The sequence below is a fragment of the Achroia grisella genome, unplaced genomic scaffold, assembly GCF_030625045.1.
Source record: "Achroia grisella isolate CSIRO2021 unplaced genomic scaffold, CSIRO_AGI_Agris_v1 utg516, whole genome shotgun sequence".
Lineage (NCBI taxonomy): Eukaryota > Metazoa > Arthropoda > Insecta > Lepidoptera > Pyralidae > Achroia > Achroia grisella.
In genome coordinates this window covers 1,468,770-1,540,858 of record NW_026712909.1, presented here as the reverse complement: position 1 = coordinate 1,540,858, position 72,089 = coordinate 1,468,770, and the positions used below count along the sequence as shown (strand labels likewise).

The 72,089-nt window shown below is 31.8% G+C and overlaps 5 protein-coding genes across 5 annotated transcripts; 2 read left to right on the top strand and 3 right to left on the bottom strand.

Moving 5' to 3' along the window:
• The first annotated feature begins 7,233 nt into the window (after window positions 1-7,233).
• Window positions 7,234-9,020, top strand: LOC131847131 (iron-sulfur cluster assembly 2 homolog, mitochondrial). The gene is made up of 2 exons (XM_059196597.1): window positions 7,234-7,618; window positions 8,097-9,020. Exons 1-2 carry the CDS (start codon window positions 7,347-7,349, stop codon window positions 8,272-8,274), a joined length of 450 nt encoding a protein of 149 aa, XP_059052580.1. The 5' UTR covers window positions 7,234-7,346; the 3' UTR covers window positions 8,275-9,020.
• Window positions 9,021-15,973: 6,953 nt separating this feature from the next.
• LOC131847130 (uncharacterized) lies at window positions 15,974-27,287 on the bottom strand. The gene is given in 5 exon segments (XM_059196596.1): window positions 15,974-16,286; window positions 16,288-16,317; window positions 24,792-24,921; window positions 25,786-25,926; window positions 27,029-27,287. Coding segments are annotated over 5 exon segments (507 nt in total). The 5' UTR covers window positions 27,165-27,287; the 3' UTR covers window positions 15,974-16,216.
• A 1,158-nt stretch (window positions 27,288-28,445) lies between these two features.
• Window positions 28,446-41,532, bottom strand: LOC131847125 (succinate dehydrogenase [ubiquinone] flavoprotein subunit, mitochondrial). The gene is made up of 13 exons (XM_059196590.1): window positions 41,373-41,532; window positions 40,641-40,902; window positions 40,351-40,424; window positions 39,799-39,974; window positions 38,275-38,427; window positions 37,225-37,382; window positions 35,890-36,054; window positions 34,265-34,464; window positions 32,809-33,006; window positions 32,334-32,478; window positions 31,502-31,737; window positions 29,644-29,805; window positions 28,446-29,192 (listed from the first exon to the last, which is right to left on the bottom strand). The coding sequence occupies exons 1-12, from the start codon at window positions 41,418-41,420 to the stop codon at window positions 29,650-29,652; spliced, it is 1,971 nt and encodes a 656-aa protein (XP_059052573.1). The 5' UTR covers window positions 41,421-41,532; the 3' UTR covers window positions 28,446-29,192; window positions 29,644-29,649.
• A 313-nt stretch (window positions 41,533-41,845) lies between these two features.
• On the top strand, window positions 41,846-44,246 carry LOC131847126 (transcription initiation factor TFIID subunit 11). The gene is made up of 5 exons (XM_059196591.1): window positions 41,846-41,979; window positions 42,082-42,186; window positions 42,460-42,919; window positions 43,251-43,435; window positions 44,074-44,246. The coding sequence occupies exons 1-5, from the start codon at window positions 41,931-41,933 to the stop codon at window positions 44,205-44,207; spliced, it is 933 nt and encodes a 310-aa protein (XP_059052574.1). The 5' UTR covers window positions 41,846-41,930; the 3' UTR covers window positions 44,208-44,246.
• Window positions 44,247-44,292: 46 nt separating this feature from the next.
• LOC131847132 (repetitive organellar protein) lies at window positions 44,293-71,322 on the bottom strand. Its single transcript, XM_059196598.1, has 11 exons — window positions 70,678-71,322; window positions 54,650-54,979; window positions 54,293-54,319; window positions 52,857-52,993; window positions 52,454-52,653; window positions 51,844-51,962; window positions 51,270-51,417; window positions 48,358-50,115; window positions 46,629-47,006; window positions 46,282-46,520; window positions 44,293-45,956 (listed from the first exon to the last, which is right to left on the bottom strand). The coding sequence occupies exons 1-11, from the start codon at window positions 70,727-70,729 to the stop codon at window positions 45,748-45,750; spliced, it is 3,597 nt and encodes a 1,198-aa protein (XP_059052581.1). The 5' UTR covers window positions 70,730-71,322; the 3' UTR covers window positions 44,293-45,747.
• Window positions 71,323-72,089: the final 767 nt, after the last annotated feature.

The following is a 72,089-nucleotide window of genomic DNA, read 5'->3' as shown; positions in this document are numbered from 1 at the left end:
TTGACTTGGGTTTAGATGGCGCTGTGTGAATTGTCGTGAGATTATTATTATTATAAAATTTATAACTTAAAACTAAAAAACATAAGTATTATTTGCTTTCAACTTTCTATGCTTATACCGGGACCATAAATGTAATTTATGTTCACAATAATGTAAATATTTAACTATAATAAAGAACGTGGTTTTAGCTTCAGATATGCCTGTGTCTTGTCTTTCGATAAATAAAATAAAGTTAAATATCATACATCAATTCGTTTCAGCCAATCAGCTAAACAAATCCTTATTTATATTCTGTTTCTTATCTTTTTTTTTTCTCTTGTGGTATGGCATTCACCCCGATTTTAGGGTAAAAAACAAAACGGGGAAACGTCATTAATTTATATCTAGCAACGAAAATTTTGTAGAATAGGGATAAGGATTAGGTTAGGAAATTATATAGGATACGATATTTACAAATAATATACATACAATACGGAACACATTATATAAAATTTTAATACTATTTAAATATATAAATTCAGCTAAAATTTTATAAATAATAGGATCATTGGAAAAAAGAATAGTAGTAATAGAGGTAGGGAAAGGGATACGGATGGATCTGAGATGTTTTAAAAAGGAGGAGTGATCAAGATCCGGACATGAGAAAAAAATGTGATTTAGATCAGCCACTTCAGTACCGCAGGTACAACAGGAACTTTCTACAATACCAAGTTTATAAAGGTGAGATGGTGTGCACACGTGACCAAAACGCATACGAGATAATATAGTTGTCGCGGTCTTCCCGAGCTTTATCCCACAAAACCAGGGCTTTATAGGAATGTCGGGTTGTACCTGACAGTAAAGGTTTCCTTTCGTTTTACTACTGTTCTGCCAATATTCCTTCCAAGATTTATTAAGATACAACTTTGGAAGACACGCTTGGTCATTGTAATAGTTTTTATAAGGAAACATATCTCCACAAAGCACAGCTTCCTTAGCAATTTGGTCTGCCCTATTATTTCCTGGAATACCAGAATGTCCCGGTAGCCAAGCAAAAAAAAACGGAATATTCTTTTAATGTACAATGTTGAAGTTTTTCTCAAATATCTTAAATAATAGAATGAAGTGATTTCGATTTTAAAGGATATTTGGCTAACGCTTGTAGTGAAGACACTGAGTCAGTAAAAATGATTGCTTTTTGTAATTTCATTATATGTACATATTCTATTGCTTTTAAAGTACCCATACATTCCCCAGTAAACACTGATGACTCTGGTGGAAGTTTAATTTTTTGAACGATATTATACTGCACGTGAAATACACCAACACCTACACAACTACAATTATTTGATTTTGAGGCGTCTGTGAAAATGCAATGCCATCCATTCCATTGTGTGTCTATTATAAATTTGAATTTAGCTGCCTGTTCCGTATCATTTTTGTAAATTCCTATGTCATAATAAATGTTAGGGCATAAATTCAGAGATTCATATGAGCATTTATAGACTGGAGAACAAGAGGAAGTAAACATTGGTGCAGATATTCCTTTATATTTTTCAAAGCTTTTTATTAAACATGGAGGTTTTTTGTGTATCCAATAAGAAGATGAGGTAACATACTGATGTATTTGTGGAAGTTTTAAGATAAGTGGATGGTTAGACAACTGTAAGCAGCGAACATGAAAACGATCAGCTAGATATTGTCTTCTTAAATCTAGAGGTGGATCTACAAATTCAATTCAAGATTTCATTGCTCCGGATATAATTCTCAAAGCTTTGGATTGTATTAGGTCCATTTTCTTAAAGGCAAAAGAACTTCCCGGCGCTAACAAAAAAGTTCCATAATCAAGGACGATCCTTATAAGGCCATTATACGCTAGTTTTAAAGAATACGGATGTGCTCCCCACCATACACCGGCTAGGCATTTAAGAATATTTAGATTTCGTTCGCATTTAGGAGAAATATAATTACAGTGGGATAAACCATTTAATTTATTATCTAAGACGATGCCTAAAAATTTAATCTCTATTTTAACCGAAATGTAACAACTATCATAGAAAACCTCAACTTGCGGTGGTGATCGCATTCTTGTAAATAGTACTACACTACTTTTCGATACAGAAAGTTCGAGACCATTTGCGTCTAACCATAATTTCAACAAGTCAAGATTATCAGACAATTTCTGACAGGCAGATTGAATTGAATGATCTACTAAATAAATTAATAGGTCATCCGCGTATTGCAATACTTTAACGGATTTGCTAAGAGATGTTTCAAGGTCATATGTATATATATTAAATAAAATTGGACTAAGTACTGATCCCTGAGGCAGACCTTTCCATACTGATCTGGATAGTTTGTTATCATCACCTAAATACAATTTTATTGTTCTCTCTGACAAAATATTAATAATAAAATTAGAAGGCATAAATGGAATATTCAAGGCTATTAATTTAGTTCTAAGAATTGTAATTAGGACGTTGTCATAGGCAGAACTAATATCCAAGAAAGCTGATAAAATCGACACATTTTGCGAAAATGCTATGTGAATATCTGAGGTTAAAATACTAACGTTATCTAACGTACCTCTACCCTTCCTAAATCCAAACTGGTTTGGTGAAAGTAAGTTATTACTTTCTACAAACCACTCCAGACGATTTTCACCAAGTGTTCAGCCAATTTCAGTAATATCGATGAAAGTGCTATAGGGCGATAAGAAGAGGGCTCCAAAGGTGGTTTATTAGGTTTCAGAAAAGGTATAATAATTTGTGATTTCTATGACGCAGGTATCTTACGGGATATCATTACTGAATTAATGAAATCTAAAAAGTAAACTAGTGTTGTATATTTAGAATTTTTAAAAAATTAGTACGGTATACCGTCTTCTCCAGGTGCAGAATCTTTAATATGTGATAATACCCCTTTAAATTCAATAAGACTAAAAGGGGAACCGAGTGTCGATAATTAGGTTGGTGGAGAAAGCTGATTATGATATTCTGGAACGTAACAGACGAATTTTTAGACCGCCTTGCACCTAGCAAGGCGGTCTAAAAATTCGTCTGCTAATTTTGAATCCATTATGGAAAGTGATGTGTGTCCGGTATATACAGATCTAAATCTTTTAATATTATTCCAAACGACAGAGAGGTTAACTTCGGGACAGATTGAGGAACAAAACTTTCTCCAACCTTCCAACTTCTTTTTTTTAGTAGTTTCTGGGTGGAACGAGATATTTCACAATAAATTTCATAGTTTTCTGATGTCATATACTTGTTATAATTCTTTTCAGCTCCTTACGCTGTTTAATGACGTCTGTACATTCTTTATCCAAGGAGGGGATGGAATTTTTCCTGAAGCACTATTTTTTATAGGAAATAGCATATCAGCAACTTCCATCATAAGCATTACTAAACTATTCGAACATTGGTGCTCATTTCCGTGAGAAATAAGAGGTAGTTTTGAAATCCTATTGCCTACATATTGTTTAAACGTCACCCAATCTGCATTCATTAAGTTATATTTAAGACGAGGACCGGTTTTCCGATTTGGAGGAATGGAATGAGGTAAAGATAAAATAAGGGGAAAATGATCACTTCCGAATGATGAGTAGTGAGGAGACCACGAAAGCGAAGAAGCTATATCAGAAGAACACAGAGAAATATCAGGGACGCTAACACCTTCATTTGGGCCAGTTCTACGTGTTGGTACACCCGAGTTAACTATACATAAGTTATGACTGTCGATTATACTTATAATTTTCTCACCGTAATAATTAGAGGTGATACTGCCCTACGATTGATGTTGGGCATTAAAATCACCCATAATAAGAAAAGGTTTAGGTAAAATAGATATATTTTTTTCTAATTCTGAATATAATTGAGAAGAGGGGGTAGGAATATATAAACTAACAAAACAAATACTATTTACTATTAATGCAATAGCATTAATTCCATTATATGAAGGTAGGGAAAATAATAAATATGAAAGGGAGTTTTTGACCAATATGGCAACACCGCCATATCCGTCAGCTCTATCATCACGAAAACATGAGTAACCTGGAATCTTAAATGGATATCCAGGTTTTAACCATGTCTCTTGAAGAGTTATAATGAAAGGGGAGAAATTGTTTATCAAATAAAATAGATCAGATTTCTTATTTGTTATGCTACGACAGTTCCACTGAATAATGTAGGCTTTGTTGTCCATTGTAAGTTGATAAAATTTGAGATATAACATTCAGGTTGGCAGCGTTGGACGGTGAAAAATTGGTTTGTGTCATATTAGATTGCGTCAAGAATTTAATTAACATAAATATAATATCAGCAACAGATTGATTATTAGTATTATTATTATTTCTTAGTGCACAGCCATTTGAGAGCGCAGGAATGTTATATTCATTAATTAAGGCCTCATGAGCAGAACGATCATATCCTCGTTGTGGTTTCTGTGGAGAACGTGGTTTAAGTGTAACAGTTTTTTTATAAGAAGATTGAATATGGCCTGATTTGTCTTTTTGTGGAGAAGATTGGATATGTGGTTTAATAGATGAAGGTGGTGACGATGTTAATACATCTGAGTATAATTTACTGGTTGGAGGATGAAATTTCATAGCTTCAGCATATGAAACACAGCTGTGAGCCATGGTTTCTTTAATAGCTTTTTGGCGGGAATATTCAGGACACTTCTTACTAATAGCGAAATGAGAACCATTACATAGAATACAGCTTATTCTGTCTTCATCTACTTTACATTTATCACCTGTACGACTTTGTTTGCACTTATAACACCATGGATTTGAACGACACTGCATCTTAACATGTCCAAATCTACAACAATTGTAGCACTGTATGGTTGGATAAATGTATAGATCTACAGTTAATGATGTATAAAACATAAATACTCTTTTTGGCAAAATTTGACCATCAAATGTTATAACAACTGTTTCAGTGTTAATAAAGTTTGTTTCTCCCTCGTTTATAGTCTTTTTTTTTTATTCTATGTATTTTTAATATTTTTCCACAACCAATAGGTACTGAAATATTGCTGATTACTTCATCATCTGTCCAGTCTTTAGGAATACCTCTTACAATACCCATGCAGGTCACATTAAAAGAAGGAATAAATGCATTATAATTATAGGCAATTAAACTACAGTGGTTTAAAAAAGAGTTAGCATCTAAAAAGTTTGAAAAAGCAAGAGCCAATCTGTTTCTTCCTATTCTTTTGAGGCTGCCATTCACAACATTATAGATCTTATTTGTATGTAAAAACCGACCAAACGCGATGGGGTGTAACATTACATTATTTGTAGGATTTGTTTCATTTTTTTTAACATGAACTACAAAAGGTGCTACATCTTCAGTATTGTACAAAGTCCTATTTACAGAAGTCGGTGAAGGAGTGGCTTTTTTGGATGTATTATTATTTTCAACTACTGGTATTACATCTGAAGTTTGTTTGTCTACTATATTTGTTATTTCTGATTTTTTATTGTCAATTACAGGTATTATTTCTAAATAATTTTTTTCCTCCTCGACACATTGACAGTCACCGTCTTTTAATTTTGTCTCGGTACCTTTTTGATGTCTCCTACGATTTTTATTACAGTATTTGCAAATGCGGCGTTCGCCCCTTACTCGCTTACGTTTTGTGGTTGTAATATTAGACCCATCAGTATCCATACTAGTTTCACATAAAATATCAAAAGAATTGTTAAATGGAATATTTATAGTTGCAGACATCTGGGGGACTGTTACCCCAGGGTCTATAGGCGGGTCCATTCTCAATAGATATTATATATTAAAGTTACTTACCAATATTTGCAGCAACTGCTACTACTATTGATAAATATATAATTATACAATTAATCTAGTCGACATTATATAAATAAAACTAATACTTATATATAGTAAAATTAATTTAAACAAAAAGAAATCCAAAAAACACTCCCGGCGCGGCGGCGTTTCGAACGTTTCCCGCGCTTTTTTTCTGATTCTTTTATTATCTTAGAGACCAATTTGACATTTATTATGTTGCCAGCTTTTTGTAATTCTTAAATAGTGTTGTTGCGCTATCGGAAATAAATATTAATTACCGATTTTTATAGGTTACTCAAAAATAATGAGTGAATGTTTAGTTAAAACGCATTAACACTAAATAAGTATTAAATAATAAGTAGATGTTAATAAAGATAGGGTAAATAATAGGGTACCTATCAAAGTATATATATTTTTTAACATACATTTCACTGAAACAAACACGAACATTTTTTTTATAAAACAACGGTATTTTAAATTGTGTTATGTAAATATACATCTATTTAAAATATTTAGCTGTTTAAAAAAAATGTTTGGTAGCTTAATACTGTAAAAATTATTATCTGTACAGAAACCACATAAATGTATTTTAGTACTGTATAATACAATGAACGACAGTAATAGAAATACTAGTCTACGTACGTAAATTTCGAAAATATTTTGTGGAAACTTTGTATGAAGCATTAAAACTAATATAGTAAAATAAAACTGTACGATAAATGGTAAAGTTTTATTGTAGTTTTAAAGCATTGCAGGTACAGCACTTCCTTGCTACAGCTGGTAATAGTCATCATCATCATCATCATCGCAGCCCGGAAGACGTCCACTGCTGGACATAGGCCTCCCCCAAAAATCTCCACGACGATCGGTCTTGCGCTGCTTGCATCCCGTGCCTTCCAGCGATCTTGACCAGATCGTTGGTCCACCTTGCTGGAGGACTTCCCACGCTGCGTCTTCCGGTCCGTGGTCGCCACTCGAGGACTTTACTGCCCCAACGGCCATCTGTCCTACGAGCTATGTGTCCTGCCCATTGCCACTTCAGAGTCGCAATTCTTCGGGCTATGTCGGTCACTCTGGTTCTTCTGCGGATCTCCTCATTTCTGATTCTAGTATGGTAATAGTATTTTGATTAATTAAATAAACTTGTTAATTTAATCTTCGAGATTATAAAGCAGACTGTAGTATTAGTTAAAATTTGTTTTTGTGAAATATATGTCGATAAATAATCTATTTTGATATACAACCCCATATTTATTAATACCTATATTTTATTTGTTTAAAGTTAACGCATTTTAGATAAACACCCGCACACACATTATTTTGACTTAACCAATGAAAATAGGTAACCGACAATAACCAACCAACCCTAAAATTGTTAAATGCTGGCAACATAGGAAATGTCAAATATGCCTCCGATATAAAAAAAAACATGCTATAATTATGTCACTGGTGCACAAGATCGCGAAATTGACAAAATTGCATAGATTTAACAGAATCACCTATTTATATAGTTTAAGTATTTAATTAGACTAGTAGTAATCTGACAATAATATGAAACTTTTGTCTCAGGTGCTTTTCAAAACGAAACAAAGCTTTAGAGTGACATACTGTTTATTTATTAGAAATGCCCCACTCTCTACACAAATAACAAAGTCCTTGCCAGCAAATGGAGAAGGAATTAATATAAGTGATTCTTGTGTTACAAAATTAAGGCAATTATGTGATGGCAAAAATTCTTTTTTGAGGCTTTGTGTAGAAAGCGGCGGCTGTTCAGGTTTTCAATATAAGTTTGACTTGGACAGTAAGATGGAGAATGATGACAGGTATATATAGATCTTCTATTAGATAAACACCAAATTTTGTAAATTTGTTAAAACTTATCATCCTGTTTTTATACTAATTACCTTCTGATTTTAATTTGCATAACATTGAGAATTGTCTGTTAGTATTGTATTGTAGTAAGCCCAAATTTTTAAGACTTGGCCAAATCTACATTTTACATAAGAAAATTTCTCGCTCTTAACAAAATGTTGATGAGGTGCGGGATATATTATGTAATGCTAAAAATTGACATTTAAAGCAGTATCTGTTTATTTTAATGGATAATGAAATGTTACTAACACTAGTGAGAATGAAGTACACTGTCGGGGATATAAGGAATACAAGTCAGGTCAGTTACCCAATTGTGACAAATTTATCAGTCACCAACCATGGTAGCTTCCAGAGGGACCACATTGACGTCTCCCATCCCTCATTACTAAAATCCCCATTTTATAACTTTTAAAATTATGGTGATTTCAGAGTTTTTGAAAAAGATGGTGTCAAAGTAGTAATTGACGAGACTTCCCTGGATTATATTAAGGGAGCTACAATAGACTATCACACTGAATTAATAAGATCAGCGTTTAGAGTCATACAAAATCCTAATGCAGATATAGGATGTTCATGTGGAGCAAGTTTCTCAATAAAAATTGATTAATACTGATTATGATGTAGTTAGTAGGTGTGTTAATGATGTGTAGTATTTTATTAGTATATTATATTTATTGATATCAGATTTGCACAGTAATGTTTTAACTAAGTATTCAATATTTACTGTAAGACCACATATTGTATAGTATAAATTCGTCCACTATGTACATGAAATTATTTTTAGAAAGAAACATGTACAGACGGTGTATGTTGTAATTTGTAAATAATTTTAATATTTACATGTCCTGTACCTTACTACTTTGTTAATTATTTTAGGACAATTTATGATGTAAATAAAAATGTGAAATTTGCTATGTACAGTTTATGTCACAGTACTGTAAATTCTAAATGGTATTCACTATTAATAAAATAGCTGTTAAATAGGAATTCTGCCAAATTGATTTTTCAAAATCATTCTGTGCTACAGATATAAGTAACAAGTCTCTGGCATTAGGAATGCACATTGTAAGTCAATAGGTGGATATCACTTATTAGGTATATTCCCATCTACTATTGGTGTATTTTAATTGCATTAGTACAGTTTTAGCACCTAACCACACCAAGTTATTAATTACATGCTCTTTTGCCTATTCTTTTCTAGTTTAAACTATATTAGCCATGTATAGTTTGTACATCATACCTTTTTTTTATCATATTTCTATCTCTGTCTTTTGTATTAGGAATTAATATAAGATAAAGATATAGAGAGATAAATTATTTGAGTAGTTAATGATATTGATATATAAATAAAAACATCCAATTTCCAATGCCTTTTTTTTTTACCAAACAATTTTGAGCACAGAAATATCAGAAATAACTCCTCTCCAAACAAACCCCGCCACATTCAGACATATAGAATCAAACTCTACTAGGGTTGCTCTTAGATTGAAGTTGTATTCATGAGATACTCTGTAACTACTTCCACAGGTTAGGAGTGACCATAAAGGTCCCTCTACTCCCTATTTTTTCCAGTGGTGATTAAAAAAACAACTATGGCCAAAAGCATTAGAATATTTCGAATATAACTAGACATGGTAACCATGCTTTAGATTATTGTTGGTGATAAAGGTGGTCCCAGCAAACGCAGTGGAAAATGAGGCAGATTTTGTACAAAACTTTGTTTCAATGTGAGCAGTGAGATGTGTTAGTAAAATTTTAGGATATGACCTCAATATAAAAAAATGGTAATGCATAAGTGATGTTCCTGTTTCTGTTCATTCTTGTCTATCAATAAGTTTGCCGAAATAGTAATAAATGTCTTCCTTGTTTTATGAGTTATAGAATAAAGTATTATGGTTGCTGTCATAACTAGTGCGAAAAGTAAGGTTCTAAGTAAGGTGTTTGAAAAGATAATGATAAATCAAATGTTACAACACTTCAGCGTTAACGGACTGCTTCACAGTCAGCAATATGGTTTCACCGCCGGCAAGTCTACCACTGACGCAGGTGTAGCGCTAATGACACATATTTTCGAATCTTGGGAGAAGTCACAGGATGCACTCGGAGTTTTTTGTGACCTATCAAAGGCAAAGTGTGGATCATAAAACGCTTTTGTACAAGCTCGAACATTATGGTATAAGAGATAATGATCTAAAATTAATGAGAACTTATTTAGAGGATAGGGTCCAAACTGTAGATATTGACGGTGTAAAATCTAAGGGAGCTAATATTAAGATGGGCGTTCCACAAGGGTCAATCTTAGGCCCCTTTCTCTTTTTAATCTACATAAATGACTTTCTTTTTATGGTAGAAAAAATTGCAGATATAGTGCTGTTTGCGGATGATACTTCGTTTGTGTTTAAAATTGGACGTCAAAGTAATCAATTAGATGATGTAAATTGTGCTATGTCTGCAATATTAAATTGGTTTACATGTAATAACCTGTTATTAAATTCCAGCAAAACAAAGTGTATAAAATTTACACTTCCTAATGTAAGACTAATAAATACACAGTTATTGCTTAATGACGAAATAGTAAATTTTGTTAATGATACAGTTTTTTTAGGTATAACAGTGGACTCGAAATTACAATGGGGGCCCCATATTTCAAAATTGGCCAGTAGACTCAGTTCTGCTGCATATGCAATTAGAAGAATTAGGCAATTAACAGACGTGGCGACGGCTAAACTTGTATATTTTAGTTATTTCCATAGCATAATGTCTCATGGCACACTACTGTGGCGTAAAGCAGCCGATATAAATACGATATTTGTTTTACAAAAGAGAGCCATACGTTCTATTTATGGTATGGGTGCAAGAGAGTCATTACGTCAGTGCTTTAAAGAATCAAATATCCTCACCGTTACTTCACAATACATTTATGAAAATATCATGTATACACGGAAGAACTTAGAGAGTTTTAAAAAACTGAAAGACTGTACAAGTAGAAACTTACGCAATATAAATTGTTGAATGAACATAGAGGTTAATATACATACCTAATTGTATTTGAGTAATAAATTCTGTCATTGTTAAAAAAATATATTGATAGATTAAAAGTTACGTTTAACATCATGTTCGTATTTTATTAAAAATATCCATTAAAATCTAGATCATTTCACTCGGAATATCTCCCAATTCAACAGGTTATGGGCTAACAACTACAAATAATATAAAATATATTAATATTTACATAAAATATAATAATTAAAATTAAAAACATTAAAAATGGCGAGATCGGGTGATAGTAATGAAGACCACATAACAAGACTAGTAGATAATGAATCGTATAATATCTGGAAGTTCGAGATAAAAATAATACTAAAAGCCAAAGGATTATTTGAAATAATAGCAAGCAATAATGAATTGAAAAAAGATGGCGACTGGGAAAGAAAAGATGCTCAAGCTCAGGCTATTATAATTACATCTATTGATAAAAAACATGTACAACACTTATTAAATTGTGAAAATGCAAAAGATATGTTCGACAATCTCTGTAGTTTATATGATGGTTCAGAAGAACGTAATAAATGTCAAATCTTACAAGAATTCTTCAACTATAAATATCGACCTAGTCATAACATTAATGAATATCTGTCAGAAATAGAAAATCTCACTTTTAGACTAAAAAAACTTGGACAAAAATTGAATGACGAAGTTATAACATCAAAAATATTAAGTTCATTACCAGACAACTATTCATATTTTATTACTGCATGGGAATCAACACAAACAGATGAAAAGACCCTTAAAAACCTAAAAAGTCGACTTTTAACGGAAGAAAATAGGCTGAATAAAACTGAATATATGAATACAACTGCTACTGCTTTTAAGACGCAGAAAGTTGTAAAATGTCTAAATTGTAATCGCATGGGTCATAATGCGAAGCAATGTAGAACAAAACCATGTTCTATTTGTAAAAAGACAAATCACATAGAAGCTAATTGCTATTTTCGGAAATACCGCATTCAAAAGAAGAACAACTATAGTACAGATAAAAAACAATTTGTAAATAAATATCAAAAGGATAACAAACACGTTACCTTTCTATCTAAAGAAATGTGAAATGACCAGAAAAGCATACAATTTATAATGGATTCGGGTTGTTCAATTCACATGATAAACAACCGAGATACACTACATGATTTTCAAGAAATTCATTCTGAGATCAGTGTTGCTAAACATGATGAAACTATGATGGCACAGGGTCAAGGTGTAATAATTGGTCGAGGTATAATACTGCAAAAAGTTTTGTTCGTACCCAGTTTAACTCAAAATCTTTTATCTGTAAACAATATAACAAATAATGGCGGTGAAGTGAATTTCTCAGATCAGTCTGTAATTATTACTAAAGATTCTGAAACAATCCTACACGGTAAAAGAACAGCAGAAGGATTATATGTCATAAATTTGGAAACATTTATTGACAGAAAAGATATGTCACTATATACAACAAAGAAAGACAACACAAGTATGTGGCATTTTAAAATGGGACATCCGTCAAATGAATCTTTGTTAAAATTATCAAAATTGGCAACTGGTATAAACATAGATGAAAAATTTTTAACCAACTTTAAATGTGAAATTTGTATTATGGCGAAACAAACTCGAAAACCATTTTATTCTAGAAATAAAGCTACTAGAAAGTTAGAAATTATTCATACTGATGTGTGTAGTATCGAAGATGAAACTTGGGATGGTAAGAAATATTTTATGACTGTACTTGATGATTTTACACATTTCGTAAAAATCTATTTAATGAGAAATAAGTATGAAGTGTCACAACTCCTGAAAGATTATATTAACGAAGTTGAACGTGAAACAGAGAATAAAGTCAGTACTATAAGATATGATAATGGTGGTGAGTACACCAATAATGATCTTAAAATCTGGTGTCAGAGAAAAGGGATAAAACTAGATTACACTATTCACCATACACCTCAGTTAAATGGAAAAGCTGAAAGGTTAAATCGAAGCATTATGGAAAAAGCTCGTACTTTATTATTCCAATCTGGACTTAAAAATGAAATGTGGGGTGAGGCCGTTTTAGTGGCTACATACCTACTTAATAGATTACCTACAGTTGGAATGGATATTACACCATATGAAGAATGGACAAATAAAAAACCAAATCTTAAATATGTCGAATGTTTTGGCAGTACAGCATATGTAAAAAAACTTGGTTATTTAAAAAAACTTGAACCTAGAAGCAAAAAATTAATAATGGTAGGATATGCTCCTACTGGATATAGATTGTGGTCGGAAGAGAAAAGAAAAATTTATGTAGAGAGAGATGTAATTTTTCATAATGATGTTAATGAAATAGCCAATGAATTTTCATATTAATATAAATAAGAAAAAACATAATAATACACCTTTGTTAACGGATTGCCAAAATGACAATGTAGAAATTAAAAAATTTAATGATACGGTAGAGATGGTACGTATGAATGATATGTATGAACAATATAAAGAACAGTCACAAGACATACAAACAATTTTTTTTACAGAATACTCCATGTTGTTCAAACAATAATAATATTATAGAAAAAGATGATACTTTACTAGGTAGAGGAAAAAGAGAAAAGAAACGAAATATACATCCAGATTTCGTATATTTAACATACAAAGAAGCAATATCTGGAGATGATAAATTAAAATGGAAAAAAGCTATAGCAGATGAAATGCAATCATTAGAGCAAAATAATACGTGGAATGTAATAGATGTGGAAGAAGTAAAAAATAAAAATATACTAACGGCAAAATGGGTATTTACAATTAAGGAAAGTGGACGCTATAAGGCTAGGATTAGTAGTAAAAGGTTGTCAACAAAAAGAAGGAATCGACTATACGGAAACGTACAGTCCAGTAATAAATACAAGTACATTAAGAGCAATGTTTGCTATTGCTGCATATAAAAATTACAATATTATGCAATTTGACATTAAAACAGCTTTTTTATATGGAGAGTTATTGGAAGATATATACATGAAGTTACCAGAGGGTTATGAAGAAAAATATGTAAAATTAAAAAAATCACTCTATGGCTTAAAACAAGCACCATTAAAATGGAACGAGAGATTTACATCATATTTAAAAAATAAAGGATTGTTACCTATAAAAGCTGATCAATGTTTATTTAAAAATGAATCACTTATATTGGGTATTTATGTAGACGATGGAATACTCATGGGAAAAGATAAAAAAGAAATGGAGAAGTTAATAAAAGAGCTGGAAAATGAATTTGAAATGACGTTGAATACAGAACCTAGTTTATTTCTGGGAATAGAAATTAATAAAAATGAAAATAATCATATTACATTAACACAAGAAAATTACATTAACAAAATAATAAATAAATTTGAAATGAAAGATGCTAAAAGTACTCCAATACCAATGTGCATCGGAGCAAACAAAATAGAGACAGAAGATGAAGAAATTGATTTTAATAATTCGTATTTTCCTTACAGAGAACTTATAGGGTCGCTATTATATGTTGCTAATAAAACTCGTCCTGATATAGCATTTGCGGTCAATTTTTGTAGTAGACGAGTGGAAAAACCAACAAAGCAAGATGTCATTAATGGAAAACGAATATTAAGGTACCTGCTAGGGACATCGAATTCAGGTATTAAATTTTATAACAGTAATCTACATTTAGAAGCTTATTGTGATGCTGATTATGCTAATGATCCACATACAAGAAAGAGCACAACAGGCTATATAATCTTTCTATGTGGAGGTCCTATTACATGGTCATCAAGACAACAGCCCATAGTTGCCATGTCATCATCGGAATCCGAATATATAGCTGCTGCAGATTGTTGCCGGGAGTTAATGTACCTAAAAAACTTAATTAGTGAGGTAGTAAATGAAGAAGTTAATGCAACGCTTTATGTAGATAATCAAAGTACAATTCATTTAATTAACAACGGTATTATGAACAGAAGATCAAAGCACATCGATGTCAGATATCATTATATACACGAAAAAGTCAGTGAAGGACTTTTAAAAATAAAATATTGCCCCTCTGAGCATCAAATTGCTGATATTCTGACGAAGCCTCTTGGAAATGTAAAATTTTCTTATTTAAAGTCCTATTTTATTTCTTAGTTTATAAAACAAAATTAAGGGGGCAACTATACAAGTAATTTTATTTTATTTTAAGACAGAAGGTTTTTTTATTTGTTTATTGTAATAGTTATAGTTCAGTGAGTAAGTAATATTAATATTTTTTTTAAAGTAGTTTTCTTAAAATGTTTAGTGGTGTTCTTAATTACTTAGTTCTTAAATACATGTTAAATTAAAATACAATTAAGGGGGCATGTTGAATGAACATAGAGGTTAATATACATAATTGTATTTGAGTAATAAATTCTGTCATTGTTAAAAAAATATATTGATAGATTAAAAGTTACGTTTAACATCATGTTCGTATTTTATTAAAAATATCCATTAAAATCTAGATCATTTCACTCGGAATATCTCCCAATTCAACATAAATAAGCTAATTTTACCTAAATGCCGTCTGCACAAAATGAGTAATTCATTCTATGGTAATTGCGTAAGATTTTATAATAAACTGCCAGAATCTGCATTAAATCTGACAGAGAGGCAATTCAAATCTTATATTAAACAATTTTTATGTAAGAAAGCCTATTACAGGATAGACGAATTCATAGATGACAACATATCAAGTAAATAATTAGTTTATTAGCATACAACATTATAATTTAATTTTCTCATTGCTTTCTTGATTTAATTGTTTTAGAAATATGAAAGCGTAGCGGTTTTTGTATTGATTGCCGCATGCATTCTTATGTAAAATGTGAATACTATAACTATCAGATGGCAATTGTAAGCAGCTTTGACGTGGTCTAGTGTTTTAAGTAGTCATGCTCACTAAAATGTCCAGACTTGTGACGGCGTGGTGGGCCGGGTCATTGGGCTCCCTAATATATGGTCGAGCGCAGTGATGGCTGGCTCATCCGTCATACTCGTGAACGGGTGCTGCTTGTAGGGACCGGTCTGCTATAATCACTATGACTGATTTCCTCTTATTAATTGTTTAACCAGTTGGTTATATATTCAATATTTTTTCTATTTGAGTATTTAATTGAATTAGTGCTAATTGGTGGTTTGTATTCACACACTTAAGCTTAAAAATGTAAAGTAATAATAAAATTATTTAAAAGAGCAACACGCAAATTTCTTGCTCGTTCTTCTTGTGATGAGACAGCTTTCCGAACGAGCGGTAGATTAAAAAAATGTAATGACTATTCAAAAGTGCTTCATTGTAAGTTTATTTGAATAAATGATTTTCTATTCTATTCTATTCTGAAATCTCATAATACAGATAATTAAATTGGTTCACCAAACCACAATATAATTTATTTCTCTTATTTCTATATAGGTTATTTCTATTCCTTAATTAAAAATAAAGACCAATAACACTTTGATTTAACAGTAGTTTACTATTTGTTTTATAAATAACCATTATTCAGTTAATTTTAATGAGACTGAGATACATTGATTGTTGCCCATATTTTGTCTAATGTGGTTGAAGGTAAAGTGATCAGTCTCACTTTTAGAACCGGAACTGACAGCCGATCTGTAAGTAGAACACATTATTTTATAACGTCTGCTTTTCCAAAATTTTAGAACAGCACTGGTTCATTTGCTCAGCTCGATGCTGAATAATCTGTATTCAGCATCGAGCTGAGCAAATGAACCAGAGCTGTTCTAAATTTTTTTTTACATTAAATTTTGAGTGCGTTTGACCGCAATCTCACCTGATGCTGACGTGTGAATATTTTTTTGGAGTAAGTAAACCTTAAACAGATTTTAAGTGGATTATCCTGTCCACATCTTATACAAGCTTTACAAGGTTACAGTATTTTTAGTTATATATATATATATATATATATATATAAACACCTCTTTGGGCACTTTGTTGATCACGCCACAACCTAAACACTTGCCGATTCCACCTTTTGCACTGAATAACTTGACTCCTATCGCGTATATCTCAGGCGGTATGGCAACGTCGCATTCTATTTTGCGATGTGGCCATATATATTCGTCGATAGTACGATATACTCGACACATTTTTTACTAATAATTCGTGCATGACTGGCTCCGAACGGCTAAATTTTTGGTATACACAAAGACTTTTTGGCTCTGAATATATTTCAAAAATCAATTAATTATGTTGATCACTTTATATACTCGTCCTTACTGCGATACTTATTTTCATCCGAATATATATAGATACCGTAACGGTCTATCAATTATGAATTTATTAATTTACTAATGTAGATATTTTATATTCGCAATGCTCCATACATAGTAACTCCACCGTTGCAGGGGGGAGCACCGTACACCACCCCGCGCACACAAACAAATTAGATATTTTTTGAATACACAAAGACTTTTTGGCTCCGTATATATATTTCAAAAATCAATTAATTGTGTTGATCACTTTATATACTGGTCCTTACTGCGATACTTATTTTAATCCGAATATATATAGATACCGTAACGGTCTATCAATTATGAATTTATTAATTTACTAATCTAGATATTTTATATTCGCAATGCTCCATACATGCAAGCTCCAGCAACGTCGGTGGCAGGGGGAGCACCGTACACCGCACCCCGCGCACACAAACAAATTAGAATAAATTAAATTCATAAGATTATTTATGTATTTCGACTGCCTCGGTGGTCACACCGCTTTACATCCGATGGTCGCGGGTTCGATTTCTCGCACGGTGCAAACATATGTACTCATCGGTCATCGATTGATTTCATCGGTCTGGGTGTTTTATATGTATATTATATATGTATTTACAAGATAAAAATATCTATTTATATCAGTTCAGTATCAGTCTGTGTTAATTGTCCAGCGCTATTTATTATATTTTTATAAACGGTTATCTTTTTCCATCGCACCGCTCGCTATCGACAGTGAATTCATAGAAATGTCACTCTAAAAACAAAAATAGTTTTGTATTTCAAATACTAAATGCAAAATAGGTATTTTCAAAATACTTTTTCAAAATAAAATACCTTTTGAATTTTTGTCCAAACCTCAGATATTTTATTTATTTTACATAGGTATATCAATCATTACATAGTGTAGTATAAAACAAAGTCGATGTCGCATCTAACAGTACATAAATAAAGAAAGAAGACTTTTTGGCTCTGATACCGTAACGGTCTATCAATTATGAATTTATTATACCTAATCTAGATATTTTATATTCGCAATGCTACATACATTGTAATATCCGCCTCCATTCATTGTAACGGTGGAGGGACTAAATAGTTGAATAAAACTGAATAAGCAGTTGTTCCACTCTATAGGTATGCGTCGTCGTCGTATGCTGTTCATTTTTTCACTCGTTTTGGGGCCAAGAGAGGGTCACATAGTCGTGGTCAAGTTAAGAACTTATAATTTAATTTTGATGACAATAGATACAAGTAAAAAGTAGGTATTATATTAATGTACGTAAGTACTGTACTTAAAAATATTTATTCTTTATTGTACATTTGAAAAACTTAACACTTAAGGACTTGTACATATACACGTACATACTGCCATTTTCTCTTAAAGACATCCAGAGAAGCACTATTTATCAAATACGCGGGGTGCACCGACCTTTGACCTTATAACAGCTGATTCGCGCGTAACGAATTACATTGCTACTTACATTACTATTTTATAGTGGATATTTCACTATAAAATATTATTATTTCTTTAGATTATGACATAATAGCATAGTTTACATGATTTTAAGGGAAACATACGATAAAAAAAATTCCCGAAAATGTAAAAGATAAAAAATGGTTATTGTTGGTTATCCTTGAGAGATAGACATATACCATCACGGACTTTTTTGTTGACCTTATTTTGATACATCTCAAAGCACTAGACAATACGCATTTTCATTAAACAGTATTGTATTTTTTTTATTTATTTAACTTTAATGCACAAAAAAATTTGTACATGTGGCGGACTTAATATCTTGCCGCGTTATTTACCAGGCAACCATGAGTGGTGCAGCGAAAGATTATTGGCGGTGCACTAATATAAATAAGAAATGTCAAAAAAAGATATATAAATACAAAGCAAAATATACATTTCTATAAAAAAATAACAATATACATACATAAATATATAACCCATAAATGTATAAATAAATACATAATGACCCGATAATCAAATTATAAGTACAGTCTCAAATTGAAAGTAAGAAAAACAGAAAATATAGAGAGAACTATAGGGATATAACAAAAAGATGTTAAAAAAGGAGAAGGACAGTAAAAAAGTTACAAATTTAAATAATATTCCCGCAATTTCTGTTTAAATGAATTTATTACATTATTATATATATTAGGCATACGACTAGCCTTATGACTGTTACTTTTTTTTTAATCTATACATCTATACATGTAAATAAAATTGGAGTGTCTGTTTGTAATATTGAAATAACCGTTTTTACTACTTGCATATGAATATAAATCCGGTACATACACCAAAATAACATATTTTACAAGTTTTGTCTGTCTGTCTGTCTGTTTGTTCCGGCTAATCTCTGAAATAGCTGGACCGATTTTGACGGGACTTTTTTTGGCAAGTAGCTGATGTAATAAGGAGTAACTTACGCTACTGTTATTTTAGAAAAATAAAATAAAATTTCACGCGGACGAAGTCGCTGGGGCCAGCTAGTCTATAGATATACCGAGATTTAATATTTAAGTTGCTATTATGTTGTTGACAAAATTTTACTGTAATGTTACTATTACGTTATCCTACACAATTTGTATTATTTTGGATGAAAAAATAAATAAATAAATAAATAATAATCTATACATCTATACATATAAAATTGGAGTGTCTGTTTGTAATATTGAAATAACCGTTTTTTACTACATGCATATGAATATATATAAGGTACATATACCAAAATAACAATTTTTATAATTTTAGTCTGTCTGTCTGTCGGTCTGTTTGTTCCGGCTAATCTCTGAAATGGCTGGACCGATTTTGACGGTACTTCTTTTTGGCAGGTAGCTGATTTATAAGGAGTAACTTAGGTTACTTTTATTTTAGAAAAATAAAGTTTAATTCCACGCGGACGAAGTCGCGGGAACAGCTTGTTTTTAATAAAAACATCTTTTTTGTGGTACTTGAGAATGTTGAAGCCTGTTGTTTGTAATATTGAAATAACCGTTTTTTACTACTTGCATATGAATATAAATACGGTACATACACCAAAATAACATATTTTACAATTTTTGTCTGTCTGTCTGTTTGTTCCGGCTAATCTCTGAAATGGCTGGACCGATTTTGACGGGACTTTTTTTGGCAGGTAGCTGATGTAATAAGGAGTAACTTAGGCTACTTTTATTTTAGAAAAATAAAGTTAAAAACCACGTGGACGAAGTCGCGGGAACAGCTAGTGTATAATATATTAGAGATACCTACGTGTTTTTTTATTGATGACTAGCTGTACACGGGATTTCGTCCGTGTGGAATTTAACTTTATTTTTCTAAAATATAAGAAGTTAAATTCCACGCGGTACAGCTAGTTGTCGGTAGTCTAGCGATTTAGCTAGCACACTGCTTTGATTCCTGCTTGGTGGTCGAGGGTTCGATTCCTCGCACGCTGCAAACATTTGTATTCATGAGTATGATTGTTTGTAACGGTCTGGGTGTTTTCTATGTATAGATAATATATATGTATTTACGAAAAAAAATCTTTGTATTTATATCAGTTGTCTAGTACCCATAACATAATCTTCAGCTAGCTTAACTTGGGTCTAGATGAAGCTGTGTGAATTGTCCTGAGATTACTATTATTATTAATTGGTACACAGGTAAACTACTAACTAGGCCATATTGGTGTTGTTTGTTATGGTGAAAAAACTAGTATATATAGAAGTTACACGTACAATTTCAAAGACTTATTTCTTGAAAACTACTGGCTATTCTGAAATAAAACTTTAGGGTTTGTATATGTAATGCTTGCATATAAAATATGATTAAAGGTTACCAGTATATTTACACTTTTACTGAACAAACAGAGTTGTTTAATAGTGAAAATATTGTGTGGAAGACATCAATTACTTTCAGTACATGTATAGCTTTTCTCTTTTCCTAATTATTATTATTATTAAGTTTAAAGTGGTTGAATTTTACGTAAGGGGTATTTATACATTATTTCTAATTTACCATTTATTTTAAGTTTTTTAAACTCTATTCATCGAGACCTATCTAATGAGTCCAAACACGATATTTCTGCTGTATGTAAGTTTTCGAAGAGTATGTTCATCATCTGATAATACTGGTGCCAGCATGAAGTCAAGGTTAACAGATAACTAATTACTTTTATTTCGTCAAAATCTTTAGATTACGTATAATAAATTCATAATATCGCTACCTATTCAAATCAAAACAAGTATTAGGTACTTCATGTACTAGTATATAAATTCATCAACACACAAGTAAATGATTTTTAAATATATTCAGAGCCAAAAAATCTTTGTGCATTTAAAAAAATTGCCGATACGGATTCACTATTGCAGGAAATTGTTGAAAAAATATATATCGCGTATAGGTATCTACTACTATCGACGAATACATTTGGCAACAACGCGCAACATATGCGATGTTGCCGTTCCGGCCGAGACCATGCCGGAACGGCAACATCGCATATTAGAATACAAAGATAGTGATAGAAAGAGAGAGACAGTGGAATCAGCAATATCTACGGATCGTGGCTGGATCAACTAAGTGTGCAAGTTTATATAAATGTATATATATATATATATACATTTGTCTTTAATTCAAAGGAAATATAAATAATGAACGCATCACATTTAAAACAGTACAAATAGTTAATAATTTAATAATAAGTTAATAGTTTAATAAGTACGTACGTAATATTATCACATGGTAACAGCACGTATTATGGCAAAAATAAACATCGGCTGATTTGAAAAGATTTATTATAGTAATAATAGTAATCTCAGGACAATTCACACAGCTTCATCTAGACTAAAGTTAAGGTAGCTGAAGATTATGTTATGGGTACTGATATAAATACAAAGATTTTTTTTTCGTAAATACATATATATTATCTATACATAGAAAACGCCCAGACCGTTACAAACAATCATACTCATGAATACAAATGTTTGCAGCGTGCGAGGAATCGAACCCTCGACCACCAAGCAGGAATCAAAGCAGTGTGCTAGCTAAATCGCTAGACTACCGACAACTAGCTGTACACGCGACTTCGTCCGCGTGGAATTTAACTTCTTATATTTTAGAAAAATAAAGTTAAATTCAACACGGACGAAATCCCGTGTACAGCTAGTCATCAATAAAAAAACACGTAGGTATCTCTAATATATTATACACTAGCTGTTCCCGCGACTTCGTCCACGTGGTTTTTAACTTTATTTTTCTAAAATAAAAGTAGCCTAAGTTACTCCTTATTACATCAGCTACCTGCCAAAAAAAGTCCCGTCAAAATCGGTCCAGCCATTTCAGAGATTAGCCGGAACAAACAGACAGACAGACAAAAATTGTAAAATATGTTATTTTGGTGTATGTACCGTATTTATATTCATATGCAAGTAGTAAAAAACGGTTATTTCAATATTACAAACAACAGGCTTCAACATTCTCAAGTACCACAAAAAAGATGTTTTTATTAAAAACAAGCTGTTCCCGCGACTTCGTCCGCGTGGAATTAAACTTTATTTTTCTAAAATAAAAGTAACCTAAGTTACTCCTTATAAATCAGCTACCTGCCAAAAAGAAGTACCGTCAAAATCGGTCCAGCCATTTCAGAGATTAGCCGGAACAAACAGACCGACAGACAGACAGACTAAAATTATAAAAATTGTTATTTTGGTATATGTACCTTATATATATTCATATGCATGTAGTAAAAAACGGTTATTTCAATATTACAAACAGACACTCCAATTTTATTTATATGTATAGATGTATAGATTATTATTTATTTATTTATTTATTCATCCAAAATAATACAAATTGTGTAGGATAACGTAATAGTAACATTACAGTAAAATTTTGTCAACAACATAATAGCAACTTAAATATTAAATCTCGGTATATCTATAGACTAGCTGGCCCCAGCGACTTCGTCCGCGTGAAATTTTATTTTATTTTTCTAAAATAACAGTAGCGTAAGTTACTCCTTATTACATCAGCTACTTGCCAAAAAAAAGTCCCGTCAAAATCGGTCCAGCTATTTCAGAGATTAGCCGGAACAAACAGACAGACAGACAGACAAAACTTGTAAAATATGTTATTTTGGTGTATGTACCGGATTTATATTCATATGCAAGTAGTAAAAACGGTTATTTCAATATTACAAACAGACACTCCAATTTTATTTACATGTATAGATGTATAGATTAAAAAAAAAGTAACAGTCATAAGGCTAGTCGTATGCCTAATATATATAATAATGTAATAAATTCATTTAAACAGAAATTGCGGCAACATTATTTAAATTTGTAACTTTTTTACTGTCCTTCTCCATTTTTCACATCTTTCTGTTATATCCCTATAGTTCTCTCTATATTTTCTGTTTTTCTTACTTTCAATTTGAGACTGTACTTATAATTTGATTATCAGATCATTATGTATTTATTAGATATTAACTATTATATTATGCATAAAAAATATTTGTAATAATAAAGAAAATACATTTAAAATGTTTTACTTGTTGTGTTAGTTATTTATAAGATCTTACTATAATTGTTAGCTGCTTTACAATTTAGAAAGTACAATAGGTAATGTAAATTAAAATTAATTGAATACTTAACAACGTTTTGTTCGATTAAATTCATTTAATTATTAAAATAGTTAAATTAAAATTAGAATAAATACAAAAAAAAAATTAAAAAAAAAAAAAATCGGTGGCGGGAATCGAACCTTGAGCGTCCGTTTGGTAAGTTGATTTGAAATTCAAAGGCTTATTTCTTCGAAATTACTGGTCATTTTGAAATAATACTTAGGGTTCGCATACCCTTATCGGATACCACTACTACACGGAGTTTCGTCAAAATAAAATATCTAGGTTAGGTATAATAAATTCATAATTAATAGACCGTTACGGTATCTGTATATATTCGGATCAAAACAAGTACTATGAAATAAGAACGAGTATATAAATTGATTAACACAAGTAATTGATTTTTGAAATATATTCAGAGCCAAAAAGTCTTGTTTCTTTATTTATGTACTTGTTAGATGCGACAGCGACTTTGTTTTATACTATACTATGTAATGATTGATATACCTAAAATAAATAAAATATCTGAGGTTTGGACAAAAACTCAAAGGGTAATTTATTTTGAAAAAGTATTTTGAAAATACCTATTTTGCTTTTAGTGTTATAGTACTTTAACTGTTATGTTTTAAGTAACAATGTTTAATTATAATTAATACTACTGCACCAACACTCCGATCGTGCAAAAAAATTTGCTGTTTCATTATTTTTTAGTTCAATTAGTGGTCTACCTAAGTCCTGGGCTAAGGGGGAGAGTCATGACGCCCCCATGACTCCCATGACCTCCATGACGCTCCCCCTGGATCCGCCGTTGCGTCTTCTCTTTATTCGCTCAGTAACTTTGTTACAAAAGAAAAGATTCCCGTCCAAAAAATAATAAGTATTGAGGTTTGATCTGGAGTCACGTTACTCCAGACTGATTTCTATAAATATTTAGATTGGATAGACTATTATTCTTGAAATACTAGCTAGACATTATTAAGTTACTGTAGCCATAATGTAGTAGCCCAAACGTGCCAATGAGGAAGCCCTTGGCAAATGCTGCACCCTGATTGGCCCGTTTGAATTGGATCAAGAAGTGGTCGTAAGGGGATATTTATATATATATATATATATATATATATATATATATATATATATATATATATATATATATATATATATATATATATATATATATATATATATATATATAACAAGTAATCCTTAACTAAAAACTTTTCTATATGTATATTATTATACTCACGGCTACAGTTCCCCATTGAAAGTATGGGCATCATTAATTTTCTTCACATTGTGTGGCGAATATCTATTGTAGAAACCCCAGATGCTATTCATCAACTTGCTGTTGTACTTCAACGGTGAAAGCTCTTTAACTGAAATGTAAATAAAAAACAATTCTATAGTTGCTACTAGCAATCTAGCACATCTAGTATCCTTTCGATACTAATACTTGGTTGTACTATCGAAACAGAATTCCGGATTCTGTTTCAATTTCGGTTAATAACTAACTGGGACTCTGTATAGAGGTGTTCCTACACTTGTAATATTTCGGTAAACACTTGAGACCCTTCCATTAGTTTACGTCTCCACAAACATGGATTTCAGTTAAGTGTAAAACAGACCCCGCGTACGACTCCGCGTTGGGTACTCGCGTCTCTAATAAATATTGTAGCACATTACCAATTGAATACCAATAAATACTACAATTATTAACCGGTATACTCACTACCTTCGTACATATAAACAACAAATAATATATTATGTAGCGCCACCTCATCACAATATATATAACGCTACAGTGATGAGGATAACTACCGCGCTACAGAGGCAAGGTAGTTCTCTGCTACGATTATTAAATTTCTGTTGATAAAATAAATAGTTTCAAATGTATAATTTTATCCTACCTTTATAGAGCCTACTACAAAGTAACACTTATGGGTATTAATGTATAATATTAATAAAATAATATGGTGCAACCATTACGGAAACCAAACGCGAAAAATCCCACTTGACATTAAGGGAGGAGGGAGTGAGACAAATCAAATCCCACAATATCTCATGGTTTGATATCGTACTCATAATTTTCCAGTGGTTACCGCCAGATTACATCATAGGCGCAGTTGGGTGCACTATTCCATATTAATACAATAAAATTTCATTAAGCTAATAACAATTACGTGTAGCTATACAGTTACTTCAGGTAATTGCAATGATAAATATACGAAATGAATGTGTACACGTGGTATTGAAGAATTTCTCGTTGCTTTTGGTGACGTTTGTCTTTAGTTTCAAATCGCCCTTGTTACGCTGGGTGTCCCGAATTCTCCCGGCAGAGAATGCAGATGGAGGAATCGAAGACATTATCTCCACTTGACAAGCTGGAAATGTAAAGAACACTCATTAAACATAGGCTTTCTTTGGCAAACAATCTGACGGTCCACCTGGTGGTAAGTGGTAGCTGTCGCCTGAATAGAGATACATAAATAGGGAAACTTTACGAAACCGAATCTTAAGAAAACAAATCTAATCAACACTATTTATTAACAAGCTATTTAATATTTACGTACGTATTTAGCTATAGTAACGTCAGTACATACATACGTAGTAGCAATAGACTTCTCTTTTAGTGGATGATAATGGAATGATTCCCTGTCTAACGCTAACGGTTTTCACTGGCGGGGCACCAATGGAGAATGATAGAATGAACATGAAGTCAGGTCAGTTAGCCCATCGAGATAAATGTCCTCATGATGTATGAATATGATACAGTGCACCTGACTGCGCGTGGTATTTGATAGGGTGAGGATAAATTAAGATCAGTTAACCCGTCTTTCGTGTTTGCTCGCTGCATTTGGTGCATGTTATTAATAATACTGCTTATATATTATATATGACTCCTTTATTATATTTAACACGACAAACCTTTGTTATATATCTCGACTCGACACACCGACAGACCATAGTCTAAGTAATTAATAATAATAACGCTGGACAATTAACACAACGCCATCTAGTCCCACGGTTAGCAGAGAATTTGTGTTATGGGCATTAGACAACTGATAATAAATACATACTTTTTTTGTAAATATATATAACATACATACATAGAAAACACCCAGACTGATACAAACAACTCTCATGAATACAAATTTGCACCGTGCGAAGAGTCAAACCCGCGACCATCGGAAATAAAGCGATGTGCTAAATCGCTAAACGGCTGAGGCTGTCCATAGTGGTTCCATATATATAATTTTGTATAAATAACCCGTCCGAATCGCGGAAATAATTATCGAGTTTTTGAGATTGTCTCAGTGACGCAGTTTGCATTTAATATTGATATGTATCTACTTAACTTTATATTCTCAGCGCCTAATCTTATTAGCTAGCTAGATATATGATAGCTTATATTTTAATTTAGTCATATTGTTTGAATGTAGTTAACTGATATTTACTATAATTGAAAATAATGCACGTACATACCTTTACACAGATTGAAAAATGTATTACGCAGCGTCAGATTATTGTACGTTCCAAACAGGGTGGATCTAGGACCCTTATTATATCTCTTGCAAGTGCCGATTTCTCTTGACAAGTCAATGATTCCAAACAGCAGCATGAAATATCAGTAGAAAAAATAGCAAACAGTAGTCAGAGTAGTCAGCACTGAGAGGCTGCGAGCACCGGGAGTCGAAATACAAGCGTCACAAGTCGCGACAAAGGAGCCACTGTTTAAAATGGCTGCCAGATAAACCAAGTGTGGTGTGACCTCTGGCCCTGTGGCTATCAGTTACCGGAATGTGGAGTTTTATTAATATATATATGTATGTATATTATCGAATCTTAACTTGTATTATAAATGGTAAAATGTATTTGTTTTTTTATGTACCCAATTGGACTGGCAAACAAGCTTACAGCCCACCTTGATGGTAACTGGTAACCGTCCACAATATACATATGTATATTAATGCGTTCTGGAGGACTAAGATGTCATGCCTCATATCCTGTATTTTCACAACCTGCTGCTGAAGTTGAAAGTTGTCAAAACTGAGACTGTTCCCATGCAAACGACTTTTGCAATTGAGAAAAATATATGCTACTTTGGTCAATCATAAATGATATTTTTTGATACATTACTGATCATGGGCTATAGATGAAAAATAATGTCTCTTTTAGTTTCATGTATATACAATAAGTTATGTCTTATTACGGACAATTAAAAGTACAGTTTATCTGAACACCTGCCTACCACATTGGGGATGTATGTTGTAGACCTCCAATAAAAAGAAGTTAGTAAATGTGGTATGAATGAAGGGTCGAAATTAACAATTATTTCCACAAGTCGTAGTATGCTGTTTGTACATTTAAAAATACTTTATAATTTTGTAATAGACAATATTATGGACAAGCTGTCATCCCGATTTCGTCTAGGTTTTTATTATACATAAAAGATATACATGTCCTTGTAATAATAAAATTTCATTAAGTTTCAGACTGACCGACACTATTTCGCATTTATAATATTAGTTTGGATAATACACATAAGATTATCTGTTTCCGGGGTTTGTTTGTTGTTTCAAGATAATCCATTAGCACTAAAATGTGACTGGAGTAGTTTGCACATGCAAAAAAATGGTGTATATATCGGTGTCATTATATTTATAATATTTAAACACAAATATCATTTTAATTCATTATATTCACATATTAATCCAAATTTGTATCCTTAATTCTACACAATTTTGTACCGTGATATATATGTATGTAATACTGTAAAAATAAGCTTCTTTAAAACGTTTTTAATGAGAATAAATACATGATTAAATAGTATTTTAAAAACAATGATTATTGTATATACTGGTAGGTACGTGTGTAGTTAGGATATTTTAAATATAATCAGGTTACCCAATAGTGGCTTTATTATATTGTCCTCGATTTTACATAAAGATACTCAGGCTTCTTCTTAATTAATTAATTAGGAGGAATAGGTAATTGCCCCTCATTTCCCTTCATCAATGATAAAGGTCCAAATTAAAAATAACAATTAATCTCATTGAGTAAAATTTTGATACAATTTCATATAAGTAAAGTAGGTATATATATATATATATATACATATATACATACTTAACCTCATGTTAGGTATATGAGCTATATAAATACTAAACACAAACGACAATTCAAGATAAAAAATTCACATCAAAAAGCTTTGTGTAGATTATGAAAGGAGGTGTAACTCGTTATGTAATAATAATGATTTTATTCCGATATCTAATATATTACACTTTTGAAGCTTAATAAAGCATATTATAATAATTTACAAAATAATATTACGATTAAGTACCGCGTTTTACGGAGGGCAATATAAAATACAACCACAATAAATGCTGTTCTATGTAACAAATATTTTACAGTAATATAATTGCATTTCATTCAGGGTAAAAATATTACAATATGTAGATGTGCACGTGGTTACTTGTATATCGTTTAAAAATCCCTTGACACTAAACTTGGACATATTTTTTGATGTTGTGGCGCTTAAAAAGCTATTCTAAAATAAATTATATTATAAATAACGCAGTTGAAGTGATCACATGCAGAGACAGTACCGATTGAGAAACTAGCACCCCAATATTAAAGTTATTACCTGAAACAAATTAACAGAGACAATTTTTTAAATGTCTTACACAAATATTTATATTACCATAATATTGGTATAATCACAAATAAGCATTAAATATGTAACAAAAACAGCTGTGATTTAAAATTTTAATTATTCAGACTAGGATTTCAATTTTTTTTCAAAATTTATCTAGAGTCGTCGTCGTTATTTATTTTGACGTCGCATTGATCGCGAAAATAAATCTTATTAAGCGTATACCTTTTTTATATGGTACTACAATTTCTAGTCGGTGCGTATAGTTGGATTCCATTTTATACACTAACATTACTTGAGTACATTAATTGTTTAGGTTTACTCAGTTCAATATAATAACGAACAATAGAAAACAGAGTTATTAAGTCGGTTTGTTCGTTTTGTAAAAAAAAATACTATAATTTGACGAAGTGTCTGTTTAGATGTAATAGCGTATACTCACAGATGATTAGTACGTCCTTATAACAGGTGGTACTGTTTTACACTCTTGCTGGTCGAGGGTGTTGTCTATGACGGGTCTATAAGTGAGTTTCGTTTCGCCAGTCGCTACGTTTGTCTCCGCTAGTGTGTGCTTCCTCCAGTGTTTCTCGAATGGCAGCTTTGTCTTTAATAAAATAATTGTATATTGTACATTACATAATTAACTTTTTACAACATATTAGTCAGTAGTTGATGAAATATTCCGCTCTAGCTGAGTGATTTATTATGTGCGTATTTATAACTTTTTGGTATTGGAATCAAACTAATTTCGAACATCTATTGTTAGATATTTGTACACGTGTTGACCTTTATTTATTTAACCGTGATTTATTATCAGAAAGACAATAACAATTAGGGTAATTACATAAATTCCCTGTTAGAATAGTAATTGTATCTAATATTATTTGAACAATGATTCATAGAACAGAAACTTATAGAATAAACAGTGATGCCCATAGTGACCCAGAACCCATGCACGTCCTTTACAAATCCTGGGGAGTAAGGCAAAACCACTCTCCCTAAGTGACGTACAATGTTATTAAATTTAATACATATTAATAAACTTACTTCAACTCTACGCTTAAAATAATATATATTAAAGGATAGACATTACTTTTTCTTTTGTATTTAATCATGTTTATTTGGAACATAGAGACTCCGGCGAATCAAATCAAATTTTAATAGCAAGTAGTAAGAGTTTATCATTAGGTTAAAAGATCAACTATATTTCCACTAGATAATTTGTTACAAAATATGTATTCATGTATTTTTAAGAAAACAATATTTAACTTTCCATTTGAATGAAAATTGTTTCAAAAATTTATAGAAAGAAAACATGTTCATTTATATAGTGTTGAACAAATTTATGACAATTGCAGAGAATGGCGTTGATAACTAATAGAATTATAATATTGTTAGGTATAAAATTAATAACCTATCTATCTTGTTTAATAACTTCCTTAAGTAACAACAAATGTAACGATATCTTTATGATATTATGCGTCTAAAAGTCAGTAAATCATTTGATTAAATAAAATAATTACTAGTACTTGAAAAAAAAGAAAAGAGATATACGCAGTTTTTGTATATGTTCATAATCTTGGAAAATCCCACGAGTGCTAAATGATTTGTCATTGCTGGATATATAACAATATTAATATTAGTTATACTTTGTATAATTAACTAATACAATTATTAAAATAAAACCTTTATAAGTTCATGGCGGTTCATGTTTGTCACAGTCAATCTTTTTCGTATCTTAGAAAAGATTTGATTCAAAAACAACAAATAGAACTATTAACGCACTGCAAATGAACTGCACACTGTATGTAAAAAAAAAAATTGAAGTCTAATATTTTGCGGACGTTAATTGGAGGTGGATGGATAATTACAAATTTTGTTAATATTTATTATGTAATTTGCCCGCGTAATCTTTTAAAGATTCTTGTGTTTTCTGTACAACTTTACCGATAACTTAGAAGAACTTTATTCTTCGTAAAAAAAAAGTCATCTGTCTGGGTCCCTCAGTCTCATCTATTTCAAGCAGCTTGCTTTGAAAGATGTGTTTCGGTGGGAGGGTCAGAATAGACAGAAAATTACATTATAAGAGGCATGAAACCTTAGTCCTCCGGAATGACAACGCATGAGCGGTAATCACGGTCATGACATGGCAACGAGATGTCTAATGCTGTTCATGTATATAGGTGATGGTTAACACTTACTTATCCCTACTATACACTTATCAGGTACTCCGTCACCTTGTTTGCCATTCCAACCACATAAAATAAAGAAATAAATTATTATAGTAGGATTATACTGACCTGGCCCTCTAATGGTTTAGAATAATCGTACTCATCTCGGCGGGTCTTAAAGTCCTCTCTGGCGTGAGCGCCGCGCGATTCCTCACGCACTAATGCACCCTCCACAATCTGCACCGAATTGATGAGCAGGTTCTGTAGTTCTAGCGTCTCCACTAAATCACTGTTCCAAATCAGTGAGTGGTCTGATACTTTAACATCTTTGATTTGATTGTAGATTTCGTGGATTTGACGTTGACCTGCCAATGTAAAGAATATAGTTAGATAAACACCATATTAAACGGAATTTTTCCATTACATTTACTTACAGCGCGACATGCCTGTTATATTAGGCTGTGTATATAAAATATTATTTTTATTTTAAACCTCATGATATGCAAATACGTTTATATTAGCGAGCTAATAAGACGACGTCTATAAAAACTGTTTTCTCTTTTTATTCAAGTTATTGTCATTTCCGTAAATTTTAGTTTTTATGAATAAATTGCTGATCCCCGCAACTTCGTCTGCGTCAGATTTTCCTGTTTTTGCAACATTTCATTAATACAAACATTTTCAAAATCAAAAAAAAGGATTAGCTGTACCAGAGATTACTAGAATCCACAGCTAGCAATGTTAGTATGACCTCCACGCGTTTTCCATTAGAAATTAACGTGATAAATTCCTCATTAAATTGTCACGGTGGGCTAACTGACTTGACTTGTGTGCGGAGGTCCGCACATAAGTCCAATTACCACCAGCGGAGAATGACACCATTCCATTATCATCTATTTAAAAAAATAATATTTTACTCTAGATGGAATATAGCTACACCATGAACACATTTCAATATTACCTTCTTCAAGTGTGTTCTGCTGCCTAAACACGGCCGCATTCTTTTGCATGCATTTCTGCATGCGCAGACGCAGATCCGCTGTGGGAGTGGATCCATTGGCGTATCGAATATTATCTAAATTGGCAATGCTCGCCTCTCCTGTAGACTATAAAATATTTTTTTATTGTAGTAAGTAGTAATTGAATATTAACTTAAATTATTAAAAAAATAATATCGTTTTAGGTATTTTTATTATAATATTAAATCAATCAAATCTTCGAAGCTACAACAATAGAACAACACAACACACAAGTGCTGGTTAATTAGTTCAGATATAACGATAACATTTGAAACTATTTATCAATAGCAATTATCTTTTTGGCAATCTATACAGATTAGCCTTGTGTTGTTTCCATATTAATTTTATGATATAACTTTCTCTGTGTGATTTGTTCTCTGTACTATAAAAAGATTATTAGTAAAATCAGAATATTACGTCTTTAAGTGGCGCTTGAGCATCGCCAGGTTTGTTAACTTCAGCGATTGTTTGTGCGCAGGCGCGGCCGAAAACCACAATGTCGAGCAGTGAGTTAGCGCCGAGTCTGTTTGCCCCGTGTACAGACGCGCAAGAAGCCTCTCCTGCCGCGAACAGACCTCGTACTACACGATCTGTGCCGTTGTGGTGTGTAATCACCTGTCATAAAAATAAAATTATCATCATAGTTCCTTTTCTTTAATTTTTACTCTCTCTATCCACCCAAAGGTAGTCTGGAAGAGATTGCTTTATAGCTAAGCAATGTCTTCCAGGCCGCCTTTTGTATTAGTTAAAGTATATTTATTTTTATATCTTTTTTGTTCTGTAATTGGTGCAATAAAGAGTATAAATAATATAAATTGTAGTACCTGTAAATATACATAAAGAAATATAGGATAGAATTAAAAAAATACCTGATTACACTGGTAAAATAATTGTTCAATCTGGTCTCAAATTTTATTTCATGTATTATGAATACTTAAAGAATCATTTATTTAGAAAAAATATTTAAATTTTTCCTGTAACGCATCTACATACTGAAATTACAATATTAAAAAAAAATTGAGATAAGAATTACAAAATAGAGTACAGTAAGAGTACAAGTATAATTTGGCAAACTACAACAATTGGGTATAACTTCTTGAATGCATATATATAATACATTATTTAAACATAAGTATACGTAAATACTGATAAAATATTAAGTATGACACTATAGGCCGATGGCATTAATAATGTGACAGAAGAAAGATAATATGATTATAACATTTCATTACTGTTGCTTTGACGTCTTCGGTGGTCTACCACACCGTCTTATTTCCGGTCACAGGTTAGATTCCCGGCGCGGTACAAACATTTACATTCATGAGTATGATTGTTTGTATTTGGTCTGTGTGTTTTCTATGTACTCGTATATTATGTGTTAACACAATCTCTGCTTAGCTTAGCACTAAATAGCGCTGATTGATTTGTTCAGGCTGATTATTATTATTATAACAAAAGACATACTGTGTATTTATATTACTAGTTGGTAGTTCGTATTCACACGTTTCGACTTGAAAAATATAAACTTATAACGATTATTTAATAGAGCAACACACAAGTTTCTTGCTCATTCTTCTTATGATGAGACAGCTTTCCGGTAGATTAAAAAAATGTTATGACTATTCAATAGTGCTTAAATTAAGTTTATTTGAATAAAGGATTTCCTATTCTATTGTACAGGTTCTTCAGATATCTACTACTACTACATGCACCAGTTCTCCACAAATCTGTATTTTGGCATGGAATTTTACATGCCGCAAAAGCTCTGCAGCATTTTATATTAAGTATGTTTTTGTGTTGAAATGTAAATATATTATTATTATTATATTCTATTGCGAATTATCACTGTAATATAATTAATAAATTTACATACCTCACCGCGGAAGTTCGTGGGGGTGCCTCCCATGTTGTAATGTACCGTAGGCAATACAGGAATGGGTTCTTTGGTGACATCAACGCCAGCAAAGATCATAGCGGTTTCAGAAATTCCTGGTAAGCGTTGCTTCAGCTGGTCAGGCGGAAGGTGGTGGAGTTGTAAGTGCACGTGATCTTTCTCGGGGCCACATCCACGACCTGAATATAATAACAATAATAATAACACTTCGAGGCCGTCAAAAAGTATGTATCACTATCATCATTTCAACAAACAATTTAAAGGCGTTAGACTTTGTATAAAGTTGATTGTGTATGTCTGACTTACCTAATCAAGTTGTGCTATGGCTGAAGGGTGAGAAATGGTAATGAAATTATAGGGTAGGTGAGGCTGGCAGATACAATAGGCATCACATGGCGACATAATATAACAGTTTATTACTAAATGAACATGAAAGTCTATCAAAATTTAGAAAAATTTGTCTGAAATGGCTAGATCTATTTTAATGGAAATTTATTTTTTATGTTAATAAATAAATTTCCACCTGAATGAAGTCGGATACAACTTAGATTACAAAGCAAAGCTGTTTAGCGGCTGTTATAGCTAGGACAGAGGTGACCCATGCAGTCGACTTTGTAAAATCTAGCCACAGTAGATTCAGGTAAGAGAATCCCTTTTGACAATTTACTTATGGGTAAATCGATTTAGAATTATAGTTGTAGAAATATGTTTCACTGCACAACTAAAGTTTATTATATATACATATATATAGTTAGTGTATAAGAATATTATTAATTTTAATTGGCTATTTAATTTGACCCATAATTTAAAACAATGAACCAAGCCGAATATTTTTAGATTTATCTGTGGTGTCAAATGAACAGTTGTTTATTTCGTTAATGTTGATATAATTAGTTAGCAACAAGACCGCTTTAAAATTAATTTATGTCATTAATGAGATTATTAAACCCTATAATAGCCAAGGTCGAGAGTTCATTTCCCACGAATCTAGTAGATATAAGAATATAGTGTGTTCTATATTCAACAACGATTTAGGAAATTAAAAGAAATTAATTGGACCTACTTTTTCATATATGTTCATACGCCTCATTCATTATGAAGCCATATGATTTTGAAAAGGGTCCGTATTTTTAACCTACACTTCCGAAATAAAATTACAAAACATTTTGGAAAATCAAAACCAGTTACCGGTAAATTAACTAAAAGTTGGCTTTACGTTTAAACGCATGGTCAGTAGATAAATGATTACACAAATATTTTATACATTGTATGCATTTTTTATAAATAAGTTGGTTTAAATTATTGCAGATATTACATGTATTTTTATACCGATTTTTTTAAACTCTAGTAAAGAACAACAAATGAAAATTAAATCGTTAATCAGAAAATAATGTAGTTTTATTTTTAACACAATTAATGAGATTAAGATGTATGTATTAGCGAGCAGTTACTGGTTTTATTGACTGTCTATATTACACTACTACAAATGCAAAGTCTATTAAAATTATGTAACAGTTTAAATTATTTGGCGTCTTCTAATTAGCGAATATAGGAATTTGGGTTTTTTTCATGTTATACAGTATTTGGACATCTCATTTACTTACCTTCCATTATTTCGACAGTCATGGCTCTAGAGACGACGTCACGGCTGGCTAAATCCTTGGCGACGGGGGCGTAGCGTTCCATGAATCTTTCGCCTTTTGCATTCACAAGGAAACCACCTTCACCACGGCAACCTTCCGTCATGAGACAGCCGGCGCCATATATACCTAAAGGGAAGATAGTATCGAGTTTGTAAGTACAACGCGATGTAATTAAATATATATATATATATATATAGGTTATATAGTATATAGGTTTCACGTCTTGACACCGCGCCCCCTAATCTAGTAGCAGGTGACCTGTATGTGTTGATGTCTATCGAAAAATATCCATTTAATATGTTTTAGGGAAGGGATATTTACCACCGGTAAAGATTGGGGCAATGAGAATGAATGAATTTTAAATTAAAGCTTATGTGTTTTTTTAATACTACCATGGTGGCAAACAAGCATACGGCCGATCAGATGAAAAATGGCTGTATGTTGTCATCTAGAAACTACATAACTGTAGAGATTATAGGTGTGGCATCAGAACAAGAACACACTCACGGGCTCTGACTCAGTCAAATTTATCAATCAATAGACATTTTAAATTGAGGTAATAAACCAACCAAGACCGAACGCAATAAAAATTAGTAGATATATGGATAACATTTACAGACGCAATATAATACTGAACTTTGCTCAAGCAATGACAATTTTGATATACCTACCATTTATCGCGAATAGATTGAATTATCATGTAAAATTATCGGGAAGAAAATGTATTTATAACGTTGAGGTTACATAGTTTAGGATTCCTTATTACAAGTGAAGTAAACCTCAAAAATAGAAATAGGGTATAAGTGACCGTAGAATTTTTGCTAAACAGTAATCAATTAAAAGCTGTATAATATTTTCTTCATAATAATAAAATTTATATTTATATAGTTTGTAACAAAAATTCACTTTTAAGAACAACAAACAGAGTAATCAAAATAAAACCGTTTAAAAAGTAACCAGGATAAATTTGCATCTACATAAATAATATATTAACATGGTAGAAAATAAAATAAAAAATAATCATGGAAATATATTTAGTTGTAGCGAAGATACCGTAATATAAGTAAACAAATACACACTTCTGTGGCAGTCGACTGAAAGGAAGACAAAATTCTCAATGTTGTTCCTTAGTCAAATGTCACATACATTACCATTTTTAATTTATTACAACTATGAATTGTTAGTAACAAAAATGAATAATCTGGTTACTGATAGTCGGATTTTATCATATGTTATTATGTATAAACAAACTAAATATAACTGAATTCTAATAAATGATTAGATATGACGGCTTACCAGTAGGGTGGAACTGCACAAATTCCATATCTTCATTCTGTAGGCCGGCGCGAGCAGCCATGGCGGTGCCGTCACCAGTGCAAGTGTGGGCCGAAGTGCAACTGAAGTACGAGCGGCCAGTGCCTCCCGTCGCCAGGATTGTATTCACAGCTTGGAATCTGCCGTTGCAATAGAATAATATAAATAGTAAGTCATTTTTATACTTTAATTAGACTAGAATAATATTTATTACATCACAACAATGACGATGTTGACAGCAGCGTATAAATTATTTTACAAATTTATAATTGGTAATATAAACGCAAATAAAACATTGCATTGAATTGGAGATTATTACATAAAAAGATAATTAATAAAATCAAATTAATTAGCATTTGCATGCAATTGCGTTTATAAACAATATATTTGACAAAGTTTACACAAATTCATTCCTTCACTTTATTATTGAATTACCAAACATACAAACACACAAATTTTGCATTTGTAATTTCAGTTTCAGACACAAATTATGGCTAATGATGATTATGACGCCGAGGACGACGATGATGTTAGTGGTTATGATGATGATGGTTGTTGTGCCGATGATCATCATTGTCCTATTTATTTACCCTAAATTATGATTAGTAATTAACGCTAATAATGATTACTGGTTTAATCATGATTGAGATCAATCAAATTAATTTAATAAAAAAGTATTAATTACTGCCATCGTCATCTTTAGATAGACATACATCAATAAAGGCATCATTTACATAAAAAAACTTAAATTGAGAATGAGCAGAAGTCCCTAAATATAATTTAATTTAAAAGAACATGACAGTATTTTTGTATATTGATACTTGGATGCTAGATGTAGTTCAATACTATTAACAAAATGTGCTTATTCTTGTTAACGTGTCTATGTAATTCAGTAGTAATGGCAAGATATGCAACAACCATTTACTATATAACTCTATCACTTCTTTGTTTATATTAATATTAAATAAATAACACTAATCAATACACCCAACGCCATCTAGTACCAAATACAACAATTAATAAACATTTTACCTGTGTAATGTTCCATCTTCGAGATTAATAGCAATACATCCTTTACAGACACCATCTTCCATTAGTAAGTCCAAGGCAAAGTATTCGATGAAGTATTCACAGTCATATCTTAATGATTGCCCATACAGAGTGTGGAGGAGGGAGTGACCAGTTCTGAAAACATAGATTATTGTTTTTTTTGTCATAAGTCTTTTTAATCTTCATGTTTTATAATTAAATAAAATATATTACAGATTTCTTTACGTGATTAGAATGGCAAAGCAACTGACGGCCCATCTTATGGTAAGTGGTAACCGTCGCCAATATACATAAATATAATTACGAACATCACATTGTTATGTCATACCCGAGATACTCCTGTATAGCCATTAAAGAGAGTTAATATGTCATGACCTTTGGAGGAGGCCTTTGTTCAGCAATGGACATCTTCCAGGCTAAATGATGATGATGATGATGATGAAGATGTCATGACTCTTATCCTGTAATTTCACTACAACAGAACCACAGCAAGCGTTAAAAAGCAAGCTGCTTTGCGGCTGAAATAGGTAGGAGGTAGGACTACCTATGTACTTCAAGATTAAAAATCTACCTCTGGCGATTTTTTATTGCCTTGAGTTCTATGTTTATGCATTACATTTTACTATAATAACATTTGTAAACCACGACATACAAATAGAGATGTTTATTTTGTTTATAAACTGACGTGATTGATATAGTGTTAGGCTTTTTAATTTCTAATTTATTTCCTTACATTTAGATTCCTTTAATCTGGCCCTACTTAAACTATTTAATATATTTAAACAACATCAGTTATAGATATACATTTGTTTTATTAATTAATTTCATTAAATATAATATAATAAATAATACATATGTGTGTATAGAATAATAGCTGTCGCGTCCGAATTTGAATGTGTAGTGTCATAGAAGTTTTCAAAATTCCAATCTTAACCAATGCTATTTTTATAAAATAACCAATGGATCAAAATAAGATAATTAGTGTCCATACTTTCTGTCTGTACTATCCAATTTGAAGTCATATTTACTTTAAAAAAGAATAATAAATACAATACATATATTATGTAACTTCAAACTAATTTGGCCTATTAATATCAGGAAAGCTTTTTCTATTTAATGTCTACTTAAATTGCATATTGTTTAAACTGTGTAAATAGTCAGCCTGGACAAGATTTTTTACATGTATACATTCTATGAATATTTAAGTTAAGTTCATTAACTTATACTAGTTAGAAGATAGATGAGGTGGAGAGATAATATAGTTACTGTGAAGAGGCCCAACTGCACATAAACTACTCAAAACAGAATAAAAAAAATGACATAAATAAAATGGTTGAATAAAGCTTAGGATGGTTGTCATGCTACATTAATTATAATACCAGCAAGCTCATGGAAAATGTTTGCAAAATTTAGATGCAGGGATCTGAATTTCTAAGAACTGAAGCTATACTCAAATAAGGTTCACTTTATATCTTTTATATTTGTAAAAATATGAATATGTCCAACCTATCTGCAACGGCACAACATCTATGGGCTTGGCCTCCTTTCCCAAACTTCAGTGACTGACCACCAAAAGCTCTCTGATAGATCTTCCCTTCTGGGGTCCTGGAGAATGGCATGCCATAGTTGTCCAGTTCAATAACTGCATGTGGTGCTTCCCTTGTCATATAATGAATGGCATCCTATAGTAAAATAACAATAATTATCTTAATTAGTTGAATTTAAATCCTAATTAATTTATTAAATTACACATGTCACTTGACATTAAGATTTTTGTATCATATTGTTAAGATACCTATTATTCTCCGTATTATACTTAATTATAGTTGTATAATAATTTAATTGTTCATTCAAGCTATCATTTCAATAACAAAAACATTAATAACAACTTTTTTTATACATTTAAATTAATGTGAGTAGTTAGTGAGTTTTTATAAATATTATGATATTGATTAGGATTTTTTCCTCTTTCCACAAGTTAGTTCAGGTATAAGACTTCTAAAATAGGTTAAATTCCTTAAAAATATGTTAAGCAATGTGTGTATTTAGTTTTATAACCTGATCTCCTAACCAATCGGATCCCTTTACTGTATCATACATGTGCCACAGCCAGCTGTCTTCTTCCATGTTCCCTAAAATAAAACAAACCATTATAATAATAAAGTATATTAACATAAGTAGTTAATTATTAGTAATTTGGATTTTGTTTTTCATAATTTGTGATTAATTGTAATCTGTACTGATTGCATGAAGTATAATGTAAACCAGTTCAGAAAAGAAAATACATCATAATTTACATAAAAAGCAGTGATAGTAATACACTTTTTGAGGCGACAGAAAAAACATACCTAAAGCTGCATTGATGCCACCCTGTGCTGCCACTGTATGTGATCTTGTTGGAAACAGTTTTGTTACTACTGCAGTTTTGAAACCTGCTTGTACAAGACCAAAAGCAGCACGAAGACCGGCACCACCAGCACCGATTACTAAAGCATCATGTTTGTGGTCGATGACAGTATACGCTTTTGTAGTGTTGGCGTTAACTGAACTATCTTTTAGAGCACTGGCACCTCCAACAGATAAGTGGAGGTTTCTATACAGATATGTAGCCTGAAAATATATAAATTTTATTATAAAATTTAAATATCTATAAACTAGCTACTACTATCACTACTGTACTAGAACACTTAAAAGTTTAGGACATTGCCTAATTAGAAAATGAAGTTAAATTCATTTCTATATCCGATGCAGTAACTGTTCCGGCGACTTATACCGTTTAAACTCGTTTTTTATAGCAGTGGATAATTCAAAAAAATATTCCTATAAGATGCAATATAGTATTTTTTTATATGTCGAGATAAGTCGGTCAGCAAATAGCAGTTCGGTTAAACACTGATTATATTAATTAATTCGTTAAAAATGTTGCACAAAGAAAATTAGAGATTATGCTGTTTTATTATAACCTAGAATAATAACAAATAAATGTATAAATGCGAAATTTATTGTAATTTTGATCGAAACCTCATCAAAACATATTACATAACTAAAGCCAACTCAAAGATTTTATATATTTAACATACCAACGATGCTGGGCTTCTAGATAAGGAGGACTTAATTAATGCACTCATGATGGAACTCTCTGTCCGCACCCGGAGTACAAAATTTTAGTTAAATTTGGGTGAAATTTACATTCACTCCAAAAGACTATAGATTTGGTATGGTAGGTATTGGTTCGATACCGTATTGCTGTCGGGAGTGACAATCTGTCATTACAAATGTCGTATGTCAATCACACACAGATTATATTTTAAATTTTGGATCTGTCGGAACATTTATTCTCGGTAATCGTATAATAATAAAATTAAAATAACTTAACCTAAATTAAAAACTAGTGCCATACTATTGTAAAAAAATTTTTAGTTTTGTTATTTTTTTGTACGTTCTCTAAGTTACTAATTTTGTAGTGTTTTTATTCATGTCCATGGGTGAAAATAGTAATCAATGCCATGGCATTTTGACATTAACTTTAACGTAAAATCTGTGTTTATGTTCATTGAACTTTTATTGCTGAAAATTTTAAAAATTCAACACTATTTAATGCATTTTATAATAATATTATTTGAAAGGTAGACGTTGAAATGGATATTCCAAGTAGTGACGGCCTCTCCGAAGCAGAAAGGTTGAGAGGTAAAGTGCTATTCGATTCATAATCCCCCACATACAAAATTGGCGTTCGGCCAATAGTGCAGTAATTTCTTTTTAATGGAAACATCTTAAATTGTTTTTCAGAAGAGGAATTAGCACATGAATTGGATCATAGTGATTCTATTGAAGACGATTCTCAAGAAATATCTTTAGAAGCTGAAGAGAAACTTTTAAAAGATGAACCAGAATGTAAGCATTTATGGGACTTAGCAGTGCTAGTAATATGGAATGAGCATAATAAATACATTAGCTGGTCTGTTTATATAAAAATTGAACCCCTTGTCAAAAAACCATAATTTGGGCCCCTAAAATGACAGAAAATATTGGAGCTCTGTCTATTTTGTTTATTTTTTCTTGAATGCCTATTTTTACTACCATACATTACATACTGCATAATTTTTATCAAAGAATAGCATAAAGTTCGTTTTTTTATTACTAGTATCACTAATTTGAATATTTCAGACACAACATTGGTTAACTATGGTGAAAGTATCTCTACGCCTAATGTAGAAAGTGAAATTGTAGAAACATATTCAGACAGTTCTCAGAATGTGGAAACTGTACATCAAGCAGATGAACTGGGAAACATCTACACAGATAATTCAGATAATTTCATAAATTCACAAACAGACACATTGACTGATGTTAATGACCAGTATGAACCATATATCAGTGATTATCAATATGAGTCATCACAGTTTATAGAACAACCTGAAAGTGGAAATGTTAAAGAAAGCTTTAATCTAAATGAAGTTGAACTTAAAAACAGTGTTGTAATTCCAGATATTAATGAATTTCAGCAAAGTGAACTAGTAACAAATAACTATGACTCACAAATGACAGAAGAGATGCTCATGAGTGAACGGGAGAGAGAGAAAAAAAGTAAAAAGGAACTAGAGGAGGAGGAAAGGGAGAAAATGCAGTAAGTTAATATAATTTCAAGGTGTTAGATCATAGTAATCTTATTTATTCTAGAGCTATTTCATATTTTATTTCTTGACATAAATTAGTATCCATGTATTATAATCTCCAAAACTGACACCTGAGCTGCCTCAGATATTGCCTTATCGCTTGCAACTAATTTTGTTTTTGGATGTGGTATAGTAAATTTACCTTTACATAGTTTGCAGAGGAAGTACATCTTTTAAGTGCTAAGTGACACTATATAATATCACATTTATTCACTCTGTTTATATTTACATTAATAAGTATTGATATCAATATGAGTGATACTTGTCATGACATGTTTTCAGAGTATTAGTTTCAAATTTCACAGAAGAACAACTGGACAGATATGAAATGTACCGGCGAGCAGCATTCCCTAAGGCTGCTGTGAAACGTCTGATGCAAACTATAACTGGATGCTCTGTTGGCCAAAACGTTGTCATTGCTATGTCTGGTATAGCTAAAGTATTTGTTGGGGAAGTTGTTGAAGAAGGTCAGTATCATAGACTAATAATTTCTTCCATCAGTTTTCAGAATGTGAGGTAAAAGGATAGTGCATTAATGTGAATTAATAAATATTATATTGTAAAGAAATGGAAGTCTTGTATCTTTATTTTTTATATAACATTTTATCCTCTTATTTATCACAATTTGTATTTTTAATAAACACACAAGTTATAATATTTACTTATAAGCTTATATTTAACCAACTATTATTATTTTACTAAAAAAAAAACCTTAAGACAATGATGACACTTCAATAGTTATAATTTTAACTTGTTTGACAAGTTATTGAATAAGAGGAACATTATTTGATAGAATGTATACATGATATCCAAAAATTTTATTAAATTTAATAAAATCTGTAATTATACTCATAGTAAATAGTCCAAAATAAAAAATGCATATTTTGTAATACCCATTAATTTTGTCTAAAAGCCATACATATATAATTAATGGTTTAAAGTAGGTATTTTAAAACGTTAATTATATGACATAGTAGTTGGGCAGCCAATATCATAGCTTCAAATTTCCCACATTTCATAGATAATTTAATTATTTTATATGATACACCATATTATATTTCCTATGCATCTATTAACAATACATTGATTGTCATTTGATTTTCAGCTTTAGAAGTATTGGAGAAATCTGGAGAACCAGGTCCCTTACAACCCAAACACCTCAGGGAAGCCTTGCGTAGGCTTAGAATGAAAGGTACCATACCAAGTAGAAAAGCTCATCGAAGTATGTTCAGACTTTAGTATTGGTACATTAGATTTCTAAACTAATATGTGAAGAGTGTATTTAGACAAATATTTTAATAAACTGAAGCAATAATTTTATTGTAAATCTATAATTTTTTTATTAACATACTGAACTATAGTTGTCTTAATACATATATAAAATGATTATTATTATATTCATATATATTTGAGGATAGGTAATTAAAACAAAAACTATTAAAAAATGTTAATTTATTACATGATAAATTGTTATTTTATTAAAACAATATACAACAATAACTAAGGATTACTCATAGTTCGAAACTTTGAAAATAAAATCAGTCTTGTTAAATGGCCAACTACATTGTAGACTGGAAATCCTTGAAAATGTTACATAAGAATAATAAATATATTCTATAAAAAAATGTTTTGTCAATAAAAACGGACAAATTCCATTCCCAAAATAACAAATTGGCACTCTGGAATTCATGCAGTGCTAATAATAAAATAAATTAATACAGACAATTTAGATTTACCAAACATTTCCTTCATTTATCACAGATACTTAAAATAATCGACGACAGATCTGGCCAGTAGTCTTGGATAACTACTTACATTTAACAGATACAATTATTATTTGCTCTTGCTACATAAGAAAGGCACAAATTAGTAATAGTAACTTGGTAACATATTTAAAAGAAAATTTAAATATATATTAATTATTTAAGCAAGCAGCACATTAAAATAGTCCATAATATTTTCTGTACATTAATAAATATAATGGCCCAATAGACACTTTGTGCAGGTATAATTACAATAAATATCCAGGCACTTTTTGTTCATATCTTGCAAAGAAAATTATTTTTTAATTAATAAATTAAATTCAGAATTATTATAGAATATTGTGTTCTCTCTTAATATATTAATTGTGCACAAATCACACAACAAATATTTGGGTTACAAATGACAAGTTCTATTTATATACTATATAGTATCTAGATATAATCCAATTTTGAGAGCACATTCATTGCAATATTTCTATGGTCTCTAACATTTATATAACTACATAGACAAAATTACTGCACTCCAATTTTATTAATCTTGGTATAACGTGCGGTAGGTTGAAGTACACCATAAACGACAATTGTAATTAAAATAAAAATGAGAGGTTTACTGCAGATTTTTCCATATCAATGTGATATTTCGTCAAGTTTGAAAAATAATCAGTATTGTATCATTTTAGCTTCCTTGACACAACAGTTCTAACATATTAAACAGCTGCCTCTAACAGATCTACGATTTATAATTTTCGAAGAACAACACTAAAATACGATGGGGGAGATGATATAGTGACAAGACTAATGGGGACTGCCTACAATATTGGCAGTAACATTGATGTGGCCCCTCTTGAAATCATCATATCTGGTAAGTTTGTCACAAATCACGATAAGCCAATCGCCTTATTTCATACTTATGTCTTCGTAATGTACGGGTGCCTGCCAATGTGTCACATTTGAGCACGCGGGATCGGTATCCATAAAAATATTATCATAGACTAGAAGAAACTCAAGCAGTCATCTCAAACTAGAAGTCTCTTTACACCACACTCAATGCAGAACTTGGCCGTGTCGACTGGAAATTTACTACCGCATTCATGGCAGAACCGTGAGAAGCGTGGTGCTACCGCTTCGCGCCGTTGTAGGGATGCTTCCGACCCACTAGAGCTAAGTTGTCCGCCGCCTCCACTCCCGCAGCGTCGCCATGATGTGCGAGAATTAGCTCGTTTCTCTAAAATTTACAAAATACTAGAACTAATAGCTCGCTGTGTGTGGGGGGGGGGGGGGGTATCAAATATAAATATAAAACATTAACTTATATATTAATGAAATTTGTTTTCTATTCAATGGGTAATTTCTATTGGAAACTAACAAATATTGTCGAGTCATTTGATGGGGATGTTTAGTACGAAAAATTCTGACATTCCTTTAAAATGAATACAAAAAATATAGAAATCCTTTCCGTATAAATTGTAAAAATTATAGAAACAAATTATCTGTGAACAAACTGAACGTTTAGGTTTATTATTAATTAATATAATAAAGTGAAACATTACCATTAACAGTATTACTGTCTAATTCCTTGTAAGATGTATGCATATCCAGCGGTGAAAGGGTTTCGTCGATTTCAGCGGAACGCTCCATGGCGAGGAATTCCTCACTAGAGACTGATCGGACATCTTCCTTGTGACTACCACTGGAATCTAATCCAGCAGGGATTTGCTCAAGCGACGTAATACCATTTGGCTCTTTTGAATTACACAGTGATAGCTTCGAAGGGGATATTCTATTCAAGCTGTAATTAAGTGTATAAAATTTTATTTTTCATAATTTTTATAGGATCAGGAGTTTTATATTAAGTAACAATAATTGCTTTTAATCCCTTATATGGAAATAAGTTTACCTGACTAACCTGCTATAGGCAGAATCGTTACTGGTTTTGCCATTAGGTGTATAGTTTCCATTACAAATATTTTCATTTTTCTTGATTTTCTTCTCGGATTTGATGCGTGTATCCATCCGTTTTGCCGTACCGTTATGAACCGGAGTATTGTACTTTGCCGTTTCCTTAGGTGTCTGATTATTTTCGTTTCTTTCAGGTTCGTAAAATTTGTCTAAATCTTTTAGAGATTGCATTATGTCTTGTTCCAATTGATCCACTTTATTGCGGTTCTTTACAGTTTCACCTTTAGGTGCGTTCTTCCTTTGAATGGAATCAAGGAGGGATGTGGAACGTTTTACAGAGGATGGGAAGAGACTCTCACTCACGATATTGTTACTGCTAAAATTAAGAGACATAGACTTGTTAACTGGTATCATCCCATTACTACTACTTTTTACTATCTTAGGGGAAGGGTTAATGCTATCATATTCTGGTGTTCTATTACTATCAACCAGCTCTGATTGTTTTACTACTCTAGTTGTTGAGCTGCATGTTCGTTTTTCTACTTTTTGTTTATTTATTTCATCATCAAAAGAAGTCATGAATTCTTCAAGATCAAAGTCCTCACATAAAGAATCATCATCTCTGATGGATGTCTTCGAAGCTATACTTTGTTCTAAAGACGTCATTATTTTATCATATTGTGCACTTAAATCATCTATTGTTGGAGTAGTAATTTGGTTTGAAAAATTATTATTTTCACTACTAATATATTTAAATTTTGACTGTACAACATCGTTGTATTCATTATTATTATTATTTTGATGACTAGTATTAAAAGATTCGAATTTTGCGGGCAGATTCTCTGTAGTTAGTAACGATTCCATACTACTTATGATATCAGGGTTATTTAAAATAGTGTTAACATTTATGGGTAAATTGTCATTTTCATTAATAAGTCTCGGATCAATGTAATTACTGTCTGTCATGGAAGAATTATCGGTATCTGTAAGAATTATATCAAGATTAACAAAGTCTTTTTTGTCCTCGATATGCTTTATTTTATCTAATTTAACTGGTTGTTTAATTGTATTTCTTTGAAAACTATGATACATAGAAGTCGCTATTTTTGGAATTTTATCTTTTGGTTTCGGTGTACTATAATTAGACGCGGTATAACTCGAAAAGGACCTATTTAAACTACTGTTACGATTAAAGTAGGTTTTGTCTATGGTACTGACATTTTCTTTGCTCGATTTATTGAATGTAGTATTTATTTTCGGACTAGGCTTTTTGTCGTTTTTATTTAATCTAAACGAACTACATCTACTACCTATCGTGCTGTTTGTATTATCATTGTTGGAGCTACCAAATGATTTCATTCTTTGTAATGTAGGAGTTTTTTGGTAGGTTTTGTTAAGAGTATCTTTCATCATTTTGGTATTATCTGTAATTCGCAAGTATGAAAGTGACTTTTCTTTAGCAGGACGGAGTATAGGAAGGGTTCGGTTATGGTCTTTGGAAGAATTTTTAAGTTTTTGAGGAATATTAGTATCTGAAGACATAAGTTCCTTCATTTGTCTAGCAGCTGATACAAATGGATCGTAATTGTCATCTAGCCTGAAAATGTAATTTGCAAATGTTAAATACATACATTACATTACATGTTACCTTACTTCACATTACATGCTTACAGATAACAAAGAATTTGTTACCAAGGATGTGGTTTAAGGGATTGAAGGACTCTAACCTCTTAAGTGTAATACGAGGTAACTTGAGAGGTGGTGCTTCAGATGTAGCTGATTGATTATCACTATCTTCATGATCTTTTTTTACAATGAACGTATTACCCCGGCTTTGGTGACTTAACATATTATATTTTCTATTTGCTCTGTATATTCTTTGCATTCTTTTCTTATTACACATTACTGTCTTTTCTGATTTATTGTTGTCGCTTATAGATGGTAACTTAAACACTACTGAGACATCTTTAAATAAATCAATTTTTTCACGCTGAATTTGTTCGTAATGTTTTAATTCATATACAGTTATGTGTTCCAAATCACAAACTTTCCTGCTTTCATGAATTTCCTCTACATTTATCATATTCCGATTATATTTATTAATTTCATTTTTACTAGAGCCTCCTAGTAACTCCTTTAAATTATTTTTAAGTACTGCAAAGACGTCCGAAACATTACATTTATCTTGTTCTGAAAACACGTTATTTGAAATATCTTTGTTAATATCTTCGATAGAATTTGTTTTTGGTGTAAGCAAATTTTCAATGTCCATCTCCACATCAAATTTTTTCTCTTCAGTTTCATTACTTATCATAGTGTTAGTTATATTTATGAATTCTTCTAAATCATGGGGATTTTCTGTGAACTTTGTGAAAGTGTCGCTACTCCCATGTCGGCCCACGTTATTGTCGAAAGATTTATTATCATTGGAACCATCATAATTTTCAAAACTGCTTATATCAATTTCATCTTCAAAATTTTTAGCTGAATGATCACGCGTTATTTTACAACAGTTTTCATCAGAATTACTGCTTCTTTTTCTCAAATTTTTTAAGTACTTTATCTGATAAATATCTTTATTTTCTATTTGCAGTTCACGTTTCTGATAAGTAAACTGAGTGTTATTTGAAGTAACGTTTTCACAGTCGCTTGCTGTCGCAAATGGTGTTATATGAGAGACAGCTAGTGGTTCCTTATTGTGCGAATGTAATTCCATCTCTGAATCAACTGTAAGTTGTAAATCAGAAGAGCATACAATAGCTAAATTTTTATATAATAGTTCTATTTTTGGTTCGGATACATAACGGTCAATTTCTAGTGAAACTTTTACATTAGCTCCGTTATTAATTTTTCGTTTATTTGACTTCTTTTGTTCTGGGTATTCATATATTATACAAGGAATACACGGACAGATAAGTTCAGTGTTAATTCCTATTGAATGACATTTTTTTTCATTATTAAACGGTAGAGATTCTTCAAGACTGTCTAATCTCAAACTAGATTCTTGTACCAGTTTATTAGTTTTCTGGGTTTTATTAATTCTCACAGTGCTTTCTTTAGATTTCACGCCAGATATATATTTTTTCTTTATATTGATTGTTGGTTTAGATTCATCTGGTATTGCTTTGTTTGATTTATCTTTGGCATGTTTTACTGATTCCGAGTCTTTACTACTTTCTTCACAAATATTTGTATCACTGTTTTGCTTTCTTGTTTCTCTAATTGGTTCATTTCTATTAATTTTAGTATGTATAGGTATTTGACTTCTTTCAGCTATTTTGTTCACGGTTTTTACGTTGTTTCTTTTATTCAGCGTTTGTTCTTTAAATTTATTGACATTATCTTCTATTTTTGTTAGTTTCTGCTGTTTATTGATGCTCAGTTTATTTCTTTGTTTATTTCGACATTCAGGGTAAAATTTACGAATATTTGGCTCGGTTTTACTTTGTTGGACAGGTGATGATGGATAGCGTTCTTGGGGTTTTCTATAATAGAGGAAAGGAAGGAAAGTTATATAGAATGGATTTATTGCAAACAAGGAGACAGGAACGATAATTATCATCGTAAAATGTAGTAAGACAAAAATTACATAAATTACTTCTTTCCTTTCCCCTTATTTAGCTTTTAATAAACTATAAGGATATTGTCTACCATAGGTTCAGTTAACAGCTGATACAGTAATCCCCTATAACACGGTATAATAGCTCCGCGTTGTACGAGCATTCTCGTATAACGTGCTGGTGTGTCAGCGTATAATGCGTTATGTACGAGAAGAATGATTCAATTCTTCACTGCGGGTTTAAATGGAATATTAAGCTATGAACGAAATAAAAGTGTTTTTAATAAAACATATATATTTCGTTCATAGCTTAATAAAATAAAAAATAAAACTTCTGTAAATTATATTTACGCATGCCGTGGCAACCAATAATTAAATCAACACTATATACCTGAACTTCTTGCAAGTTATAGTAATTGTTAACATAGGTAAACATAGTTGAAGTCATGCTGGTCGTTCAAAAAAAGAAGTAAATAACTACTTTTTAAATAAAAAACTTGTACATATGTAACTAAAAAATCAATTATTTTCAAATATATAACTCCAAAAACAGTTTTATTACATGTTAATTCGCTGTCGGGTTTATCTGACAGCGGATTAACGTGTAATAAAACTGGACTATTTTGTTCAGAGGAATGATCAAATTTTACCTGATAAATTATTGTGCCCACACTTGTAATATTTCTGTACACTTGAGACCCTTCCCTTAGTTTACGTCTCCACTAACATAGATTTAAGTTAAGTGTAAAATCAGTCTACGTCCCGACTCCGCGTCGACTGGACGCGTTACTAATAAACCATGTAGCACACTGCCAATAAACTTAATAATGTCTAATAAATAATACAATCATTTTACCGGTATACTCACCTACATACTACAATAAATAATATATTATGTAGCGCCACCTCATCACCACATATATAACGCTACAGTGTTGAGGATAAGCACCGCACTACATTATAAATTTGGCAGAAATAAACTAGGAAATAAAACATGTTATAAAAACGAGGGACTTGAAAACGTGTTGTAACAGTAACCGTGTTATAGGGACTTTACTGTAAATAAAATTATTAGTTTACCTAGAGCTGCTAATATCTCTCGCGAGTCTGGCTTGTCTTGCTTTGACATTTGCGTCTCCCGTAGAATTTTTCTGGGTACTTCGCGAATTTCTTATAACTGGAATATGAGGAGACGGATCATCAGGGCAATCATTGCTCGATAGGGATTCTGAAAATAATGATTTAGTTATTATAAAGAGTCGTACTGCAGGGTCGGATTTTTAATAGTGATTTATAACTTATGTTGTGGTATCTGATTCGATGAGCTATATATAGAGCATTACATTTCACGGCCCTCGGTCGGTTTTATATCTTTACCTAATATGGATATAGTAAAAAGCACCGACGACCTAAATAACAATGGTTATTAAAAAAAAAGAAGTCAGAAAGTCAATAACCTAGAAAAATAAAGCCAACGCGAGGCATTAGGAAACTTTACAGACTATGTTGTATATAGGATTTTGTTTTTTTTTTAATAATATATCATATATGAATATGAATAAAAAAAAATTGTGTTCCCTGTGACTGATATAAATGTTCAAATTTCTTAAAAGATAATGGACTAAATGTTGAACAAGAATTTTAATTTGAATACCTGATGCTCTAGTCCGCCCGTGTTTGTAGTCGCCATGTTCTCGGGGCGGGGAGACACCGCGCGATGAATCCACGGACGCTGATCGACTGTTAGACGTTTTGTCACGAGACTGAGATGATCTGGAACATAGTATTTCTTTCATTTATTAACGGCATCGATAGTCTGCTGTCTTGCTGTCAAGTGTTTAGCACAAAGTCTTACTTCTAATGGTCAAGATAGAAACATTTGTAGTTATTATTATGATTGTTGGTATTGGTCTGGGTGTTTTAAATGTCTATGGGTGAAAATCACTAAGGTGGAGAATCGACATATCCAGCAACAAAACGTCTAAATTTAATTTATGTAATGAACGTTATTGTACATATTACTTAACTCTGTTCATATTAACTGTACATAATATTTCATAATGAAAAAGTAAAGCACAATTATCATTATTTGAAGAAATAACTATAGAAATCATTTCGACAACGCGTCCTATGTAAAGTACTACATAACTTTGAAAATATTCATAAGGTAAAATAAATTGATTTTTTTTCTTATTAGTTCATTCTAGTTCAATTTTAAGTTATACAATACATAATTAAATTAGATAATAGGTATATAGAGTTACCTGCGTGTGCGAACGGGGGGCGCCTTGTACTGGGTGCGGGCGTGAAGGCGCAGCTTGGCATCGGCCAGATGTGGCGGCGGCGCGGTAGGAGCTACGGGCAGGATCTTGGCCTTGTCGGCACACCACTCCACGTGTCGTTCGAATGCGCGCGGTCCGAACGCGCGCGCACAGTACGGACATTTCTGCAGCTCAGCCATTGGCTGCACAGATGGATACGCAAGGCTAACCTCTAAAACCTCGTACGAAAAATGAAATCTGATAAAAACTAAAAATTATTCTATTTCGTTCGCTAATGGTTATGGAACTTCAATATAAATCATAGAGTAAGAAACCTAGGTTTAAAAATGTTACTATACAGAGTACATATTTCAGACGAAAGTACAATTTTAAACGTAATTAAAACCTTTGTGATAGCGCTTCTGATTGATTGTGTTTTCGGCTTTGGCGTCACTTTGGCAGTGTTAGGTGGACTCTTCTCTAGGAACGGGCTGTTTTCTGGAAGACCAAAGTTCTTTGGCAAATACTGTTCCAGATCTGTACCTGGAAATTATATAGTATTCATAATGATATGCCTTATCACACACCTAGAAAATAATCTTGTTAGATTTGTAACGTCATAACGGTATCATTATCAGCAGTTAGTAGTTAACAGTAAATTTACATAGTGTAGTGAATGATTATAAATAAGAATTTCTGTATCTGCATTCTATGTATTATAGGCATAAACTGATTGGTCACTAATTTAATTTTATATATCTGTACCTAATATTAAATATCATAAAATTTATATTATACTGTCATTTTGAATTGAAAAATTTCGTATAAATGTTTAATACTGGTTATTTATTGCAGTCAGGTACAATTTATGTGAACATTAATAACCCGCATTTCGCAATTAGTAAGAAAAATTTCTGACAGAACGGAATGACTATTTAATAAGTCACTAAGTGTTTGAAGATATTATTGTCACATTTCAAGAAACAAATACACATTAATGTTTGAAAATAAATGTTATTAAAAAGCTAAATGGCTTTTTAATCTAGTGTGTCTAGCAAAGAAGTTAATTCAATGATGATGAAGAGTGATATTGAAATTATTAGACCAACACATTTCATACCTCACACAATGTAATAACGTGACAGACACAAGCCATGCATTTCAAATTATCTAATTAGTCAAATGAAACCTGGCTCCTAATAGCTGTTTAGTAAGACGATCCACGGTGGGCGGCGTTGCTAAATAGTACACAAATATACTTATAGATAATTTATGTAAATAGGGTCCACGTTAATATTGGGACACTGTATTTGTCACAATGCACGATTTACATATGTATTATATGCAAGTAACATATTGCCCCATCCATGTAGGACATTGCAATTATCTATTTACTGATTACTTTACTGATAGATCAAATTTTATTTATTATATATCTTTTGTCTCAATATCTGTGCCACGTTTACTAGAATAACTCAATTTTTATTGATTATCTCTACTAATGTGAACGTATGTATAATTTTTGTATGGCGTAAGACTATGAAATTTCAGATACACCTATTATTTGAGAGTGAAGATATATATATCCTATTTAATATTCAGATTAATGATTAGTATCAATGACGCAGATAAAGTCGCGTGTAACACTGGTTAGTGTACCTAGTATATATTAGTTACTAAAATATATTAATGTTTTTATTTTATATTAAATTAAAAAGTTATAGACATAGTGCACATGGACTTTTGTTAGTGAAAAATTTACACAGAGCAAGTCTAGATACAAGTTTATTAGGGAAATGTGAAGCAAATGCTAAGTGTAACGCAAACAGACCACCCACTCACCACAGTTAACACCATCCGGAGTCAGCCCTTATTACCCACAAAAACAAAATGTTCATCAATAAACTAACATTACATGCTTAAATAATACTCATTTATAAAACAATAAAATGCAATGAGCGTTTAAAAATATAAACGAAAATAATAAGAATAATTCAAATTAATTTCACGCCATATAAATATGTACTTATACTTTATATCAATAAATAGAAATATTTGATAAATTCAACACAATATACCTAAATAATTTAAAATAATCATTTATATAATAACAGTACGAGCATTAGTAAACCCCATCACCTTAACCAAAATGTCCCAAAACAAACATTGATTAGTAACGAATGTTAACAAAAAACGTACCCTCCCGTCTCTGTCTGGACGAGTCGAAGGTCTTTCTTTTCTTCACAGTCATCTTTTCGCATATTTTGACATGTTTCGCCAGAGACTGCGGTACGAAGGTACGACCGCATACTTGGCAAGGTAAAAGTGGAAGCGGCGCGGAAGGTTCAGGTGCGACAGGGGCTACCGGATGCGTGGGCACCGGCGGCGAGGGCGGCGGCCCCGCCCGGGTCGGGGGCGGCGTCCGCGGCAGTGGCCGGAATGTGTCATTGAGCGACGCGGCTCGCTCAACCTCTGGCGATGGTGACCGTGAAGATTTCGACGATTGCTGCTGTTGGAGTTGCCGTTTGGCTGAAATATTAAAAATGTTAATTAATAATTTAATAGTGGGTACGTTACCTATTTATTATAGTTACTAAAGAGTTACGAATCAACTTAACATCTTGCATTGCAAGTAAGCGTGCCTCTTACAATGCTTAACATCATTAGTCCATATTATTGGTATATATCTAATGTATAAGAATCTTCGTGTTTGTTATCAAAATCGATATTTTGATAACAAACACGTAGATTCTTATAGGACGATTCCTAAAAGGTTTGACCAATTTTTATAAAAAATTATATACCCTAGTTGTGGCCCACTGCAGAAAGTTTCTTTACTCGAAATATTGATATAATATATAGACTGAGGAAAGGCGTAGTGGTGGAGTGAACTAGTGAACTATCAGAAAGTCGATTTGGAATTGCCGAAAATATTGCATAATATACAAAATAATGTAGTCAAATTTAGAACCTAAAAAGAGAAGAACCTAAAAAACAAGGGCATGTCGTATAAATATGACGCAAACCGCCACTAGCCACTACCTCTATATTGATTAGGTAATTATAACCTAGGTCACGCGATCTCCTGTATAACAAAATAATATTTAAAAAAATGCTATATTACACGTAAACTTTTCGAATCACCGAGGTGATGTAATATTTATAAACTTGTATCAATCGTGAATGAATTAAAATATGTGGGAGGCGTGGATCGGGGCTTACCTGACCTTTAGAATATAGAAGTTTTGGGTGCTGTGGAGTGAGAAATATTTGTAAGCCATATTATAAAAGTAAGACAAAGGCTTCAATATTAATAACCCTTTCTTGGTATCGTTTTGGATAGCAAACTGCTAAAAATAAAAACATAGGCACTTTTTTTAGAATTTACTCTTATAGTCTTTCTTCCTTTATGGTCGGATTTTCCTAGCGGATAATAACGATATATTTCCATGGAAAAAATCTTATAGAAGGTTGTATAACTTTTGACCTTTAGTAGATCAATTTAGTACGCACTCTATAAATTCCAAACAGATTACATTTACCTACATGCAAGAAACGAACAAGCTGAGAATGCTTGTTGTTAGAAAGTAGGTTTAAATTCAGGCCATATAAACAGAATAAATTGAATAGTTTTGCAAATTAGTTGAGGTCTTCCGAGTTTTATTTATCTTCAAAAGCCTAATCATCGTTAAGTCAGTATCATCAGTATAATCATATCAGAATGCATAATTATATACTGATAAATATAAGTAAACTATAATATAATCATATATATGTAGCTCCGTTTTTTAAGGATGAATGTAAAATGATGCAGACTGAGACTAATGGTATACGCTGGCAGTGATCCAGTAGAAGACAATAAGGTAAAGTGAAGTATCAACCCAAACAACGCTTTTTTACACCTAGAGGTTAACCTGGCTAAAGGCTCAGTACTAACAAACCCCCTCCATTCTATTTAGGACTGTTAGATACAGGAACATAGCAGTCAATAATATAAACAGACCGAAGCAGAGTTCCTGTTAATTAATACTAAGTAGACGCTAAGTGGCCGCTTCCTTTCCGTAAGTAATAATCACATTCATAAATGATCAAGCAGGCGCAGATCAGCATTCTTTGCCTTTATATATGTTTACTTCTACCTCCTTATTACAGCATATAAAAATTTCGCGTCTCGATGTTTGTCTAGGAAACTACTTAAATAAGCGGATCTTAAATGTTTGACTTAAAGATACATATAAAGATCTATACAGACATTATAGACAGACACATTGTATTATAAGAAATGAATAGGCTGCTTTTTATCTCAAAATTAAATCGGACAATGTCGCAGTTAACTACTACTACTATATCATATATATATATATATATATATATATATACTTTCCGTCGTACGTACCTACTAAGATTCTTATAAATTACTTTTGTTTTAGAGATATACCTCTAATTTTCTTAGTAGTTCGTAGTCGAGTATTTTTATATGTAAATTAATGTATATTGATTTTTTGAGGTATTAATATAGGTACAACATAATTTTCAAATAAAATAAAATACGATATAATATTATTGAAATATTTTATTACCTTATAATTAGGACTGCCCAAACGAGTATTGTGACCTTGAATATATCGAGAGACGATAAAATATAACCATAGCGTTATAATATATAATATAATATGTGAACACGATTTATAATATTATAACATAGATTACATCAATATTTTTAAGACAAATGTATTAGGAAATCAAATTTAAAGTAAGTAGGCAGATATAAATATAAATTATGTGAATATGATAATATTCACTGGATTTTACGTGCCTGAATAGTAGTAGATATAAAAGTCATACTAATATTTAATAGAAGTATTAATTTTTAAGAGCTTATACCATGAATACATACCTACACTGTTTTCTTATTTGTACTAAATATTCCTTTAAATAAGTGATTCGTTTTAATAACTCTGCTTATATATAGAGGGAAAATACAAAAAAATATGATAGTTTAAGCATACAGGACTGTCTAACTCTACGTTCAGAGTTTTTGTATACACTGCACGCCGCATTACACGAGTACATAGACAACACGTGCAATGAACACAGATTGCTACAAGTTCTTCTTAATGACCAGGGATGCCACATAGAACAACGAGATTGGCCTTTGATACATTTTCCCCCTCATAACCTACGAATATGGATAAAATACTATAATGTACGAAGTTAATGAGACAAATCGAACTAATTGTACGAAATGTTATCAGATTTCTGATTTATTTGCACGAGGCTAAATATTTTAAGATTGACAACCCTATTAACGACCATAATTGCTAACAAGTGAATCGCTGTCTGTCGCGATGTCAGCAGACTTGATTGTAGTATAAATGGTTAAAATACATTATTTAAACAATGATTAGTGATTACCAATTCAGTATGTAAATCTTAGTAAACAGTTTTATGGGTATAATTGGACCAGTGTTTGTTGGGTCCTTAATTATAATAGGGTCGATTTGTTTTGTTATTTATGAAATTTATGTATTAATTATTGCTGAAATATAATACATAAGAAAAGTAGAATCAATAGAACTCACAATCATTTGATTGGAAGTAACTTAAACAATGTTTGGATCTCCACGATAAAACAGGCAATTTGTTTAATTTTCTTTTGTATCAGATAAGATTTAGATAAAATGACAGCAACACTAAAGTCACGACCCGAAAGGTTATTTTACTTTCACTAATAAAAACAATTTATTTTAGGGTCCCGTAACTAATGGAATTAAATATTGAAGTCATGATCTAACATATAGGTATCATGATGATCTAATCATTGTCATGAATCGTTTCAGAAAGATGTATTTTTCAAATGAATACCTTTTGACGAATATCAAAGAGAACAATATTTGTTTGTTAAGTTAAATATTTTTTTACACCAGCGAATTAGTTTAGTTGTATTGAGTATAAAAAAGTGAGTACAAGTGATCTTATTGCTATGTAATCTCTAAACAGATAACTTTCTTTGCGGTTGTTGTTGATATCCTAAATATTACTACAATTTTTGAACAGTATAGCAGGTTCGTTGAAATCAGTGGAAAATTAAAACCTTACCAATGCTTTATTACAAAACAAAAACAAGGTAACTATATTTCTCCTGAGCCAGGATGCTCATGTTGTATAATTTGTAGCAGAAGAGTTTTTAACCGCCACCGCGAGCCACAACCGGCCTAAATAACTTTTGGTGATAGTATCTAGCTCCCATCCACCAAAAAATATTCAAACAGTTAAATTTAAAAAATCCGTAAAATCTCTGGGACATGTCAGTTAAAGTAGTTAGTTCATTCATAGATATTGTTGCTCCTTATCTAGCTACTATTTTCAATAAATGTGTTGGTAATGGCGTGTTTCCTCAATTAATGAAATTTAGCAAATTAATTCCACTCTTTAAATCTGGAGATAGATTTGAGCTAGGCAACTATAGACCAATTTCTATTTTGCCAGTTCTAAGTAAAGTATTTGAAAAGATTATGTTTAACCAAATGTTAAAATACTTCAGGGATAACGGACTGCTTCACAGTCAGCAATATGGTTTCACTGCCGGCAAGTCTACTACTGATGCAGGTGTAGCGCTTATTACACATATATTCGAATCATGGGAAAACTCACAGGATGCTCTCGGCGTTTTTTGTGACTTGTCGAAGGCGTTTGATTGCGTAGATCATGAAACACTTTTGTACAAGCTCAAATATTATGGTATTAGAGATAATGACCTAAGTCTAATGAAAACTTATCTAGAGGATAGGGTGCAAACTGTAGATATTGATGGTGTAAAGTCTAAGGGAACTAATATAAAAATGGGCGTTCCTCAAGGTTCAATATTAGGCCCATTTCTCTTTTTAATTTATATAAATGACCTTCCCTACATGGTAGAGAAAGTTGCAGATATAGTGTTATTTGCGGATGATACTTCGTTAGTGTTTAAAATTGGTCGCCAATGTAATCAATTAGACGATGTAAATTATGCTATCTCTGCTATACTAAATTGGTTCACATGTAATAATTTATTATTGAACTCCAACAAAACTAAGTGCATTAAATTCACGCTGCGTAATGTAAAACAAGTAAATACGCAGCTATTGCTTAATGATGAAATAGTTAATTTTGTTAATGATACAGTTTTTTTAGGAATAACAGTGGACTCGAAGTTACAATGGGGGCCCCATATTTCAAAATTAGCCAGTAGACTTAGTTCTGCTGCTTATGCAATTAGAAGGATAAGGCAATTAACAGACGTGGCGACGGCAAAACTTGTATATTTTAGTTATTTCCATAGCATTATGTCATATGGCATACTGCTATGGGGTAAAGCTGCCGATATAAATACTATATTTATTTTACAAAAGAGAGCCATACTTTCTATTTATGGTATGGGTTCTAGAGAGTCATTACGTCAATGCTTTAAACAATCAAATATCCTCACCGTTGCCTCACAGTACATTTATGAAAATATTATGTATACAAGGAAAAACTTAGATAGTTTCAAGAAACTTAAAGACTGTACAAGTAGAAACTTACGCAATAAAAATAAGCTAATTTTACCTAAATGCCGTCTACACAAAGTTAGTAATTCATTTTATGGTAATTGCGTAAGATTCTATAATAAACTGCCAGAGTCTACGCTAAATCTTACAGAGAGGCAATTCAAATCTTATATTAAATAAATGTTATGTAAAAAAGCCTATTATAAGATAGATGAATTTATAGATGATAGCAATATATAGCAAGAATAAGTTTATTTGCGGACAACGTTATAATTTTAATTTTCATACTGCTTTCTTGATATATGATAGCGTAGCGGCTTTTGTATTGATTGCCGCATGCATCCTTATGTAAAGTGCGAATACTGTAACTACCATATAGTAATTTTTGTAGCTGTGACGTGGTCGTGTGGAATGAGTAGTCATGCTCACTAAAATGTCCAGACATGTGGCGGCGTGGTGGGCCGGGTCAATGGGCTCCCTAAAATATGGTCGAGCGCAGTGATGGCTGGCTCATCCGTCATACTCGTGAACGAGTGCTGCTTGTAGGGACTGGTCTGCTCTTATCACTACGACTGATTTAATCTTATTGCATGATTATATTTGACCCAAAAAATTAGTGCTTGTTGGTAGTTTGTATTCACACGTTTCGACTTGTAAATGTAAACTTACAAGGATTATTTAAAAGAGCAACACACAAGTTTCTTGCTCGTTCTTCTTGTGATGAGACAGCTTTCCGAACGAGTGGTAGATAAAAAACAAATTGTTATGACTATTCAAAAGTGCTTAAATTAAGTTTATTTGAAAAAAAAAAAAAAAAACAAGGTACCTACTAGCTTTAATTTTAGTACAACACTTTTGGCGCTATTGATGATAATCGTATAAACTGTTAATCTTATATGTCATCATCTCAATACCGTTGTATACATGGGTCATTGATTCAGATGAAAGTTGATGTGTAAAAAATATGGTGAGTCACTTAATAACTTTAGTAATGTTAGTAACCTACTTCTAATTCTTATGGTCTGTTCGTGATAGTACCTAATGCATCGTAGTATTTTATGGCAGAAAATATGACAAAGTAAGTAAATGTTGTTCTCTAAAGATTTTAATTTCTTTCTGTAACAATTTAAATAATTCATTATTAAGGTATTCATATACGGTATTTTATGTCAGTCTTAATATTATAGTTACGTGTAAAGATTTTATAACATGAAACATTGTCAGAATAAAAAATAGTAAATAATGGTATAAATGCACATAGCATTAGAATAGCACCAATTAAAGCTAACAAAGTCTACACTAAAGTTTATAGTAGGGAAAAGATGACAAGCGGAGTTAAATGTGTTGAGGGGTGACAAAGTACAAGGCAACGGCTGGTACGCTCTAGCACAGGGGTTCTCAAGGTGTCTATGTAGGGTGAACATACTTAAAATGCCTTCATATAGCTTCCCTTTCGAAAACCACTTTTGATACAACAAACATGATGATACAAATTTGAATTCAGACAGAATATTGAAATGGAACGAGTGCGATAACTGGAGAATATCGATATTTATGAAAGATCAATAAAAACTATGTCGTTTCACCTAATAAGATAAGACCAGTCACAAATGCACAGCAATGTGCGCTATGCCATGTTTATGGGCCACTAGTTCAGATTACAGTTGTTTGATTCTGCAATACACGGTGGATTAAATACGTGCTGTAGGATCCAACTGTCACGTCGTCTTTTTATAGCTGTTTATTAATATTCTGTTAGCCAATCAAGCCGGATGTCAACGGAAAAGAGCCGACTTTAAAAGGTTCCTTGTATTATTGTCAACATCTATTATAATTTCATTTAACATATTTGGATGTATAATTTGTTACTTTCTGATATTTATGTTATTGGAGAGAAAGGAAAAATTATACGTATAAAGAATTTGACAATAATTGTAAAATTATAATGATGTTGATTTGAGAAGAAAGCGTAGCTGAGTTATGAACATTAATTATGAAGTTCCAATTCGCGTGAAGAACGCAATAAAGCACAAAATTACTTCCTAATTGAGCAAAAATTGCGGCTGAACGTTGCAACTAAATAGTTGAACCTTTGTACCTTTACTTTTAAAGCATGCAACAAAAATGAGTAATATTTCCGTTGCCATAACTATTTCCAATTATATTGGTGAAATAAGAAAAATAAACATAATATAATCTAAACTAGTATTATAGCTGCAGAGTTTGTTTTTTTAGTTGTGCTAAGTGTTAATCTAGTTACATTTGAATTTTTTTGTTATATATATATATATATATATATATATATATATATATATATATATATATATATATTTATCGGGTACTTAACTATATAATACGGCCAATACGATTGGAGCATTAATAAAAAAATGTACCAAAAATCGTGCAAATTTAATCCTTGAGAGAAGACAACTTGCGCGTGTCAGCTAATATTATACGTATAAGTATATATATAAGAATACCTATGTATACAAATAGCACAGAAAATAAGTTTATATTGTAGACTGAGAGCCAATCTACAATATAAACTTATTTTCTGTGTGGAGTACAAATTGTGTTACAATCTTATAAAGTTAAAGGTTACTATTATTCAGCCACGCACACATAGATATGGTAATCTTGATACCCAATCAACTGCGTGACAACACTCCGAGAACGGGTCTGTTTGACAGCTTCTCATCATAATGTTATCATATCACGATGTCGTTGGACATAAGAATAGGATTATAAAGAAAGTTGTTTAATTTTGTATTAAGTAACATCGTGGTTCGTGATCAACTTATCCGTCAATGTCACTTTCATAGGAAGCGAGTTGTTTTTAGAACATGTCCGTGAGAACTAACCTATGCAAACATCATGCAGAAACATGGTCGAGAATTTACTTAGCTCGTTCGCGTCTCTTACGTAAACAAAGGTCAACATATAAGAGTTATTTATTTTTAGATGCCGTATTCCGAATGGCAAACGGAAACTTATTTCATCCCATACGTAGAGTTGTCATTTATTTGACGAACAGGGTGGTGTATCACTATGCAATGGTCATAGGTTCGACCTCCACACAATGCAAACATTTGTATTTATGAGTATGACTGTTTGTGACAGGCCTAAGAGTTTTCTATTGCATTTAATTTCAAAGTATGCTTAGTTAGTAAGTAGATGTAGAAGAGAAGTAGATGACGTTATGTCATATTCCCCGGGTTATTTTATAAATTAGCTGTGTAATTTTTGTTTCAATATAACTTTTAAAAATGCGAAGGACACGGTTATGGAAATAAAAGTTATTTTTTTTAATCTGATTATTACACACTCCTGCATATAATGTTTGAATAATCACATCAAATGAGACCTGTCATATACAGCTGTTGGAAAATCTAATATGCAATTAGAAATATCCCTTATTTTTTTAAAAAGCTAAGTACTTATTTGTTTCTCTCCCCTTAACTTTTCAATTAGGTATGCATGTGAAGACTGAATTAAATCAAGATAGTGAATTTTAATGAATACTACAATACAAACTCGTTTTAGTCACACATAAATTACAACAAAGAACTTGGCTGAGCTCTCTCTCTCGAGCTCTATATCTGACATAAGGATACATTGTGTACCAGAATTAACGCGATCCATGAAAGTATTTCATGAGTTACTTTCATGGATAGTGTAAATCCAGGACCAGTTGGTGAATTTAATTAATTACTTCAAATATTCCTTTGTCTACCTGAGAATATTGTTTTTAATTGGAATGAATGAGTACAATGTAAATTAATGCGTTAATTCAGCTACCTACGTGGTGTATAAACTATAATAGATTAAATTTATAATGGTTTAAGTGATCTATTGACAAGTCACGAACATAAGTTTTATTAGTATATCTATATAGACATATACAGTTTAGTGGTAACGGTGACTGTGACTTGAACAACTTATTGATCAACTGCGGAATCCTATTCGAGTGTATTTGCCAGTGTTTTTTTTTTATAGAATAAGTAACAATAGACACAAGTATATGCAGGAATGTAATAATACGTATATCTTTGTATATTTTGCTAAGTTTGTAATTATAAACAAATCATAATTGTTTAAATAGTGGTAGAGTTTTATGTGAATTTTTCGAGAACGTTTATTTCCATCATTAATCATTGATTAATCATCAATAACTACTATTGTTGCTACTTGCTATGCTCAATATAACAAAAACCAAAGTATATCTCTATATCGGTTGTCTGCTATATAGTATATAACAGACAGACCACGTCTTTACTTTTGTTTACGTAAGAAGTTTAATCCACTATCATAATTATAATGATTAAAGACATCGAAAGGAGACAGCAATAACTCTTTTTTAATTTCGACACAGATCATAAAGAAGAAATAATAACAATTACTTTTTACGTTCATTATGATCACAAGGGACATAACACGGCTTCGTCATCGTGTTGTAAAAGAGGGTAATAATATGAACACGATTTTTTCATTAACTATTAAAGTTAAGAATGGACAGGGAAAGTAAATTGATTCATGTTTCTATATTAGGATTGCACCCGTAAACGAATAGAAATCTCAAAATCTGTTTCATCTGTATGTGTTCGCTGTATTGGTCGATTTCGCAGATATGGATGTAAATAGATGCCGCAGCCATATTTAATCATTACTGCACCTACATTATGTGCTATAATACTTAATTAACAATCACTTTTGGATACAGAGTTTCCGTACAAACTCTTTGTAAGAAATTTGATAAAAACAGAATTTTCAATTATGTTTTAGGAGGGAGTATATATCTATACATCTATACTTATAAATAAAATTGGAGTGTCCGTTTGTAATGTTAATAACCGTTCTTTACTACAAGCATATGAATATAAATACGGTACATGCACCAAAATCACATATTTTTCAATTTTTGTCTGTCTGTTTGTTCCGGCTAATCTCTCAAATGGCGGGACCGATATTGACTTTTTTAAAAATAAAAAAATTCCACGCGGAGAAAATCACGGATACAGCTTAATAAACAGAGTGACATTAAAACAAGAAGTTTGGTGGTAACAGATTTAGAAATCAATGTACTCTTGCATCGTCTATCTCTATCTGCGGCTGTGTTCAATTCCGTATTATAAGACGTCTATGAAAACTAATACGCGATCTCAAATTTCTTCTCGGATGCCAACGCGCTATACAAGCGTTAGAAATTAATTCAAACGCATACTTCAACTGTTTCACAATCGCCTTTTGTGATTATAATTTTAATTCTCGTAACAGACATTGCTTTGCTATTGTGGAGTCATAATAATTTTCACTTTCAACAATTATATATTATATATCTTCGCACAAGTGTTTCTGTCGGCTCATCAACAATGACCTTAATTTTGTTAATGACATTCGTTTGTTATTTTGCATCAATTGATTTAATTTTATCCAAAATATAGCTCAGAAAGACACCAAAATGAGGGCTTTGGTGTCGAAGGGTTTACTTATTTCGAAAGCCCGGGCTAAATGTATTAAAGGGGTCTTCCTATGTGACGGCCTGTTTTTTAGGGATATTTTAGGATTTTTTTTTCTACGACCAGTAAATATTTAGAGCTTCAAGTTTTTTATCATTTATTAACACATATTTGGACAGTATAAATATAAAATTTCAGCTAAAAATATTCAGTCAAACTAGAGTTACAGCGCTCTGAACACCCCCGCCTCGAAAAAAAGAGCTCCCACTTCCTCCACGATTCCGGCTTATCGGCTTATCTGAAAAAAAAAAAAAAAACGGCGTTTTAATTTGTAGGCTTAAAAGCACGGAATGACCTATAATCAAATGAATATAAAAAAAAATTGGATTTTTGATAGACATTTGAAATAAAAGTTGCAAATTAGGCGTTTTTTTTTTTTGTTTTTTGCTATAAAAAAATCGAAGTTTTGACAATTTTCGATTGATAATAGTTCATTCCATGCGTTTACATATATTGAGTGTGCCCTGTAAATTTCAAGTAATTCGGTCCAGCCGTTTCTGAGATACAATGGAGGAAAGTTTGAAAAACACAGTTTTGAGAAAAACGCGTTTAAAGTTTCAAGTCCGTTAAAAACTATTAAAATATCAACTTACTCTCAATCGGCGATACCTGGTCCATAGAGTATTCCTTCCTCTTCCTCGTGAAACTCTTTTAAAGCAGATTGTTCAGCTCTTGAGTCAATCCTGGCTTGTTTAACGACATCACTTACGCGCCGCTCAGAGCGTAAGATTCGCTTTTCATCCCGTTTCTCAACATACGCTTGGGCTTCACGACCAACAGGGCATCCCATAATCGACATAACTTTTAAAATACCTTGAAAACCTTCATTAAAGATAATAACTGCTAAGTAGCTAGCAATTTCAACAACTTTGGGACCAGAATGAAGATGTTTAGGAGCGAAAGTCCAAATCAAAGAATTCAAAGATTCGTTATTGTTTTGTGTCTCTGCTCCTAAACAACGAATTAATAATTCGTCTTTCGATAAATCTTCGAAAACCGGTTTGATAGCTTCTTGGACTTGCGGAATTAGAGGTGGTTTATCGTGATGAAATTGGTCCAGTTCATTATTAGCTTCAGCCTTACGCCATTTACACCAACTGTCTTCACCTTCTGGACAAAATTGATGCTGAGGGTTTTCATCAGAAGAACATTTGTGATAGTACGTTGCCCAAACTTCCTTTCTCATATCTTCAAGCGAATCTGGATGGCGTCGAATTGCTAATCCGTAGAATTTTGTAAAATATTATAACAATAGAAATTTCTGTTTAAGTCTGTAGAAACGTGTCTAAACTTGTATAAACAAATATATTAATAAAAGGGAGGCCAGGTATAAAGCCGACGGTACACAATAGGCCCGGTCTCTAACTGCCAACTCACCGCTCCGAACCGCTCTTTCTTTTACCTGCTGTATCTTTAAAACGACTTCGAATTTTCTAAAATCGCTTTACTACCGTATTCTAGACATGTTAAGGGAGCAATTTATGAAAAAAAAAATCGATTTTTTCAACCCATCACATAGGAAGACCCCCTTAAATAGTGTTATCTATGGATATTTGTATAAAATAATAAGTCAAAAAAGTTAAAAAAAAAAGTAAAAGCAATAAGGTCTAGTTTATGCAAAATACCGCAACGTTGCAAATAACAGTCTCCGATAGAGAGAAGTAATAGTAGAGAGAACCATCTAGTGGGAATAAAAGTCTAACCAAGTGAAGAGAATAAGAATTTCACACGGATATAACGTGAACCTTACAGACAGAATGACGGAATATCTCTAAACGTCGAATTGATGAATATGATATTGTGCAAATGGGTGTCATTTGCACAATATCATATTCATGTGTGCAAGTGAAAACCTTCAAATGAATAATACCAATAGTGATTATCTATCATTTTCTTCAAATGAGAAAGCATTACAAATAAATTTTATTCGATGTCTCTGTATTCATAATGTAGTGGGAATAGTTTTGCTCTAAGTTATTCTTGTTTATTGTCAAGTTGTACGGCAGCGACTGAATATAAATTATGCAGTCCTTGGCTAGTGCGGTCTCAATAATGGTATTCTAACTAAACACAACGTTTTTGCAATTGCAGAAACACAGTTCCGATGAAATGTAACTAGTCAGTTAAGATTCTACAGGCTGGACTATGTTTACAAGTATATGCTATACAATGAGTTTAGTTTTAAAGTGGCAGGGAAACTAAAACAGTGAAAGTATTAATGAAAACTCTCTTCAAGAAATATGGACCGATATAGACTTTTGACATTTTGACTAAGTTTGCATTTTGTTTCTGACATTTGTATGAATATATCTAATTTTGGTTTTTTCAAATTCACTCCCACTCAAATTCCTTGGAAAAAATTTACAATTTGATAATAGAAACAGTCGTTGTAGATAAGGATATCTTTATCTATGGATACATTTGGTATTTAATCCATATAAACAAAATCATAATATTTATGCTAATATCTGAAACAACAGTATGTCTTTGAAATATAATTTCATAGTAGGCACATAATAATGACCTACAGAAAAGGTCAATATTATATACCTACTTATTGTAAACATTAACTTTATGTTCAACATAACATTTTTGGCTTTATATAATTTGTGCAATTACGTTACCTTTTTTGCGGCGAAAACTAATACCACAAAGCATTATTTAAACAGAAAAACAAATTAAAACTGACACCAAAATATAAATAAAACATGTAACGTCGAGAGCGTTATCTTGAACACTGAACTCAAAACAATAAACGTGAAGTAGGTTCTCTGGCCAGTCAAATACGGCTATACAATACCTAACAACTCTTGCCACGTGCTTATCAGCTACGTTTTATGCTAACTTGACGTGTTAGTTGTTTAACCTTTATGGAAATGTAAATGCAGCATTTTGAGTTATCGCAGTCAACACCATTTCATGTGACGAGTGCCCTCACCTAGTAGCTAGTGTGCCTTTCATAGTCTGGAATTCTTAATAGCGACCGAAACTCTCTGCTGGGGTAGAATTCTTGTACAGTTTTTTAATTGTTTTAATTTTTACAAAACTATGATTTCAGTTTTATTATTAAAATAACGAAAGAAAACTGGTGAACTAATCTTATATCAGGATCTATCCTGATATAAGATTCTGTCTACAGAATCTAAGTTGTTACTACCAATGTAGTTTCAGTGTCGTTCGTAATTTCGAATAATTAACGTTAAAGTTAAAGCTGAAATTCTAATTTTCAAGTATTATGTTTGAATGATCATAGGTATTTTTATAAACCTTCAAATAGGTGCTGTACAAATACGGTCATAAAGTTAACATACGTTGAATAATTAATTAACTGAACAGGTTCATCCAAAGGTTATTTGTATTCATTGAACGTAATACTTTTGACAACATTTAAATTATATTATACTGTATATATAAAAAAAGACATGTCCAGACTAATATTATAATATCAACGCAGAGTCTAGATCCTTGTGTCTGAAATCTATAGTAATAATTCCGTCAAGGGGTACGGTAGACTCGAACGAAACCTTATGTGAATAACAAAACATAAAAAAATATTGATTTCGAGTCGACAACCTATTCGGATTATGGAGTATTTCGTTAAATTCTAATGACACTGACAAACAAACTGCAGTCGCCATCTTTTCACTAGTTAACAAACATTCAACACTACGCGTGCGTTCGTGCCAAAGATCCATCACAAAGAACTGTGACATATGACATGTGTCGTTGACGTTTCGCGAAAATATAGTTTTTGACACTTTTTTATGATAAAAGTGTACCCCGCTACAGGTGGTAACATTTTTTTGGTTCTGTTTATCCTTAATCGGAAATTAAGGTTATAAGTATTTATCAAACACAATGAACGAAGATTTCGAATCTATGCCTTGGTTACCTTTAATATTCTTTGAGAACCGATGACTACAGAAATATCTACCCGAGCGAAGCCGGGTTTTCATCTAGTATAATTTAATTTAGGCTACTAACTATAGTAGAAAATTTCTATATAATATTTTCGTTGTACAGCACAACGAAAATATTATAATTCATGTAATATTGTTAAATTGTCATTATGTGCTCAAAAAATATAGTAGTTGATAAACTGGTAAATCAAATGTGTTATATATCTAATTATAATCGAAAGGGAAAACAGTCTACCATTCATTTTGATAGTAAACGATTTAAGCTACTTCGCTCTGAAAAATGGAGAGCAAATGTTTTTTCGAGTATACAATAGCGCATATCTTGTGTTTATATCGATTATTATGATAGTGTACAATATTTTCGTTGTTATCTCAAACAAAATCATGTAAATTAGTTCATTACACTATGAAAACATACCAAATAGAATTACAACTCAGTGTTGGGGTCATATGTAGAGGCTTCATATCAGAAATACCTACTAGTAACATGAATATTAATATAGATAATCAATATGTAATATTAATACAACCTACGTCAGATCATTGGTTTACTGTAATTTGTATACATAATTGCAAAAAAAACAATCTATGTTTCTTCATAATATTATTATCTAAATAAGTAGTAAAATTTATTTCTATTGTCAAGAAAAGGAATACAAAGCATGTCCGTTGAAAATGCACGTCTTGGCTCTTAAGAATTTATGGACCCTTTTAAAAATCACACCATAGCCCAAGTTATTATTAAATCTCCAGCCAGCTGTCACAAATAACGCAGGGTGCTTGTGAATCTGTATTTAAAAAAATATGTTCCCTGTCCCAGCTGCTCGCATGTAGAAATTGCATCTACCACTTAAATTCCTTTGGCGGACGATAAACAAAAAACTAATATGAAAAACTTAGATTGCGTTGCGCAAAAATCATTATAAATCTTCAAGATTTCATTCTGCCACAAAATATCTGTCACTTGAGGCATTTAATATATCTACTAACTACTATTATAGGTTTTATATAAAATAATAATAAAGATAAATGGAAATTTGGTAATGTAAACGCTATCAATCATTTTAATACATTAGAATAGACCGTTTATTATATATTTATATAATATAAGCTGTAAAGGCTTAATTATCTAGAGCAAAAGGATAATTTGAAAATCTCGACCACACAGTGTATATGTGATGTCATGACGGAATAGGTAATTTTTTTTAGCATTGTTTCTATACATGTAATACAAAAATTTCATTTATAGTTTAAATCATTACCTTTTTTTGATCCAAATAAAGACTTTATTTTCGATATCGTTCTCTTCTTCATTTTTGGTACGTCACAAGATAAAATCACATCCACAGAAAAAGAGTTACACACATCGATCCAGAACAGACTGAAATACACGCGGCACTGCGTCCTCCAGTTTTTCAGCCGGTCGTATGCTTTTTGCTCCTTTTGCCGCTCTTATTTCCGTGGTACGAAAATAGTCCCAGCGCAACACTTGCATCGGAGCAGGCGCATCACTCATGCGTACATTACGTTTACAAAAAAACTTTATAGTGCGTTCAACAAGTTACAGATAGTTAAAAACAAGTACTGTCTTTTTTTTATTGACCCACATTTAGATCTTATTTAGTTTGTAAATCTTATCGCGTTTATCACGCGTGGGCAGACACCAAATGATAAGGAGGGAATTGTTACCGATAGTTACACACGCGACTTTACCGGTATCGGTCAAAAAGAATACTGAGGCCTTTTTCGGCAACGTGTTAAACAAGATGTGCGTAATTATATCAAAGGACGTCTTCGGTTATGTTACATAATAACCGAAGTTAATTACTAGCTGTTTATAAGTAAAAATTTACGAACAATAGTAAATGTTTCAGATGAGCAACTATTGCAATGACGGCTATTCTTGAGCGTGCTTCGAACGCAACTAACACGCAGCGGCGCACGCGCACATCACGACTATAATGGACCACTTCGGTTAAAACTAACACAAAATTGTCCCAAAATCGAACCCCCTTTCGTTAATAGAATACCGTTTCCGTCGGTATTCAATCGACCGGCGAAATAGAATCAAGTCATAAAGTTCAGTCGGAGTTACAAGGCTCGGTGGTGACAACACCGGAGACGACGTATCCGCTGTCTTTTAAAAATGGGATAAGAATGGCATTTTTGAGAAGCGTAGCGCACTTAAAGAATGGCCTGGACTCGAATAAATCGTGAGGGGTGTGAGAAAAAATATGACAGTTGTAATGTGAAAGCGAGACAGAGAGAGTATACGCAAAAACTAGTAAAGAATTTTGGGATGATATATCAATGGAAATGCAATTAAAAATTGGAATGTACTATGTGAATTATGAAATTTAATATTCTCATAGCTCGTTCTCTATACACAAATATGTGTTAGTGTTGATAGGTACAATAAATTATTATCTTCATACATTGATAGCTTATTTAGGATTATACTTATTTGTTATATTTATATGTAAATGTAGTTATGTAAAACAGTGTATTATTTTTTAATTAATTATAGGCTCCACTTATTTATAAAAATATTTACGAGAGAATTTATTATTAAGATTCCTAAAAGTAAACAAGAATTATCATTTATTTTTCTTTGGCTACCCAGTAGAGGACTTCGAGGTAAGATAAATAAACATATACCTATTATTAAACGAAT

Coding starts and splice junctions, on each gene's coding strand:
- LOC131847131 (XM_059196597.1), top strand. CDS start 7,347: ATGAAACTTTTGTCTCAGGTGCTTTTCAAAACGAAACAAAGCTTTAGA. Junction 7,619..8,096: donor AAGATGGAGAATGATGACAG/GTATATATAGAT, acceptor TGGTGATTTCAG/AGTTTTTGAAAAAGATGGTG.
- LOC131847125 (XM_059196590.1), bottom strand. CDS start 41,420: ATGAGTGCATTAATTAAGTCCTCCTTATCTAGAAGCCCAGCATCGTTG. Junction 40,903..41,372: donor CTAGAAGCCCAGCATCGTTG/GTATGTTAAATA, acceptor ATATATTTTCAG/GCTACATATCTGTATAGAAA. Junction 33,007..34,264: donor CCACGAACTTCCGCGGTGAG/GTATGTAAATTT, acceptor TTTTTATGACAG/GTGATTACACACCACAACGG.
- LOC131847126 (XM_059196591.1), top strand. CDS start 41,931: ATGGATATTCCAAGTAGTGACGGCCTCTCCGAAGCAGAAAGGTTGAGA. Junction 41,980..42,081: donor CGAAGCAGAAAGGTTGAGAG/GTAAAGTGCTAT, acceptor ATTGTTTTTCAG/AAGAGGAATTAGCACATGAA. Junction 42,920..43,250: donor GAGGAAAGGGAGAAAATGCA/GTAAGTTAATAT, acceptor ACATGTTTTCAG/AGTATTAGTTTCAAATTTCA.
- LOC131847132 (XM_059196598.1), bottom strand. CDS start 70,729: ATGAAGAAGAGAACGATATCGAAAATAAAGTCTTTATTTGGATCAAAA. Junction 54,320..54,649: donor GTCCAGACAGAGACGGGAGG/GTACGTTTTTTG, acceptor GTGGGTAATAAG/GGCTGACTCCGGATGGTGTT. Junction 46,521..46,628: donor GCCTATAGCAGGTTAGTCAG/GTAAACTTATTT, acceptor ACTTAATTACAG/CTTGAATAGAATATCCCCTT.